Raw genomic sequence first — 72,089 nt, 5'->3', positions numbered from 1 at the left:
AGTGAGAACCCTGCACATCTCAACTAGAAACAGTCTGCACAGCAATGAAAACTCAGTGCAACCAAAAATACACAAAAAGCAAAAACCTACGACTAGTTTCCACTTGGTCACCTACTGTTCACTCCTCAATCCACATTACAATTTTTGCATCTGAAATAATTCTTGTTACGTCAATAGGCATGTTTTCACTTATCTTACCTAAGCAATCATTAACAACCAAAATAACTGACCGCTCCTTCTATACTAGTTTGCTAAAACTGTCAGCAAGGTGATCAAATCAGGCAATCCTAAAGGAAATCAATTCCTGAATATTCATTGGAAGGACTGATGCTAAAGCTGAAGCTCCCATCCTTTGCCCACCTGATGTGAACAGCTGACTCACTGAAAAGACCCTGATGCTGGGAGAGACTGAGGGAAGGAGAAGCGGGAGGCAGAGGATGAGATGGTTGGATGGCATGGCTGACTCAATGGACACGAATTTGAGCAAACTCTGGGAGACAGTGAAGGACAAGGAATCCTGGTGAGCTACAGTCCATGGGGTTGCAAAGAGCTGGACATGACTTAGCAACTGAACAACAACAAAGCTGTCATAAGAAAGTACTACAAACTGGGTGGGTTAAACAGAGCCGATAAATTTATTAAATAAATTAATAAATGAAGAAGAGTATACAAATCTCCTGTATAGAAGTTCACATAATTGATATAGATATTCCATTCATCTTATCCTGCAAGAATTCCAAAATTGCAATTTACTGCTGAACAACCATCAGTGGGAGAATGTTGGATCCCAACAAAAAAAGATATCCTATGTTCAAGGACAAAGGAGAAGCCCTAACAAGATGGTAGGAGGGGCAAAATCCTGTTTAGAATCAAACCCTATAACCCATTCTGGTCCATTTTATTTCACTGATTTTTAAAATGTCAAAGTTCACTCTTGCCATCTCCTGTTTGACCACTTCCAATTTACCCTGATTCATGGATCTAACATTCCAGGTTCCCATGCAGTATTGTTCTTTATAGCATCGGACTTTACTTCCAACACCAGTCACATCCACAACTGGATATTGTTTTCACTTTGGCTCCATTTCCTCATTCTTTCTGGAGTTATTTCTCCACTGTTCTCCAGTAGCACATTGAGCACCTACTGATCAGGGGAGTTCACCTTTCAGTGTCAAATCTTTTTTCCTTTTCATACTGTTCATGGAGTTCTCAAGGCAAGAATACTGAAGTGGTTTGCCATTCTCTTCTCCAGTGGACCACATTTTATCAGAACTCTCTACCATGATCTATCCAGTGAATGAATACATTCAAGGGATTAAATCTGATAGAGTGCCTGAAGAACTATGGATGGAGGTTCATGACACTGTACAGGAGGCAGTGATCAAGACCATCCCCAAGAAAGAGAAATTCAAAATGGCAAAATAGTTGTCTGAGGAGGCCTTACAAATAGATGAGTAAAGAAGAGAAGCTAAAAGCAAAGGAGAAAAGGAAAGATATACCCATTTGAATGCAGAGTTCCAAAGAAGAGCAAGGAGAGATGAGAAAATTCCTCCTCAGTAAACAATGCAAAGAAATAGAGGAAAACAACAGAATGGGAAAGACTTGAGATCTCTTGAAGAAAATCAGAGATACCAAGGGAACATTTCATGCAAAGATGGGCACCATAAAGGACAGAAACAGTATGGACCTAACAGAAGCAGAAGATATTAAGAAGAGGTGGCAAGAATACACAGAACTATACAAAATGGATCTTAATGACCCAGATAATCACGATGGTGTGATCACTCACCTGGAGCCAGACATCCTGGAATGTGAAGTCAGGTGGGCCTTAGGAAGCATCACTACCAACAATGCTAGTGGAGGTGATGGGATTTCAGTTGAGCTATTGCAAATCCTGAAAGATGCTGTGAAAAGTGCTTCACTCAGTATGCTAGCAAATTTGGAAAACTCAGCAGTGGCCACAGCACCGGAAAAGGTCAGTTTTCATTCCAATCCCAAAGAAAGGCAATGCCAAAGAATGCTCAAACTACTGCACAAATGCACTCATCTCACACGCTAGCAAAGTAATGCTCAAAGTTCTCCAAGCCAGGCTTCAACAGTACATGAACCAAGAACTTCCAGATGTTCAAGATGGATTTACAAAAGACAGAGGAGCCAATTGCCAACATCTGCTGAATCATCAGAAAAGCAAGAGAATTTGAAAAAACATCTACTTCTGCTTTACTGACTATGCCAAGCCTTTGGCTGTGTGGATCACAATAAACTGTGGACAATTCTTAAAGAGATGGGAATACCAGGCTATCTTATCTGTCTCCTCAGAAATCTGATTGCAGGTCAAGAAGCAACAGTTAGAACTGGACACAGAACAACAGACTGGTTCCAAATTGGGAGAGGACTACGTCAAGGTTTTATATTGTCACCCTGCTCATTTAACTGGTATTCAGAGTACATCATGCCAAATGCCAGTCTGGATGAAGTGCCAGCTGGAATCAAGATTGCCGGGAGAAATATCAATAACCTCAGATATGTAGATGACACCACCCTTTAGGCAGAAAGTGAGGAGGAACTAAAGAGCTTTTTGATGAAAGTGAAAGAGGAGAGTGAAAAAGCTGGCTTAAAACTCAACATTCAAAAAACTAAGACCATGGCATCTGGTCCCATCACTTCATGGCGTATAGATGGGTGAACAATGGAAACCATGACAGACTTTATTTTTCTGGGCTCCAAAATCACTGCAGATGGCAACTGCAGCCATGAAATTAAAAGATGCTTACTCCTTGGAAGAAAAGCTATGACCAACCTAGACAGCATTAAAAAGCAGAGACATTACTTTGCCAACAAAGGTCCATCTAGACAAAGCTATGGTTTTTCCAGTAGTCAGGTATGGATGTGACGGTTGGACCATAAAAAAAAAGCTGAGCGCTGAAGAATTGATGCTTTTGAACTGTGGTGTTGGAGAAGACTCTTGAGAGTCCCTTGGGCTGCAAGGAGATCAAACCAGTCAATCCTAAAGGAAATAAGTCCTGATTGTTCATTGGTAGAACTGATGCTGAAGCTGAAGCTTCAATACTTTGGCCACCTGATACAAAGAACTGACTCCCTGGAAAATACTCTGATGCTGGGAAACACTGAAGGCAAGAGGAGAAGGAGATGACAGAGGATGAGATGGCTTGATGGCATCACCGACTGGATGGACATGAGTTTGAGCAAGCTCTGGGAGCTGGTAAAGGACAGGAAAGCCTGGCATGCTGTAGTCCATGGGGGCACAAAGAGTCGGACACGACTGAATGAAGGAAGTGAACTGATTCTGCTCTCAAGGAGGTGGAGCATATCTTCCCTCTCTTAAGTGAAGTCTGTGCACAATGAACTCCTTACAGAGTATAGCATGGAAAGGGATAAAAAAGACAACTCTAAGGTGGAGGCCCTGACAGACAGTGCCTCAGTCAGGTATTCCATGCCAGCATCGGTGATAAATCATATTAATGGTACGTACCTTTGGTATGATGTGATGAGATGTTCACCTGTCTTGTCATTCTCTCAAAATCCATAACCATAATCTAATCATGAGGAAAAATAAGAGGCAAACTGCAACTGAGGGACAATGTACAAAGTCATGACAGCTGACTGGTACGCAAAACTGTCAAAAGCATCAAAAACAATAAAAGTCTGAGAAATTGTTACAAAGACGTACAACAATTAAATGCAATTATGGTATCTTGAATGGGATCCTGATATAGAAATGGGCAACAGATAATAATGGAGGAAATCAAATTAAGTATGGAATTTAGCTGATGGAAATAAAATTCAAGAACTACACCAAATGTACCAATGATTCCTTAACATATCCTTGTTCTTGCTAAACTTCTTCGAGCAGGATGAATTAGAAAGAGGATAGGCTTTGCCATTAACCAGACCAAATCTGATCTTCACCCCCTGATAGCTGTTGGATCCTGAACAAGTTACTTTTAACTTCACTAAGCCTATTTCCTCATTTTAAGAAGGTTCTATATCAGCTCCATAAGATTATTGTTAGGATAAAATGAGATAACTGTATATAACCTAGCACAGTAATTGGCACATAGTAGGGTGTACTCTTGCCTGGAAAACCCCATGGGCAGAGGAGCCTGGTAGGCTGCAGTCCATGGGGTCGCGAAGAGTCGGACACGACTGAGCAACTTCACTTTCACTTTTCACTTTCCTGCACTGGAGAAGGAAATGGCAACCCACTCCAGTGTTCTTGCCTGGAAAATCCCAGGGACAGAGGAGCCTGGTGGGCTGCCGTCTATGGGGTCGCACAGAGTCGGACACGACTGAAGCAACTTAGCAGCAGCAGCAGCAGCAGGGTGTTCATTGGAGGGACTGATGTTGAAGCTGAAAGTCCAATACTTTGGCCACCTGATGCAGAAAGCTGACTCATTTGAAAAGACCCTGATGCTGGGAACGATTGAGGGCAGGAGGAGAAGGGGACGACAGAGGATGAGATGGCTGGATGGCATCACCAACACAATGGACATGGGTTTGGGTGGACTCTGGGAGCTGGTGATGGACAGGGAGGCAGCGACTGAACTGAACTGAGGAGCTCAATAAACGCTAACATCCAATCTGTTTGCAAGTTGCAATGAGACCTAGAAGGCAAAAACAGCAGTTCTTATATGTCATGTATTGAATGTTTACTTTAAATCTCATGTTGCAGATTAATACTTTGCCATATGACACTTAAGCAGTGGATATCACTTGTCGGAAATTAAAATATTTTGAATGCAATATGCATGCCCTGGATGAGGAATAAAGCCTTTCTCAGCTGTTAAAACTTTTCATAAATCTTCACCTTGTATTCACTTGGTCTTTGCTTATTTGAGATCTAATTATATCTTGCCTATTTGAAAAGTTCTTTCTGAATATCCCTTATCTTATTAAAAAAGAGAGCAGGTAAAAGTGAATGACCATTTAATTCACTATAACGGTTAATAAGAAAAGTGATAGACAATGCATTTTGGTCATGAACTGTGCCTTAATAAAAAGTGAGTTTTCAGACTTCCTGGTGGTCCCGTAGTTAAGAATCCACTGTGCAAGGCAGGGCACAGGCGTTGGATCCTTGGCTGGGGAACCAAGATCCCACAGGATACAGAGCAGCTCAGCCCGAGTGCCGCAACTACTGAGTCTCTGTGCCACAACTAGAGAGTCTGTGAGCCACAGCGACAAACCCCACATGATGGAACTAAGACCCAACCTGATGAAGAAAAATAAACTTTCTTTAAGATTATATTTTTTAAAGTGAGTTTTCTTTCTAATTACAAAAAAAAAGGAAACTCAGTAACAGCAACCAAAACCATTCCAGGCCTACATACCATACTGAAATACAAAAGTATAAGCCAAAAGTATAAGTGTCTTCATCTTCTATTTAGATACCAACAACTAAACAGAATTGATATGAACCTGAAAATATGTGGTAATCATAATTTTTTTTCATAAAAGAATTGTTAGTAGCAAAAAGACATCAACATGTGAATAGCAAAGCAGTGCAATTTCCAAAGTAATCTCCTGTTATATATTGACTGGAAAAAAACTCATTTCACTAGATTAGTCCTCTCATATTAAGAATTAAGAGCACCCTCTAGTGGCAGGTTAAGGATTTTACAGAATGGTCTTGCAGAAACCAAAATGCCTTTTAGTTCTTTTCACTCTGAGCAGAAAGTACATTTCATCAAAGGAAACTGGGGCAGTTCAGGGGCAAATTTGCTAATTAACCTTATCAAATAATAATTTCATGCCCACTTTTACTGTTCTTAATAGTTATGTTAGGTAGAAAGTTAAATAACTCAGTTGGTAAAGAATCCACCTGCAAGTCAGGATACCCTGGTTTGATTCCTAGGTCAGGAAGATCCCCTGGAGAAGGGATAGGCTACCCACTCCAGTATTCTTGGGCTTCCCTGTGGCTCAGCTGGTAATGAAGCGGGAGACCCTGCAATGCGGGAGACCCACTCCAGTATTCTGGCCTAGAGAATTCCATGAGCTGTATAATCCATTGGGTCACAAAGAGCTGGACAGGACTAAGCAACTTTCACTTCACTAGAATGAGCAACTAGGGGTGGCCTAGCTGAAAAGTATGCAAGCTGATCTTTAAACTCCATCCCAGGCACAGAGTGAAATTTCACAGATATGCCACAAAATAACCACAGAGACTTTTACAACTCCTGCACATATTCCCTAGGCACATAGTGGATATAAACTAACCCCAGGGGCACCTCAAATACCCCTAGACAGCTAGGAGTACATGAAGGGTTTATAAATCTTCTATGCATATATATATCAGATTATAACAGACCGAAATATGGAAAGATACTGCAATAGAGCCTGTTAGATAACTTGCAACTGTCAATCAGCCTTGAGCACATGCCCGTTTGCATTCCCTTTCTTGATCTGTGGTGGGAACAAGCCCTAGTTTGCACAGGGCACAACCAAAAGGAGGAAAGTGGAATATAAAAAGGGAAAGCCAAGCAAGGTTATTACAATGACTCCTCTGGAGTCAGTCTACTCCTGTGTTTTGGGAGTGAATATTTAACAAAATATCTATCTGCTTGATACATAACTGAGCTATAACTTGTCACTTGCTTTAAACCCTTTAGTCTGCTGTTTCAGATTTTTGTTGTGAAAGCAAGTGAGAGAGAGAGAGAAAAACAGACCTGACAATTATGTTTTGTGTTCTTTTTCAATATATGTAGTTTTGATAACCACATTCAAGGAGTTTCGGTGGGCGAGGTTGGGGGGGAGTCCAGTGGTTAGGACCCCTCTGTACTTCCACTGCTGCAGCACTGGTTTAAATCTCTAGTCTGAAAACTAAGATTCTTCAAGGAGTCTGGTGTGGCCCAAAATAAATAAAAACCACAAGACCTTCTGCTGCTGCTGCTGCTGCTAAGTCGCTTCGTGTCCGACTCTGTGCGACCCCATAGACGGCAGCCCACCAGGCTCCACCGTCCCTGGGATTCTCCAGGCAAGAACACTGGAGTGGGTTGCCATTTCCTTCTCCAATGCATTAAAGTGAAAAGTGAAAGTAAAGTTGCTCAGTCGTGCCTGACTCTTAGCGACCCCATGGACTGCAGCCTACCAGGCTCCTCCGTCCATAGTATTTTCCAGGCAAGAGTGCTGGAGTGGGTTGTCATTGCCTTCTCCGACAAGACCTTCTACTAACACTCAAAAAAGATGTTCTTTTCATCATAGGGGACTGAAATGCAAAAGTAGGTAGTCAAGAGATACCTGGAGTACTAGGCAAATTTGGCCTTGAAGTACAAAATGAAGCAGGGCACAGGCTAACAGAGTTTTGCCAAGAGAACGCACTGGTCATAGCAAACACCCTCTTCCAACAACACAAGAGAAGACTCGACACATGGACATCACCAGATGGTCAATACCAAAATCAGACTGATTATATTCTTTGCAGCCAAAGATGGAGAAGCTCTATATAGTCAGCAAAAACAAGACTGGGAGCTGATTCTGGCTCAGATCATGAACTCCTTATTGCCAAATTCAGACTTAAATTGAAGAAAGTAGGGAAAACCACTAGACCATTCATGTATGACCTAAATCAAATCCCTTATGATTATACAGTGGAAGTGACAAATGGATTCAAGGGATTAGATCTGATAGAGTGCCTAAAGAACTATGGACAGAGGTTCCTGACATTGTACAGGAGGCAGTGATCCAGACCATTCCAAGAAAAAATGCAAAAAGGCAAAACAGTTGTCTGAGGAGTCCTTACAAATAGCTGAGAAAAGAAGAGAAGTGAAAGGCAAAACAGAAAAGGAAAGATATATCCATTTGAATGCAGAGTTCCAAAGAATGGCAAGGAGAGATAAGAAAGCCTTCCTCAGTGATCAGTGCAAAGAAATAGAGGAAAACAATAGAATGGGAAAGACTAGAGATCTCTTCAAGAAAATTGGAGATACCAAGGAAACATTTCATGCAAAGATGGGTACAATAAAGGACAGAAATGGTATGGACCTAACAAAAGCAGAAGATATTAAGAAGAGGTGGCAAGAATACACAGAAGAACTATAAAAAAAAAAAAGATCTTCATGACCCAGATAACCACAATGGTGTGATCACTCACCTAGAGCCAGACATCCTGGAATGTGAAGTCAGGTGGGCCTTAGGGAGCATCACTACGAACAAGTGGAGGGGATGGGATTCCAGCTGAGCTATTTCAAATCCTAAAAGATGATGCTGGAAAGTGCTGCACTCAATATGCCAGCAAATTTGGAAAACTCAGCAGTAGCAACAGGACTGGAAAAGGTCAGTTTTCATTTTAGTCCCAAAGAAGGGCAATGCCAAAGAATGTTCAAATTACCGTGCAATTGTACTCATCTCACACACTAGCAAAGTAATGCTCAAAATTCTCCAAGCCAGGTTTCAACAGTATGTGAACCGTGAAATTCCAGATGCTCAAGCTGGATTTAGGAAAGGCAAAGGAACCAGAGAGCAAATTGCCAACATCTGTTAGATCATCAAAAAAGCAAGAGAGTTCCAAAAAAACATCTACTTCTAATTAATTGATTACGCCAAAGCCTTTGACTATGTAGATCACAACAAACCATGGATAATTCTTAAAGATATGGGAATACGAGACCACCTTACCTGCCTCCTGAGAAAGCTGTATGCAGGTCGAGAACCAACAGTTAGAACCGGACATGGAACAACGGACTGGTTCCAAACTGGGAAAGAAATATGTCAAGGCTCTATATTATTATCCTGCTTACTTAATTTATATGCAGAATACATCATGCAAAATGCTGGGCTTCATGAAACACAAGCTGGAATCAAGACTGCCGGGAGAAATATCAATAACCTCAGATATACAGATGACACCACCTTTATGGCAGAAAGTGAAGAGGAACTGAAGAGCCTTTTGATGAACATGAAAGAGGAGAGTGAAAAAGCTGACTTAAAGCTCAACATTTAAAAAAACTAAGATCATGGCATCCGGTACCATCACTTCATGGCAAATAGATGGGGAAACAATGAAAACAGAGACAGACTTTACTTTCTTGGTCTCTAAAATCACTGCAGATGGTGCCTGCAGCCATGAAATAAAAAGATGCTTGTTCCTTGGAAGAAAAGTTATGACCAACCCAGACGGCATACTGAAAAGCAGAGACATTACTTTGCTGGCAAAGGTCCATCTAGTCAAGGCTATGGTTTTTCCAGTAGTCATGTATGGATGTGAGAGTTGAACTATAAAGAAAGCTGAGTGCCAAAGAATTGATGCATTTGAACTGTGGTGTTGGAGAAGACTCTCGAGGGTCCCTTGGACTGCAAGGAGATCTAACCAGTCAACTGTAAAGGAAATCAGTCCTGAATATTCACTGAAAGGACTGATGCTGAGGCTGAAGCTCCAATACTTTGGCCACCTGATGCAAAGAACGGACTCATTGGAAAAGACCCTGATGCTGGGGAAGATTGAAGCCAGGAGGAGAAGGGGATGACAGAGGATAAGATGGTTGGATGGCATCACCGACCCGATGGACATGAGTTTGAGCAAGCTCTGGGAGTTGGTGATGGACAGGGAAGCCTGGCGTGCTGCAGACCACGGGGTCAAAAAGAGGTTGGACACAACTGAGCGACCAAACTGAACCTCAATTCTTTGAAGACAGAGATAGGCTATTAACTGAATGGGCCATTTATTGTCAGAATCATATGTGTGTTTGTGTGTGTGTCTGTGTGCGCGCACGCGTGCAGTATTCAACTTCAAGGAATGAAAGAGCAGATAAAACCTCACTGAAGACAGACAGGTTTGATGAAGTCCAACTTAAGTCCAATTCTTACTTATCCTTTTCATCTCCCTAAATCAAAGGTCATCAGATGCAGATGTCTTCTCCATCTAAGAAACAATGAACCTTTCCTGATCTCATTTCATCTTTTCAAAGGGGGCCCTTTTCTAATATACCAAATAAATGCCTTCCGGTTTTATACTCTTGCCCTTCTTCTTCCTCTGAACTCTTCTATACTCATCCAAACCCTTGATTTCTCATTAATTATTAAATTAAAATAAGTAAATAAATGTTCTTCCTCATCAGTTATTTCTACAAAGACACCGATGTCACCTTTGGATAAAGCTCAACAGTAGTGCTGGGACGTGAGGTTTGCCTATAACGACGGCTCAGCTGCTTTGGTGCAAACAACGCTCAATACCACACACGGGGACAACTAGAAAGTTTCAGGAATGTCCAGGGGTAGACATCTGTCAGGTTTCCACAAAGGACAGTGCCGGGCAACTGGGAAAGTCGCCGAGAACTGTGACACGAGCTGCAGATGGAAGTCTTCCTCCCTGCAGCCTGACAGTGGGTCTCCTCCCTTGACTTGTAATCAGGCCCCATCGCTAGGGAACGTGTGGGACGCGGAACACGCAAACCTCACCCGCCTGCCTGATGTGTGCATACCGTTCCGGTTCTCTGGAGCCTGGACCACCAGTCTGCCCCACGCCGGGAGTGCCGGCGAGCGAGGCCCGAGCCGCGCCCGGCGCCCGCACACGCAGCCCGGGCCCCGCCTCACGCGCCACAGCCCTCCAGCCCCAGGCTGGCTCGGGGCTCCGGCCCAGGCCTCCCGCAGGCCGGGGCGCCGCGAGGCCCGGGGGCGAGCGCGAAGCTGCAGGTATGCAGAATAAATGGCGCGCTCGGCCGAGGAGGGGAGGGAGGAAGGGTCAAGAAAGGCAGAGGGGACTCCAGCCCTGAGCGGGACCTACCTAGCTGAGCTCCGGGCGCCGGAATCCCCGCCCCGCCCGCGGGCGCGCGCCGCCGTCCGGGGCGGGGCTTCTGCCCTCGGGGGTCCGGGGCTTCCCGGGAAGGGCTGGCCACCAGACCCAGGTCGCCCCTCACCTACACTCAGTCATGTCTCCAGGGAGAAGCTGCCAATTGTTCCTTCCCTTGAGAAGGAAGCGTGGACACAAAATCTGTAAAACCTTGACAGGCCCCTGACTCCCATGAGTTCCTCCTGAAATGACTTCCAGGGAGAGTGAGTCATAAAACAATATTACCTTTTTCATATAATTAATATAATCATTTAATTTTTAGAGTTTCTCTGTTTGTCTTTCACGGATGCTTTCAAATAAATCAATCTAGAATATATTTTATTATATTTTATTTATTAAAAATTCCTACCTCCTCGTGGGAGTGCTGCGATGATGAATTAATATTTGCTAAGTGCTTGGAAGGTGAAAACTACATAAAGCTTGATGGAGTTACTCTATTATTATTGATACAGGAAAACTAACTTGATGGGATTGATAACTCATACCATCTGCTTTATTAACTGAAATGACACTGTAAAAAGGCTTTGCCTATTGAGGCAAAGTGGTCAAGTACAGAAGTAATGTTCCAAGTGATTCAAATTCCCTACAAAACAGAATCCTGCTTTGAAAGAAAAGTTGAGTCTCCTGACTGATTTGGTTTTGTTTTACTCTATTATTACTGGTACATTTAAATTAACTAGGTATATAAATGTAATCAGCTGGACGACTTCTCAATTTTAATTTCTCCTTCCTGTGATTTAAAATGAATTATTTGATGGCCAGGTCTTGCATTAACAAATTGAGAATTAAATGGTGCTCTCCTTTCACTGCAGCCCCCTGTTTTACTTTATATTCAAGTAATGTGATAGAAATTTAAATAAAATTCCAAAGAATGTCGAATATTTTTGTAGGTGCCATCATTAGTTGCACAACATTTCTGGTTAATAGAGAGGGATAAGGTTAAAAATGTCTGATTTTTCTGGTAACCAGAGCAAAAACAGGCATTATCTCTAGACTTGGATTTCCAGTTAAACTTACTTCTACTATATTTTAGGACAATTGCTTTAAATCACCCTCTTTGGATGCGGAGAAAAGGGAACCCTCCTACACTGTTGGTGGGAATGCAAACTAGTACAGCCACTATGGAGAACAGTGTGGAGATTCCTTAAAAAATTGCAAATAGAACTACCTTATGACCCAGCAATCCCACTGCTGGGCATACACACCGAGGAAACCAGAATTGAAAGAGACACATGTACCCCAATGTTCATCGCAGCACTGTTTATAATAGCCAGGACATGGAAACAACCTAGATGTCCATCAGCAGATGAATGGATAAGAAAGCTTTGGTACATGTACACAATGGAGTATTACTCAGCCGTTAAAAAGAATTCATTTGAATCAGTTCTGATGAGATGGATGAAACTGGAGCCGATTATACAGAGTGAAGTAAGCCAGAAAGAAAAACACCAGTACAGTATACTAACACATATATATGGAATTTAGAAAGATGGCAATGACGACCCTGTATGCAAGACAGGAAAAAAGACACAGCTGTGTATAACGGGCTTTTGGACTCAGAGGGAGAGGGAGAGGGTGGGATGATTTTGGAGAATGGCATTCTATCATGTATACTATCATGTAAGAATTGAATCGCCAGTCTATGTCTGACGCAGGATACAGCATGCTTGGGGCTGGTGCATGGGGATGACCCACAGAGATGTTATGGAAAGGGAGGTGGGAGGGGGGTTCATGTTTGGGAACACATGTAAGAATTAAAGATTTTAAAATTAAAAAATAAATAAATAAATAAATAAAAATAAAACATAAATCACCCTCTTTACTTTGCTGAAGTAACATGGTCATAACACTGGACATAACTTGGTACCAAATGTGTTTCAAAAGTAATACGAAGGGTTTTAGGAATAAATAATTTTTTCAATGCAGTTTTTTAATGTATTAATAGAGTGTTGAAATATCCAGCAAACAGCTCAAATCAATCATTATGAAACTTCCCAATGTTTAAGCATGGAAAGCATTAAAATTTATATAATACAACAAAAGCAGACCAGATCACTGTCGTCAACATGATAGTCATAATCATTCATATCATTTATTAAATTAGTGCAGCCAGGCCAGAAAGTGAAGTAATACTGTGAATCACTAGAGGGAGCAATTCTTTTTAGTAAATTAGTATTATTTATTTATTTAGTAGTCCTAGATTGGAACTGGACATTTAACGTAAATTGAGAATAAAGATATGCAGAATTCAAGAAGGAGATCTCAGTGAAGATGCACTATTATTCCAAGGGCTGTTGAGAGATTTTCTTGAACATCTGAGAAGAAAAGAGAACTTGAAAACACAAGATAAAGTGCAAGACAGTGATATTCAAACTGAACATCTGTCAGGGTTTCCATTTTGTTTTAATTTCACACATTCATACTTTTAGACAAAAAATTACTGCCTATTAAAATTGGCATACATATGATGCATTAAAAATTCAATATCAATCCCAGTAACAATGGCTAGTTTCCAAGTGTCTGAAATAAATGAAAATAAACTTCAGATTCAATTTAAAAAAATTGCTTATTCTAGTTAGCAATATAAGTAACAGATGTTCAGACCTACTCACATTTCTGTTTTTTAGCTGTTTGTGACTTAACATCAACAATTCATTTATATTAGCATCCTATTTGATATATTTCATGCTTGGGATTTTAACCAGAAAAACATTAAATGATTCCATATTCATTTTAAAATTAATTTTAAATTTATGTGAGTTAATAAACAGTATACAACTGTGCCTACCTGTATAAAGTTTTTAAATTACCTATAAAATGATGGTTAATGATACAGATTTGGCCCTTGAAAACAAAATAAGCTGAGTTGCTATTGTTGAATTGATGCCAAACTTAGTAATACTAAAGATGCTACATCTAAAAATGGTTGTTTTATTTAATTTGTAAAATAATTCATTCAATTCCTATTTAGTGAATTTATACCCGATTCTGTTAGGATCTGAGGATATACAAAGATATATAAGATCTAGTTTAACTCATAGTTTAATTTTTCTTTTTAAGATAAAATTTCCCCATAATTTAATTACATTTACGTTTAAAAAAACTGCCTGCTAAGTTGCTCAGTCGTGTCCGACTCTTGGCCCACGAGGCTCCTCTGTCCATGGGATTCTCCAGGTAACAATACTGGAGTGGGTTGCCATGCCCTCCTCCAGGGGATCTTCCAGACCCAGGGATCAAAACCCGTCTCTTATGTCTCCTGCGTCAGAAGTCAGGTTCTTTACTACTAGAGCCGCCTGGGAACCAACCCTCCCCCACCCTCGCCCACCCCAACCCGCGCACACACACACGTATGTACTTAAAAATCTCCCTCCAATCTTTTGTTGAAAGGAGTGGCTTTTCTGCCCCCCCCGCCCCGCGCCTTTTTTTTTTTTTTTTTTTAAATAAATGGGAAACCATCATACGAGCTCAGAGCTAAAGAAAAGTTTTGCCTGCAAGCTAAGTTGCGTCTGACTCTTTGCAACCCTATGGGCTATATATAGCTCACCGGCTCCTCTGTCCTTGGAATTCTCCACACAAGAATGCTAGAGCGTGTTGCTGTACCCTCCTCCAGGGGATCTTCCTGCCCCAGGGATTGAACCTGAGTCTCTTAAGTATTCTGCCTTGATAGGTTCTTAACCACTAGCGCCACCTGGGAAGCCCCCGCGAAGTTTTAGAGTCTTCCAATCAATGTGACGTGTTTAGAATATAAATGGTCGATTTTAGCAATTCCAAGTATTTACTAGGATTTATTTGCATGTCGATGGGCCAAGACATTCTTCAAACTGCCTTCCTCAAAACACTTTTTAAAGAAATGCAATCTTAATACGCTATTGAATTGATGAGTTTGGTCTTATTTTTGACTAAAGATAAACGAAAAGGATAAGTAACCATGAATTCCTGGTAATGGTCAGTGTATTCCACACTGAATCTCTCTTCTTTCCCATGATACCATCTAAAATGGTATGCATTTATTTCTCCAGTGTTGTTTTAATGCACTGAGTTAATGATAGACTCTTATGATCTATAATGTATCAAAAATTCTGTGAAATTATACTCTAAAATATGAAGATACATATCATTTGTTGCACTGATAGTACCAATTAAATTGTAAATATCAAAGCCACAAAGGGAGAACCAATTTATTAGGGTGAAGGATCACGCAGGTTGAGGATGGATTAATTGTCTTTAAGGCAAACACTGAAAATTTACTTTAAGCTATGTCTTAAAGAAAAGGGACATTGAACTTTCAAAATATTCTGTATGTCAGTAACAATGATATATTTTGATTTGGCATATGATTTATTTTTTTAATGGTTTAGAAAAGAGAAATACATTCATTCTACATTTTAAAATTTATTTTCTTTTTAAAATTTTAAGAAATTTTCTAGCAGTTCAGTGGTTAGGATTCTGTGCTTCTACCACAGTGATTATGGGTTCAATCTCTGGTCAAGGAGGTAAGGTCCTGCATGCCAAAAAAAAAAAGTAAAAAAAAGATAAAAATAAAAATTATATGAGATTAGCTTCCATTATAAGAAATAAACACATAGCAATGGAAAATTATATTCCACATTCAAAGACATTCAACATTTTAGTTAGTTTATGCTCTAATGTCCTTAAAACTAAATCTTCAAACATAGGTTAACAGTGCCCTTTCAATTAAAAAGCCCTCAGCCTTTCTAAGAAGGGAAGTAAATATATTAATTTTTCAGTATTTTAAATATTTAACATTACCACATGGCACATATAAGTAGCCATCTAGTATGAAATAGTGGATGCTCCTATCATTCATTACCAGAAATACACTTTCTTATGTTTTCTAGATTCTAAACCCAGACCAATTCAGTTTTTAAAGAAACTGCATTTAATTGCAATATATGTTGAAAATGAGTATTCTTCATTCTTCTTAATGATAATTAATATCACCTCATTTACCACCATTACAAACAGCAAATTATACCTATTTGGAAAGCCTTGGCCCTTTGCTTTTTGTGTATTTGTAGTTTATAAATGTTAATCCCAGTGGATCCCAAGGATAAGTGAAGATTCATAGGCTAGAAACATTTAGCAAGAAGTGAGAAAAAGCAGACATTCCCCCTCAGTTATATAGCAAAGAACTTTGAACTACAATCTAAAAATCTTGCCATATTAATGAAGATTTTGAAAGGCAAGTATCCATGTTCAAATGTTGATATATTTATGAATATTTTGCCTATATATTTTTCTTCTTAATCTATACTGGTAATATAAAATAAAAATAATGATGATAGAAAAATAACTCAGGAGGCTTAGTCTGTAGGATCATTGATAAGATGTTAAACATGAGCTTTTTCTAAGACAGCAACCTAAGAATGGGCTTTTACATTCCCTGGGAAGCACTCAGGACACTGAGCCTGTGTAACATAAAAAAATAAAAAATGTTTACTTTAGACTTAAGCTTGGCATTTTAATACGCATTATTCAAGGAACATATGATCACTGTCTTAATAAATTTGAGAAATGAAATTTTTTTTAAAAGCATTTCACAGTTATCAGAAACATCTTCAAAACACAATAGATAACAAATCAGTGTTTGCATTCATGTATGTTCTACATAAGAATTAATCCCAATTTATAGATAATAAAACTGAGAAAAGTTTCTTTAATAACTTCAGAGATAATTGGTGAAGAATATAGTTTTGTTTTCTATGTTTCTGTTTAAAGACATATTATTACATTAGACAAAATTATCTAATAAAATGTTGCAGGCATATTGTTTTTATAATTGCAAATATTTTCTTAGCAATAATTCTGAAGTTAAGGATGAGGACATCAACACACTCATCTTCTGTTTATTTTTTGTTTTTCTTATTTAAGTATAGTTGATTTACAATGTTATATTGGTTTCAGATGTACAACATAGTGATTCAATGTTTTTATAGGTTATACTCCATTTAAAGTTATTACAAAATATTTACTATATTCCCTGTATTGTATAATATATGCTTGTGGCTTATTACTTTTTACATAGTAGTTTGAAACACCTGTGTAGTTTTCCTTCTTATTTACTCTAGAAAAAGTAATATAGCTCTGAAGAAACCCCCAAATTGTTCACATTACATTAAGATTTAAGAAACCTCAGCTCTTTTCCCAACTCTGTTATCAACAATTATATGACTCTGCTTAGCTGATTGAAAGCTTAACACTTACAGATACATGTAGGGCACATAATGGATCCCCTAGATGTTCCTCAAACAGTAGATAATGAAATGATTCTCAGTGGGGAAAATGATTTGATTTATGCTCACCTTCTTTGTAGTTTGTGATATACAAGTTGACTTTAAATCTTATAAATCAATCTAATCCACAATGTCCTGCTTTAAAATGAGGCCAAAGCAGTTGAATCTTAGCTTCAGAAAATACATCTATCCCAGGGAAGTTTTTTAAATCTTCGGAACTAATACAGTATCTTTCTTCTATAGTTTTCTCTCTGCTTTGTTTCTAGATGCCCATGTAATTGGGAAAACACTAATTACATTCCACGGACCTGCAAAATGATGTTTCATCACCTGTGATGAAACTGCTACAAGACTTTAGAGGTTCATGGAAGGGAGTTCCTATAAATCTGCTCTTTATTGCAAGTAACTGAATAAATATATCTTAGGACAGATGAGAAAGTAGCCTTGAAGACAGTTTGCAGAGTTTATCCAACATCCTAATCCAGGATTTTTCTGTTCTCCATTTTTATAGGTGATGATCTAGCCTGTGTTTCAATTCTTCCAGTGAAGAGATTGTTCTTTAGTTAGAGAACTAGAAACATCCAAAAATGCTTCTCTGTGTTATTTAACATCTGTTGTTCTATAACTTTTAGCCGTTTGCTCTTATTCTCCCCTTTTAAGGAACATAGGACACGCTGGATATATCTAATACCTGCTTCCTAAGCTAATACTTTAAACACATGTACAAATGCCATGTCACCCCCAAGTCTACTCAGAGCAGCCCCAGGTATTCTCATGCACACTAGTTGTTTTCACAGACTCCTCATGTTACATTTTGTTGTCTTCACTATCCTGATAGTCTTTTAGTGCTCTCAATGTGTTTGCTAATGTCTTTCAAAGTCAATGACTCACTATATACAATATCTTAAGTTGATGTAAGTCTAGAAATGAACTATTACCATACCTGATATGGAACGTTTGTTCAGTTGATGCAGTCAAAAAATACAAAATATTCTTAAGCAGTCATTTCAACTATTGCTTCATCATGAAATTCGGAGAAGGCAATGGCACCCCACTCCAGTACTCTTCCCTGGAAAATCCCACGGGCAGAGGAGCCTGGTAGGCTGCAGTCCATGGGGTCGCGAAGAGTTGGACATGACTGAGCAACTTCACTTTCACTTTTCATTTTCATGCATTGGAGAAGGAAATGGCAACCCACTCCAGTGTTCTTGCCTGGAGAATCCCAGGGACGGGGGAGCTTGGTGGGCTGCCGTCCATGGGGTCGCACAGAGACGGACACAACTAAAGCGACTTAGCAGCAGCAGCATGAAATTGCAGTTCACTGATTTAGTTATCTGTTATTTCATTAAAATTGCCCCAAATTTTAGTGGCTGAAAACAACAATGAACAGTTATTATCTTTCACAGTTTCTGCAGCTCAAGAATTTGAGAGCAATTTAGCTGGGTAATCCTGGTTTAGTGTCTTTCATGAGGCTACAGTTAAAATCTTGTCTAGGTCTACAGTCCTCTGAAAGCTTGACTAGGGCTGGAGGATCTGCTTCTAAGATGGCAGTCAAATTCATGCTGGCTCAGTTCCTTACCATGGATGTGTCCTGAGGGTTGCTTAAGTGTCCTCATGAAATGACATGATTTCTGACTGCCCTGAGAGTGAGTGATCTAAGAGCAAAGGCAGAAGTCACAATATCCTTTATGTCCTAGTCTTGGCAGCCACATGTTGTCATTTCCGTAATATTCATATACTGCTGGTTATGCAAGTCAGTCCTATCCAGTGTGAGAAAGGAGGGACTAAACAGGGGCATTAATATCAGGCAGCAAGAATTATTTGGGGCCATGTTTGGAGGTTGACCCTGGAGTCCATCCTCTATCCCTCACTGACTAATCTCCCTTCCACAGATAAGTTGTAATCATACCTTCTCAAGACCACCAAAAGTTTTATCCCATTACATCATCATCTCAAAATCTAGAATCTTTGTTGGTCTCAGTGAGGCCCAATATGGATGAAGTTCTCTGGGTATGGTTCCTTGAGAACAGTTCATTGATCTGAAAAACCTGTGGATTAAAGAGAAAAGATATCTGTCCACCCACCTCCATACCCCCCTGCCCCCCACAACATACGATCATGGAGGAAGAGTAGGATAGCATCTCTTACGTCTCTTGCATTGGCAGGCGGGTTCTTTACCGCTGGTGCCACCTGGAAAGCCATAACCATTATATACGTTCCTGTTCAAAGGGCAAAAAGCAAGAGAAATAGGAATCCCTGGTTCATAGTAATTCTATAGTCTAGCTAGGCAAATGTTGGAAGTTCTTTCATGAGAAATTCCTACTGCTTATTGGGAGTGACTTTCCATGACTCTTGGCTCTGGCTGTTAAGCTCTTGGTTTCTGCCTTCTGAGTTAACTGATTTTTCCATGAAAGGTGGCCTAGGTTTGGATCTGTGTAGTTTTCTCAGTCTGGTTCCTGCCTATAGGTCCAAAGACTCTTTTCCTTTTGTTCTGTCTCTGTTCCTTTCAGTCCAAGCTGCTGATGTTTCTAACAATTAAATACTTTTTTAAATGGGTCTCCTGCAGTGGCACCCCACTCCAGTACTCTTGCCTGGAAAATCCAATGGACAGAGGAGCCTGGTAGGCTGCAGTCCATGGGGTTGTGAAGAGTTGGACACGACTGAGACTTTACTTTCACTTTTCACTTTCATGCACTGGAGAAGGAAATGGCAACCCACTCCAGTGTTCTTGCCTGGAGAATCCCAGGGACGGGGGAGCCTGGTGGGCTGCCGTCTCTGGCATAGCACAGAGTCAGACATGACTGAAGTGATTTAGCAGCAGCAGCAGCCTGTGAATCTTACTATATTTCATTATACAAAAGCCACACCTACATATCTGCTTGAGATAATCCCTTATCTATGTAGAGTTTCTACTGAGATTACTGATGGACAGTACCCTTAAGCTTCCTAGAAGCCCTAATTGTCTGGCCAACTCTCATGAGTGATAATCTTAGCTCTTTCTAAAATCTTAGCAAAGGATTTTATAGTCATATCCTCAACTTCATTTTTATACAGTGATTGTCTGACAGTGCCTGGAGTTGATCTTTGCTTAGAAGCCAATTCTTTGTTTCCCATTGGTTCCCATCTTGAGAGGCTGGGAATTTTCAAGACTAACAAGTCTTGGCATTTTTTGGTTTAACAGTTGTTCTTTTAGCTTATCTTCCTCCTCTTTCCTTTAACCCAACAGCGAGAAGAAATCAAGGAGCACCTTTAGCACTCAAAATGAACACTTTATCATATATTTTACCTGATCCATTTTTCTAGTTCCTACATGACTGCAGGTGACAGTGTTGCTCAACTTTTTGTCACTGAATTAAGAGCTATCCTCTTCGAGTTTCCAATAACATTTTCCTCACTAGCAGCCTCCTCAAAAGCCATCAGACTTGTAATAACAGTCTGTTCAAATATTTTCACCTCGCACTGGTACTTTCTTCAACATCTTTTCGCTTCTGCCGCTGCCTCATTCCAATGCCTCTCCGTCATTTTTAGGATTTGGTATGACATCAACCCATTCCCAAATCTACTAGCATGTAGCAAATTACTACAAAATTCACTGGCTGAAAACAACAATATCTCAGTTTCCGTGAGTTAGGAATTTGCGAACAGCTTAGCTAAGTGGTTCCTAGTTCAAAGTCTACTGTGAGGTTGGATTCAAGAGAGTGGCTGAGGTTGTAGCCATCTGAAAGGTTTACTGGGGCTGTAGGTTCTGCTTCAGAGATGCTCCCTCACATGGTTGGGAAGTTCAGACTGGGTGTTGGCAGGCAGCCTCAGATCCTTACCACGTGGGTTTCTTCATAAGGGTGCCTAAGTGTCCTCACGACATGGCAGCTACTTCTCCCTGAGAGAAAGGGATCCAAAAAAAAGAGCTGCTATATCTTTTATGCCCCAGCCTTGGAAGCCACACATTATCATTTTCACAAATCCTATTAGCTACATAGATTAACTTTATTTAATGTGAAAGGGGACTGCAAGATGTGAATTATAGGAGCCTGGAATAATTGGGATCATCATGAAGGCTGGCTACTTTATTCACTAAAATCTCTGATAATTTAGCTTTTAGGAGTTTCTATTAAGCCAACTCCATCACTTTGGGTGTTTATTGATTTTTTTTTTTTTTACTATAATTACCTATATCTATCATTCTATTCCAATAGTAGTTTCAATTCTATATTTCAACCTATTCAGATCTTTTTGAATGTTAATTCTATCATGTCAGCAAGATTCCTCAGCTTTGAATTATTGATAAGTGGGTTATATTGTGGAATTTTAAAAGTGCAACTTATTGATAAAAGAACTTGCTAAATACTTGTGCCTCTAGGCCTATTTGGCCTTTAAAGTTGATTAAGTACATATATCTTTACCTGCACCATTATAGAAATAACACATACATTATTAAGTTAATTTTCTGTAAATAGGGGTCCAGTCCTCCCATGCACCATGGCAATATAGTATGCTAAATAGTGGGCAGCTCCAACTTGTAACTCTAATACATTTTGAAAGACTGATGAGTCAGATAGACAAAGCCCTCAAGAAATAAATACTAAAGATTATAGTGTTTTAAATTTTCTAATTTGGAAACCCAAGGCATGTAACCTATTTGCTATAAAATATTAGCCTTTGGCAAAATTATGAGGTAAGATAAATTCATTATCCTTTGCCCACTAAACTGCTTTGTTATTGTTTTCTTCCCCTGTATTTAGCAAGATGCCCTATGCCCAACTGATCCTTAAAAATAGTTTTTGCTTAATAAATTATTAAGAAATCATGAATCTGCCTCCCTCAACTTTCTTGGTACCCAGTTACTCTTGTCTGTTTCAACACCTTACCCAAGTCTGCCCCCAGTGTTCCAAGATAGGAGAGCTTTTACAAGCTCTATCAAATTTTGACTATTTTTGATTTTTAAAAGACGTTGGACAATCTGATGACATTTAGGGAGCTTTTGTTTTCGAAATCTGAATCCATATCAAACTATCTAATGGTGTGGATTTTCTTATACAGTTGACAAATAAATGAAAAGTTTTTGTTAAGTTTTGGCTGCCTTAAAAATCAGAATAGGTTGCCACCAACTTGCTGCTGCTGCTGCTGCTGCTAAGTCATTTCAGTTGTGTCCGACTCTGTGCAACCCTGTAGACAGCAGCCCGCCAGGCTCCCCCGTCCCTGGGATTCTCCAGGCAAGAACACTGGAGTGGGTCGCCATTTCCTTCTCCAATGCATGAAAGTGAAAAGTGAAAGTGAAGTCGCTCAGTCGTGTCCGACTCTTAGCGACCCCATGGACTGCAGCCTACCAGGCTCCTCCACCCATGGGATTTCCAGGCAAGAGTACTGGAGTGGGATGCCATTGCCTTCTCCACCACCAACTTGACTTCTCAGTAAAATCAGTCTTGGTTGAACATGTCAGTTGGGGAATTTTTACCAGGAAAACCTAGACTTTCTGATGTTGGGATTCCAAAAATGTATTTTTCCCTATCTGCCTTGCCATGATTCCTTTTTTTATTCACCCAACTTAAGAAATTACTCTTCAGATGAATAGCATTTCCATATTTCTGCTAATGGCATCATCATTTAGTCAGAATAACTGAAGTTTGTAACTCAGACACTTGAAGTTTACCTGAATTTGTCCTTTCCATAAACCCTCTCATCCAATGTAGTTTTTTGGTTACCTTTCTTAGCTCTGTCTCCTCTTTTCTCGCTATCAATATCACAGCTTAAGTCTTCCACTACTTCCCCAGGTTGGATTATTCTTGGTTCACTAAGCTCGTCCCATGCTGCTGCTGCTGCTGCTAAGTTGCTTCAGTCGTGTCCGACTCTGTGCTACCCCATAGACAGCAGCCCACCAGGCTCCACCATCCCTGGGATTCTCCAGGCAAGAACACTGGAGTGGGTTGCCATTTCCTTCTCCAGTGCATGAAAATGAATAGTGAAAGTGAAGTCACTCAGTCATGTCTGACTCTTCAAGACCCCATGGACTGTAGCCTACCAGGCTCCTCCATCCATGGGATTTACCAGGCATAGCTGCTATTAAATCTTTATCATGCTGTTTCCTTGCCTGAAATACTCTTCCTCCATTTCTATTAAAACCCTGCCCATTTTTCCAAAGTAAAAAAAAAAAAACTCAAACACACTGTCTTCATCCTCCCAACCAGAAGTACACTCACTCTTTTCTGAAAGGCCAAGGTACTTTGTACCACTCATAAGATACTTACTGAGTTCTAACTTAGGTTTCATTTATATCCCTGGTGGCTCAGAGGTTAACGTGTCTGCCTGCAATGCGGGAGACCTGGATTCGATCCCTGGGTTGGGAAGATCCTCTGGAGAAGGAAATGGCAGCCCACTCCAGTATCCTTGCCTGGAGAATCCCATGGATGGAGGAGCCTGGTAGGCTATAGTCCACGGGGTCTTGAAGAGTCGGACACGACTGAGCGACTTCACTTTCACATGATTTATCTCTTCTTGTATATCTTGAACTTTCTACATATAGGTTGTATCGTTCTATGTGTCATAGTTAGCACATCTACATTACTTAGACATGTTTCTGAGTTGGAACCTTCCTGGAATTAGTTGATTAAGTGTTATAAATTGATTCAGGTTAACAAGTAAAAACACAGTAGTGTGATTAAGAGAAAAACCTTTGGAGGTCAAACAATCCCAGGTTTAAATTTAGTTTTACCAATTTCTAGTTAGGTGATTTTAGGCAAATTAATCTCTTGGCATCTCAATTTCCTCATCAATAAAATGGGAATTTTTTGTTGTTTAGTCGCTAAGTTGTTTCCAACTCTTTTGCAACCCCAGGGACTAGCCCATCAGGATACTCTGTCCATGGGATTTCCCAGGCAAGAATACTGGAGTGGGTTGACATTTCCTTCTCCAGGAGATATTCTCAACCCAGGGATCAAACCTGCATCTCCTGCACTGGCAGGTGGATTCTTTACCACTGAGCCACCAGGGAAGCCCAAAATGGGAGTAGCAGTACCTATTTCATAGATTTGTTATCATAAAAGATGTTGGATATAGAACACTTGCCTTAATAAATTATTATTAGCTTTGTAACCTTTATTGTTTCTTGCACAGAGTCTTACAAGGGTTTGATAACTTTTTATTAAATAAATGAATTATTTAGAAAACAAAACATTATGAATTTATTAAATATTTTAAATATATGTGTATATTTAATGATTAAGAAAAATATTAGAAAGGTAGAGAATACAGAATAAAAACTGGAAAAGCAAAGTAAGAAGTCAAGAAATTATATATTTTTTTTAAGTAAGGAAGAAAAAAAAAGTAAGCAAGAAAAAATTTAATTTTTGATGTAGACTTATAGTCTTAACTCTACAGAATATTCTAGGAACACCTTTAAATTTTCCAATGGGAAAAATAAAATTACCCATTTTTAATTAAAACAGTTCACATCTTAAATTACATATAAAATTTATGTTTAAATACTGTAGCTTATGGGAGGCCCAGTCAGACTCCAGAATCTCAGCCACTGAGGAATTTCTGTGCTGGACCACCCACTGCAAAAGTGAAAAGTTGGTCCCTTTGCCAGTGTGGAAATTTCTTCAGAAGAGAGCTCTAAGCTGTTATAACCATTTTCCCCCAGGAAGACCGAGGCAGGGAAAAACACATGAGAAATTACTGGACAGACACTTGTCCAAGTTTCAAAGTAATAGTCAAAGTTGGAATTAATGCCTTTAACACTGCAGCTCTCCCAAACTTAAGTCTGTTTATATAGATGTGGGCTGACTTGTTTCAGTCCGCTTTGCTGGAGGATACAGACTTACATGAATAAAGCTAGAATTTCAAGGCAAGTCACGCTATTTAGTTATAGTTTTATTTGGACTTTTTGTTCATTTTTCATTGCCTTTTTAAAAATGTCTTTAGAAACAAGTCATTCAAATAGTAATATTGAAATAGCATTTGCATTTGAAATCTTGCTTCAGGTTTCTTGGGCTAACCTTTTATTATGAAAGCAAAAGAGACACCCACATGGTGCTTAAACCTGGAGAAGGTATAGAAAGGTGCATAGAATGAGTCTTTGCTCATAACTTTCCTAATTCATAAAGACTAATATTTAACATCTTTTACATGAAATGTATTATCTCATCTATAATTAGGAACAGTCTGAAAATCTGGTTTCTTAGGCTAATGCAGAACAGATGTTTGTGATAGTGCCTGAAATATAATAGACCTTCAATAAATATTATTGTGTTGGCAAAAAAGCTGGACAGGTGTGAGTGTGTGTGTTTATGTACACAACTCTCCTTCACCCCCTCAATACTTCCCAGGCAATGTTAGCAAAAAGCCACTGGAAGATGAGATTTTCTACATAAGTAGAAAGTATATATACTTTATACTTACTTTCTATGTAAATATAACTTACTTATAAGAAAGTAAGTTATACTAACTTTCTACGTAAGTATAACTCTGGAGCCCCTGGGGACCTGAGAAGTCTATCTCAAATCCCAGCTCCAAAGACACTTTCTTCCACTCTCGTTAGGGGAGATGACTGTTTACCGGGGTGGGGTGGGCACTGCTGAAGTAAGAGCTCCTTGGGTTGCACGTAACAGAAACCAGAGTTGAACTACCATGGGCAAAACAAGTAATATGCGGACCTGAGCAGGGAAATCTCAGGAAGGGCATGGATTCAGCTGGACTTCCAGGATCACAGGAACAGAGACATCACTAAACTCTCTCCAGCCAGCTCTCATTTCTGCTCCTCTGAGTCAGCTTTCTCTTACTAGACACTGCAACCTTCTGTCCTAAAGAAACTGACTTTTGATGTCTCATCTCTTCATTGTGAAAAAGACTGCTTTTCTTCTTTATATCTCATTTGAAAACTCTCAGGATAGGACCAGAGTTATCAGCCTTCTGACTAGAATGACAGTTTGAGTAAAGAGAAGAGCAGTTCCTCCTGAAGGTAGTCAGCTCTATTTACAGGAGTCTGATGCTGGACAGACAAAGAAATTATTCTTAAAATTACATATGTAAAAATCAGAATTATATTTACTAAATATAAAATTAAAAATTTTCCAGTTGCTTATTTCCTATAAAAATATTTTTCTGCCCCTTAGTATTTATCTCATATGTCTTCTGTCTCAAATTTTTTTATACAACATTGTTAAGTCCAACCCTTTCTTCCCTTCAAATCTGTACTTAAGATTCACCTCCTTGAACTTCTGATAAAATGTGGAGAATTGAACACATTTGTTTATTTTTATTTTCCCTCAAATACAATTAAAATGGAAGCAGAAAAGGAAAAAATAGAATAAACCTCTAAATGCAAAGGAAAAGGGAAAAGACTGTAACAAATGAAAAGTGAGAAACTTTCAGAAGACTGGTAGGTAGATACAGTGCATCAATTATCTATTACAATGTAACAAATTATTCCAAAACAGCATGTTAAAACAGTAAACATTTATTATTTCACACAGTTTTGAGGGTCAGGAATCTGGAAGGCATTTAGGTTGCAGTCAAGTTGTTGGCCCGGGCTGCAGACATTTGAAAAACTGGTGAATCCTCTTCCAAACTCACACACATGGTTGTTAGCAGGAGTTTTCAGCTCCTCACCATAAAGCTGCTCGTGAAATACTAACTACAATGGGGGAAGTGTAACAATACGACAGAGAAACTAACAGACCCCACCTTCATTACGGTGTCAATGTAACATCACCAAATATTGTCTAAGTGGACATTGCGTGCCTAAGGACACAGCATCACTTCAATAACAGGGAAGATATGCAGTGTGAATCTAATCACCTGAAATTATCATGCACACACACACACAGATGAGACATTCTTCAAAATAACTGGCCTATAATTTCAAAGGTGTTAATTCATGGAAGTGTGTTATATGCTGTGATATGGGTGTGGGAGCACACAGGAGGAGCACCTTAACCTGATTCAATGCCAAGGTGTCAGTGAGGCCTTTTCCAGACTAAGGATCTCTAGGCTGAGATCTGGAGTCAGTCTGCAGAGGGGCAATGGGAGTGAGAGGTGAGAAAGAAGGAAGCAGGTTATAGTCTACAAGACCAAGAGAAAACTCACCTGATCATATGCCAACGGATGTCTCTCTGCGTATGTATCCTTTCTTTAATAGCAGCAAGTTTGCTCCTCTACCTATCATGCCTAAAATGTCACATTTCAAAATATCTTAGGTTATGTCTGTTGCTTTAGTCTAAGAAATGTACCTTGAAACACGTGAAAAGTGTAAAACAACTTTACCTTTGATTGCCTTAGTCACTGTAATCATCGTTTTTTCAAACACTATTCATCTCAAAAACTGAGCAATATCATTCTCATAGCACTTTTCATATATTTCCTTAACATAGGCACCTCTTATGAAGGGTGTTTTCTGATCACATCAACCGAAAACGATGCAGAAGATGAAATTCTTTCACAGTGGCAGTTTGCTAAGTGGTTAGGAGAAGCAGTCTCTTGTCAGATTGTGCCTGATTTGAGTCCTGTTCTAGGCTCAACTCTGCCATTCATTAACCAGATAGCCTGAGGCAAGTTACTTTTCAGCTTAATTTTTCTCATCTGTCAAATAAGAAAGTAATAGTACCTCATTTATAGATTGTTGTGAGAACTGGTTGAGATAATATATGAAAATCATATTGCTCAGCAACTCAGAGAAAGAAGTCAATAATTCAGATCTTCTGTATCACTCTTTATATACATTTAGAAAAACTTCCAGTAAAATAAGATCAAAATACAATGGTAAAAATATATGTAGAGTGCTATCAAGATAGTGTTGGCCCATTATTTTATGATTGTGTTTTTTTTTTTTTAATGATAATTGTAGTTCCTGGACCAATCAGAGATATTTGTCTACACTATCACATTTTGTAAGTTCCCAATCCTCCTCCTTCTTGATTTTTTTAATCCTCAGTAATCTAACCCTCCTTAGAGCGCCTTGTAAGAAACAGCCAGGCCAGGACTAGTGATTCTCCAGCAGAAACTGGGATCTTTGAAAGCTCTACAGGCACTGCAAAACCAACTTCACTGTAACTCCTTACCATTCCAATCCTTACCTTTACTTGTTTGTTCATGTATGTGTTTGTTCATTTATTTGGCATGATAAGGCAAAACATTTATTTTCTGGTATAATAAAAAATATTAAGTGCTTTAGAGGTGCCTTATCAAAAGTAACGCCACTCTCCCATTGGTATACTGAAGCATGTTTATTTTTTACAGTAGCAGCTGGAAAGTGGGAGTGGATGGGATAAGTGATCTAAGGGATATTTTGTCACCAATAAACTAATAAAAAATATTTGAAGCTTACTGGGCAACAAATAATAGAGATTAAAATAGCTATGATTTGTTTAACTTATGACTTTAATCAGTGTCTAATTGGGTTAACACTTTTTTGTTGTTTTTAGGTCTACCAACATTCTTAACTTTTCAAATTTCTTCATCTCTTACTATAAAAGTGAAAAAACAACTTATTCCAAGTATATTTTGATGCATTGAAATTTACTGTATATTTGTGAATAGTGAAACTGTTAAAAGTGTAAAATAATTGTGAGAGCTGGAGATCATAATCTCTTTATTAGTAAAGTGATCCTAGGTTTTGACATTGTAAGCTGGAAAATTCTATCATCTGTGTCTCCATAGCCCCCTCCACACTCATACACACACACATCTCCTTTCTGTCTCCGTCACCACACACATGTCCCAAGCTATATATTTTTTAATTTTCTACTTTAATAAAGATATATTAAACATTAAAATATCTACAGTATCTTATGAACCCTGATAAGAAATATATGATTCATCATCATCCTAAAAATGCTGACATAAATATGAGAGTAGTGATGATAAAAAAGATTAAGATGACATTTCTTCCATAGAATTCTTTTACATATTTGATTTGTCAAGAAAAGATTAGAGATCAATTAGAATTAATCTGAGATTTAATTTATGACAATTTAACATTTTAATATCTTTGACCTTTAATTTTGTGAACAAAGTTTTAATTATACTGTTTGATCAATTTGCATTTATTGAACATCTACTATATAGCAAGTACTATGCCAAGCTCCCACAAAAAGCTTAAAAGAAAATGACCCCTGAAATCTTAACTCACATTAAAACACCCCACATGGTAATTGACAAAGGCATAATATGGGGGAAAAAACAGTTTTCTACAATGGAATATTACTCAACCATAAAAATAATGAAATAATGCCATTTGCAGCAACATGGATGGATTAGAGATTGTCACACTAAGTGAGGTAAGTCAGACAGAAAAAGACAAAAGTCATGTGATATTGCTTATATGTAGGATCTAAAAAAAGTGATAAAAATGAACTAATTTACAAAACAGAAGTAGAACCACAGGCATGGAAAACAAACTTATGGTTACCACAGGAGAAAGGGGATAAATTAAGAGTTTGGGATTAACATATACAAACTACTATTTAAAAAAATATACTGCTAAGCATCTTTTGCAGCACAAATACTTCCAAGATAATAACAATAGGATATAACACAAGAAAATTAAATGCTTTTTTAAGTGGAAAATTCAGAGAACTCACATTAGTATATAAACTCTACACAGGACTATTATGTTTTCTCCCGCAATGTATAATTTTTACAGTGTGTACAAACCCACAAGTGATAGTTTAAGGCGGAGAAGGTACTTCCAAAATAAGAATAGTAAACTGAATTGAGATTTACTACTTTGGTAGTCATAATGCTAAGGTTAATGCTGCCTGGGATGAAAGGAGTGTGCTCACCGAACCTTCCAGGATACCCAGGATGCAATGCGGCTTTTTAAAAGAATGTGCGCAGTGCCTCTGATGCGAGGAAAAGGCAGACTCCTGTATTGGGTGCTTACCTATTGGCTCTGACACATTTACTGTTTATTCAGGCACTCCATATTTATAAACACAAATGGTTTACAAGAAGACTCTCAATTAAATAAAACATTTCCTATCTGGAAGAGCAAATACTACAAACAGTCTGAAGCCTTAATTCAAATGGGGACAAGCAGAGGATGCTTACTCCAGTAGCAGCTACAGTTCTGGGGAGAGGCTCCAGAGATGGGCGAAGGGCAAAATAGAATACATGAAGGCAGGAAATAATGGGAAGGCACCGAAAAGGGATGCGGAGAGGTGCTGAAATTGCACGGATGCGGCTGTACCGCTAGCTCTTCCGGCTTCCCTGTTCCCTGACAAGGCACGGCACGTGACGCAAGGCCCGGCAGAGATTTGGCGTTGCGAGGCTGCTCCAGCCACTGCGGCCTCATCTTCTCTCTGCCGTCACTGAGGCCCTCACCCAGATTCCTTTCTTGTCAAACTTGTATCCAATCATCCAAGCCCTGTAGGCCATGACCTCTTGGTCAAACTGTCTGTTACCCAGGACACAAATAGATTGAGGGTGTCAGATAACATGGTAATTTGGTGAGGGAGGAGACAGTTGGAGCACTGCAATACCCTTTATAATACCCATTTCCCCAACCATACACATCTTTTAAAGTATTAATAAATGTCCTTTATCCCTCTATGTTTCTCTGTATCGCTAAGTCACCAGAGAGCAATTGAGTGTGACTCCTACCTTTTAAAAAATTCGTTTCCTTTGATCAGTTCATTCTCTCTGGGAAGCTAATGGTTAGAACATTTGAGCCAATTCTCTTTTTCTTGGGGGAAGAGGGGTAACACAAAGCTGGGTGGTGACAAAGTGGGCTGTACTGCTCGATGGGAATCACAAAGAATGCTGTGTGCACTGACGTTAGAGCTGTTGACACTGCGTGAAGCAATGGACATCCTGGAACCACATCTTAAATGCAAAGCCATTTCTTCTGGAACTGATTAGTACCCAACTAATACATATACATAATACTCCCACATACTTGATGCCTGCTGATTCTCTGAAAAACCTTGTTCACCAAAGTCTCAGTTGCAACCCTCCCCCATCCCTGGAAACTCTCAGGATCAACATGAACACACTGAAGGAGAAGCAGTGGCCTTTGAAGGAGCTAGGATATGACCATGAGAGAAATGGAATTGTGCAGAGTTCACCCCAGACATCCACGCCACCACAGCCACTTTATCACACACATGCTCTCAGTAAAAATTATGAGCTGATACGGTGGAGGTGGGGAGGGCAGGGAAGTTTACCTGTTCAAAAAATATTTTCTGAGAGGTTATTATGGGTCAGGCAATCTATTCTGAGTAAAGCAGAATATTTCTATTCTGCATAGAAATTAACCAGTCTTCTTAAGAGGTTCATGAACTGTTGCGCACGTTGGTTGGCGATTCCTGAACGCTTTTGTAACATCACCTCTTTCTCGTGTTTGTAGACACTTTCTTTCTTTGAATCGGGGAGAGGGAAAGGAGACAGGCAGAGACAGACATACAGAAAGGGAATCACCTTTGTAATGTTTTCAGGTGAGGACACAAGAACTCAGGAGGCGCACTGCTTCTCCAGCTCTTGTTATCTTCTTGTAAGTTCTGTACGTTGGACTGGGCACGTGGACCTAACACGCAAGTCAGTGCCCTTGTAACTTTCTATCATTTATGTTTAAAGAAACAAGAGGTCTCAGTAGGACGAAGGCAGGACCGGGCGAATGCGGCTTGGCGTGGGACCTGATCTTGGGATTTCAGCCCGAAACCTCCGGCCAGGGCTTGCGCGGTCTCAAGACTCGAGACCGGGACACCCGCCCCTTGCGCCGCCCACTGCACGCCTCCACTCGGGCCTGGCTCCGGCTCAGCTCCCTGCCCACCCAGCCCTGCCTCCCGGGGTCCCCCTGGAGCGCCAGAGTTGGGGCTCGATCCCGGGAATCAACTGCTCAGCGTGGGCTCTCCAGATCTCCTGGGCTGCATCTCGTCCTGGAACCGTAGCTACTCCCACTAACCTTTGGAAGAGAGAAAAAACTGTTCCAGACCTTTCTGTGTACCTCAGGTGTGGGAGGAAAGGACATGAGCTCGTGTTAGAAGGTGTAGACATTAGGCTCCTCATGGAGAGAGACTGATCCTAGAATTCTGAGCCCTGCAGCCCCCGCTAGACCCCAGCCGCCGGCAGCGGCCCTTGGGGAAGTGGCCGCCAGGAGCGTCGGTGCGTCGGACCGGTAACATGGCCGAGGCAGCGCTAGACGCCGAGCTCGCTATAGGCTCTCTCTCCCAGGATCGGATAGATGATTCATTTTTATACGTAATGTTTTACCCCACTCTATAGCTCCGACTGGTTAATGTTCAACCCCGGGGCTTCGAGGGGCAGCTTGGAGGGAGGCAGCCAGGGAAGACCCGTTCAAGGTATATGGCCGCTTGGGAGCGAAGGCGAAGAAGCCCCAGAGAGGGTGAGGGGGATGCGGTGGGGCGGGGTGAGGGGGCTCTCCTCTGGCCAGGGCCTCCCTAAGCGGATTCCCAGAGGGCAGAGAAGCAGGAGGATCCGCGGTCAGAGCCCAGCGCGCGTCCCTGGAAGCGCAGCCCGGAGGCCGCGCCCGGGCCGGGCCCCGACCGCCCACGACGCCGCCGCCCAGGCCCTGAGCGGCGCGTGCAGGGGCGGCGGGCGCTTCGGCCCAGCGGGACTCTAAGGGCAAGCTGTGGCGCCCTGGCCGCCTGGGTCTGACGCTCGCCCGGGGCGGCAGGCAGGCTAGGCACGCCGCGGGAGGCGGGGGGCGGGGGGGGAGGGAAGGGGGGCCGGCGGCGGCAGCAGCTGCGGATTAGATTCCAGTTTTGTTGTCCGGAGGGACCCGAGAAGAGTCCCCGGAGGTGCGTAGGTTGCCCTCTGGGCCGCCGCTTCTCCGGGTGCCTCTGAAAATACCGTCAGGGTCATGCGAGGCGGCACGTCTGGCCACCGCCCTTCTCCCACGTCGCCGGCCAAAAAATGGAACATAAAGATAAAGCAGCTGTTGTGGTCAATAGAAAGTGGTACTGGAGCCACAGTTCGGGCGGCCAGGGAGGCCTAGGGTGATGCCGCCCCCCGGGGGCACGTTCAGGTGGAGCGGCGGCTCCTCCGCGGGTTCCCCGCAGGGCTGGGCTGCGTGGCCCAGCAGAATCCCGGGGTCCAGAACGCCCGGGTCAGCTGTCCAGGCTTGCACTCCAGGCGTGGGGCGCTTGACAGGCCGGCAGGGCTGCAAGAGGCAAGGAAGCTCCGGGCTGGGGAGGGGAGCCTCGCGTCGGGAGCTGCAGCCCTGAATTTGCAGACGGGATTTTTTTCGCCCCTGTCGGAGAATCTGACAAACAAGACCCTGCCTCATCAGATAAGAGTGGCTCCTATGATTTCACGGGTTTTAGGCTGGGGTGGAAGCATTGAGGTTAGGAGAGCCGAGTGAATGAACATCGCCCGGAGGCCCAGCACCCGCCTAAGTAGAGTTTTATTTTACTTTCTTTTGTTGGATATTATCTTATTTCCTAACAAAGTGACCTGTCGTCTGTCGCCTTGGGCTCTGGCAGTTGGCAAATCCCCTTCTGTGGCGCTGGGGACAGCCGGCAGGGTCTCCACCTCTGCCGTGCCCACATGCAGCGGGGTGTATCAGTCAGACTCACGGTCTATCCAATACAGGCGGCCGCGTAAAGTGACACTACAGAAGGCTGTGCCAGTTCATCCAGGAGGACCGAGAAAGATGCCACCAAGTTTCATCTGGGTGCAGTAACCCCATCCAGATATCCGCCCAAAGAAGCAGAGTTGAGTGGGCTGGTTTGTTGATACTACGCAGAATGCAGAAAGTGCCCCCAAACTAGGTCACCCTTAGTCGTGGTTCCAAGTCATGTTCCATATACTGTTCCACCGACTTTTCGGGGACAGCAGAAATGACTCCAGGTCTCATCTCCCCAAAGGAACGAAGATAAAGATTCCTGCCCAAGACTGCCTGCATGGGGGACTGCTACATATTATTGGGGGAGCCAGAAAGACTTCGCTGCTCCTGGACGGAGGAAGCATTGGTAGAGGGAGTCTCGGAGCTCAAAGGAAACTACCCCAAGCCTTAGTCCTGGCACAAGTGAGTGGGTCATTTTCTAAGTTGTTAGAGAACAAGCAAGCAAGCATATAAACAAAAAGCCCACTTTGGAGTGGATAAAGAAAACAGAAGAGGGAAAAGATGGAGAAAAAGATAGAAAGCAAGGGGTGGGGCAAACACTTTAAACATTTTTGCAGGAACAACAGAATAGGAGAAATGGCTCAGGAAAGATCCATCAATGTCAGGGGATGGTGATACACACCCTGCTCAGGGAGGGCCCAGTGAGTCTGAACTTCTCTTAGCCCTTCTGAGAGGAGAAAAAAAATGCAGCTCCCCACACAGCCCCCTAAAAGTAAACATCTTTACCGTATACTCATTAATGTTTTTAAATTTTTTCTTTTAAAAGGAGATGGTTCTTTCAATCATTCTTTGACTGAGTAACTTTAGTTTCCACTATCTCCTGTTTTCTACAACTACCATTGAATTGTTAACAGCGCATTGTTACAACAGGAGTAGCAATGATTTTTTTTAAAGGCAATTAAGTAGAATTAAATACATCTTTAATGGGCTATTTTATTTCTTCCAGGCCTTCTCTAATCTTCAAACAAAATCTAAAGTCAACATTTATATAAAATGCATAAAATGCTCAGCACCGAAGTGAATGGAGTTATACATCCCATGCACAATAAATTCTGTTTTCTATCTTTTCAGATAGAAGACAATGAGAAGTTCTCCTTTTAGGGGTGGGGTGGGGCCAGTGATAAATAAACTTAAGATCAAAGTAAAAACTTGAAAAAGTAAATTAGCAATGTGTCTAAAATCAGATTTCTTCACAGCCCATTTTTTTAAAAAAATCTCATCTTCAATTATTATTTTTTTCAATTTCAGTTAAAATGCAACTTTCAGATTAGGAAAACTGGGAGAGAAAGGAGAGCTTTTAAAATTTCCTTCTGAAAATCTGCTATAAGAAATTTCTCCCGTTTACTTCCAGACCTCTTTTTCCTCCATCAGCCACGATTCTGGCCTCTCCTTGTGCTCAGATTAACTGCAGCTTGCAAAGGGGTTTTATAAGACAATCAATAGGAACTCTATATTCATAAATGCCTCTGATCTGATTACATCCCCCCCCTTTTTTTTTTCTATTCCTCTCAAAAATTTAAGCAGCGAGACGGGGACTTCCAGCTTTGCAGCTTCTGTGAGCGGCCGGAGGCTGGGGAGCCCTGGCGACGGCGGCGAGGACGCCCGTGGATTAGGGTGTGGATTGCAGGACAGACCTTTGTTTGGTCACATTCTCGACGGGGGTGCGGGGGAGGGTCATTCTCCTTCGAGATCGCGCTAGATTTTTATAGACTCGCCTTAAAAGAACTCGCCGCTCTTCATAGGGTTAATTTATGGGGCTTTCGAGGAATATTGGGGACTTTTAAGACTCTCTTTTTTTTTTTCCCATTAATTTTTTTTTTTTTTTCGGTTCTACTAAAGTGACGCCCGGGTTTCAGCACCTCGCAGGAAGAGGGTGGGGGTGGGAGAAAGAACAGGGCCAAGAGGGAAAGGGGAGGATGAGCCTCCTAACCAAAGCGCTTACAGGGCCCAGGGTGCACAACGTATTTTTAAAAATTAAATTTCTAATCATGTTGTGGGCCGTAAAACTCAGATTTAGGAAGTGGGGGGAAATTGAAACAAATGTGGGCTCTATCTACCTTTTTCCAGGTCTCCACCAATTTGAATTCAGTATTAGGGAGAAGAATTTGGGGCCTTAAAAATGTTAAGTTTAAAAAAGTACAGACCAGAGGAAGGATTAGAGTAAGCAGGTGAGGGGGGCGGGAAGGAAAAGCCCCTGGACCGCGAACGGTCTGCGCGGGGTTGCTGCCCCAGCTCTCCCCAGCCTCAGGAGCCCAGAGGTGGGCGACCAGGACTGAAGGCTCGGGATGCCTGGGCTCCTGGGGGCCCCGACCTCCAGCTCGCCATCTTTGATCCCAAGAGGAGGAGGCTGGTGTTCATGCTATAGATTACGTTAAAGGTTCCTTTAAGCACTTTAATACACAACTAGCTCAGAAATCATTAAGAGACCTAGAGAAGGAGAAAAAATACCCTCACACTCACCGGTAATAAATGTTGACCTGCAGCAAAAATCGATTGAGTGGAACCGAGGTGGTGGCAGTAACGATGGCTGGGGGTGTGGGGGTGGGGACCCGCGTGGAAGCGGGAGGGGCGAGGGAGCCGACTCCGTCAGCTCGGGAACTAGGCTTTTCTCACTTGAAGGGAAAAGGAGGTGCAGAAAGAGGCTGAAAGCCGAGCCAGGGTGGGTTGGGAAAGGGAGGTGAGGAGGGTCATTCTCCCTTCTGGAAGTCCTGGGAAAGGCGCTGAGGTGGGAGAAAGGGCCTCTCTCAGTCTCCCAAGTCTCCGCCCCCAGCACGCACCACTCAAGTCGGGGAAGTGACAAGTCTTCCCAAACCTCGACTTCCATTTTTGTTTCCTGCCGATTGATTGATTTCCTCGAAATAAGAGTTCTATTTCAGCACAAGCAGACTAGGCCGAGATCCACATCCTCAATCAGCGCTCCCAAGTCACTCTTGGGCCTGCAGACGCCAATCCTCCCAGCAGGTCTTGTTAGCGCATCCAGCCCCCCAGCCCCAAATCCTCTCTCCCCGTTCCCTCCCCCGCGGCCCCGCCCCCGCCCCCCCGAGCCCGGCGGAGGCTCCGCGAGGCTGAGACCGACGAGCCCCGCGGCTCCAGAAGCCAAAGTCCGCCCGTGGGGACCGTTTTCCTCTCCACTGCTCTCAAGTGAACAACAAGGACGGAGGTGAACCTCGTCCAAAGGGCTTTTATCTGCCCTCCACTGCCGCGTGATCCCTCCGCAGGTCGGAGGCAGAGCTTAAAGAAAGAAAGAAAGAAAGAAAGTTAATGTGCATTAAGCACTGATCTTAAATCGGGGACATTATCTGCGATCTCTTTAAGTGGCAGCAGCAGTCGCATGCAGAACAAAGACTCAGTGTCTGAGCTCCAAAAGCTTATAGGTAGAGTCTCAGTCAGATAAAAGCAACCTAAGCGCAAAAACACAGGTTTTCTCGGCCCCAGAAAACCCGCGGCTACTTTTCGCTCCGGATTCCCCAGGGTGGTGTTTGTCGTCGTCGCCCACCGCAGGGAGGAGGAGGGGCAGTGATCCGAATAGCTGAAGACCTCAGAACTTCCCCTCCAAACCCCCGCCCCAACATACCGACCTTCCTTGCGCCACGGTTATGAAGTCTTTGGGACTAAGTCGTATTTGCTACTGTTTGTTACAAAATTAAATTTCACATTTAAAAAAAAGGTGAAAATCACCAACAAAAGAAGAGTGGGTGCTTAACGCGCTTTTAAACACACCGACCTCATTCCCCGTTTAGATGTCAGAGGATGGGAGCGAGGGCCAGGGCTGTAATTCATCTTGATTTGCTTCATTGTCCCGCAGTTTGCAAACTATAATCCTGTATAATTTCAGGAACAAGCAGGTTTAGAATTAATGGGTCAATATTATTTAAAACAAAACACGGGGAGCATGACCTTTGCCTCAACTACATATTGCTCGACAAGACTCAGGAAACTCCACTCTAACCTCTCAACCCCTGGGCTCTTTGAGAAACTAAAGGGCTGTGGTTATTAGAAATGGGCTTTGTTTCTTTTAATGTCTCAAAAGGATTTGGAAATAGTAATGTAATATAACATGAAGAATCTCTCTACTTAAGCCTGAAAGATAAACGTGGAGGCCTAAATATTTTGAACTGGAGGTGTTTCCTTGTAAACTTATAGACCTATTCCTCTTGAGAGGAATGTATATAAACTGTACATGTATACATACACACATACTTCTCCAGAACAATTTACTGGGTGTGCTGGTTCCCTCCCCAAAGGAGTAAACCTGAGAGTCATTCCAAGCTAAGGTACTTTCTATATTTCTTTCTCCTTTCTCTCTTACATTATTTGCTAGCTAGCAATAATGGAATCCCTTGGGTTTAAGCCAAAGAAAAATCTGGGAGACAAGAACAGACTTTGCAGCTTTTTTTTTTTTCCTGAGTGCCTCTTTTTTCTTTTGAGTTTCTGATGAATGACTATAATTTATTTCTACCAAATTTAAATAAGTACTGCTGCCTTGTGTATTTAACTAGGCAGGCAGAGGGAACTGGTTTGTTTAGGAAGTAGTGACTGAGAAACCCTGGCCAGGTGACAGAGGAGGGCAGAAAGAATCCAGACCAATTTGTATGCAGTATATTTTACTCCCATGAAATAAAACACATTTTTTTCATATTTGCTGAAAAGTAAAACAATAATATTGTACGAAATGTTATACACAGGGTAGGTTGTACATAGCAGTTTCAGAAACATCATTGCATCCACCAGAGAAACTATTCTAAAACTGATATTCACACTTTTTTTATAATAATAATATGTTAGAAACATACAGTGTGGCATTTAGTATATACATTCCTTTGCTCGCAAGCGAAAAATCCTAATCGCTTCTGTATAACATGCTTTATTTTAAAGCCTAACCTTTAAAAACACTGTTGTGATATTACTAACAACTGCTTTTTATAAAATTAATTTGACATTTCGATATATATACATCCTTTCAGTCATTTTAATGTTAACAATGCTAAACTTAAAAAATAACAAGCTTATAGTAATGTTAAAATGTCATATCCAGTCAAACATTTGTGTGTCCTCGAAACTGTTGGAAATACTTTTAGTGAAAGATGTCAGACGTTGAGAAAATTCCTTTGAAATCAAAGGAGCTCTCTTTAATTCAGTGGTTTCCTTTTCTCCCTATATCTTCTCTCTCTCTCCCTTTCTTTCTTTAGTGTCCGAGACCTTCTAGCATAATTCCCAGTCTTTCAAGGGCAGAACTGCCCCATCCACGGTCCTAGGATCCCCGTGCAGTGGGGCGCGGCTCACACAGGCCGGTCCACGGCGTACTGGCAAGCACTCAGGTTGGATGCCGGGTTCTGCACGCTGGCGTAGCCGAAGCTGGAGTGCTGCTTTGCTTTCAGTCTCAGGCTGGCCAGGCTCGAGTTACACGTGTCCCTATAAACGTACGGAGGAGTCGGCGGCGCGTAAGGGCAGGCGGGCGTTGGCACCGCGGAATTCAGCGAAGGGCTGCTCAAGTTGTTCAAGTTATTCAGGCTGTTGAGGCTGGAGCCCGGGACGCCGGTCACTGCTGAGGGCACCATACTGGACGACATGCTCATGGACGAGATGGAATTGGGTGGGGAGAACATGCTCTGCGACGACAGGGGGTTGACGTTCATAGAGTTGAAGAAAGGGAAGCTCTTGGTGGACAGGGAGGCCGAAGTGAGGCCCTTGGCGGCCCAGTTATTGTACGAATATCCTGGGTACATGTCGTCGTAGGGCTGCATAAGCCCGTTGAACTGCGGCCCAAAGCCATTCTTGCACAGCTCGGCCTGCTGGTTGCGCTCCCGCTTTCTCCATTTGGCCCGGCGATTTTTGAACCAAACCTGGGGATGGAGGGCAAGGAGCGAACAGACGCCACAGATCGGATTAGCAAAACCTTGCTCCCGGAAAGCACTAGCAATCTTCCCCTCCGACACAAGTGTACACACTCGCCGCCACAAGTTTCCCCAGCCGCCCCCATCCCTCTCCCTTGCCCCGAGCCCCAAGCTGCCAGAACCCCGTCCCAACACAGAGGCCCCGACCGGTTCAGGCTTGCGAGTCTGGGCTCTGAGTCGCGCCACACACTCAAAGCCAGCTCAAAGCCCGGCGGCCTGCGGGTGGCGTGTTCACTAACCCCGGTCCTCCTCAGGGGCCAAAAACACTTACTGCAAAATAAATGCGGAGCAGCGGGCTCTCTGCCCAACCCTTCCGCGGCCACCTTGCAAACTTGCTTGCATTCCAAAGCCACAGACCCAGGGATGAGGACAAGGGGCTGGGAGGCCCGCGCTCTCTCCCACAACCCCTCCTCCCCTCTCGGATCTTCACTCCCGCCACGCTACTCCACAGAACGAGCGCCCTCATCAGGCACCCAGCCGCGACCCTCTTCCTCGCCTAGCCGAAAGAACCAAATAAAAAGCAAAAGCCCACCTACCCGACAGCTCATTAAACCCCATGAGTTTGGCGTGTAAATCTCCGGGAGCCCTGAGCGAGTCGCTCCTACAGCCTTCCCCACCCTTCGCTCCGCTCCTTCACACTCTCCGCCCACCCAGGGCAGGCCCGCGCGCCCGGGGCTGCTCCAGCCCAGCCTAGTTGCAGGGCTTTGCGGGCGGTCGCCCAGCCTGGCCAGCCCCCACCCGCGTCCGATGGCCCAGACGCAACCCCGTTCTCAATCCACATCGGGCCCGCCCGTCGCCCCAGACGGCGGCTTTTGTGTATTGGAGTGAGGCCTGGCCCGAGATTTCCGAGCTGACACCGGTGATGTTTCACATTACACATCTCAGCCAGGCCCAGACGCCTAATCCGCTTTTTTTTTTTTTCCTTTTTCCCTTTCATTCTCGATTTCCTTTTTATCCCCCTTCCTCTTTGCACCCGACAGCTATAAAAAGCAAGCTTCATTCCCCACTTGGCTGGACAAGCAGCGGGCCTGGAAGGAGGCAGGCGGAGGGAGCGAGAGCCCAGCGCAGCGGCGGCAGGGGACTCGCGAGGGACGGCTGAAAAGCCGAAGAGGGTGGGGTAGGGTTTTTCCAAAGGGTTCCGGAGACCCCATAGATTGTTTTCATTTAAATTACTTGCCTTTTCTACCCTGGCCGCCTAAACTTTGTCCAGGCGAGAAGAGTACGTGCGAGGCCCGTTCCCCAGGAGCGCAGGAAAGCTAACGAGAAAGTGACCTTGCGCAAAAACTACGCGGCCCGGGCCTGAACATAGGTCTGCGCTGTTAAACTAAAACCATTTCCAACTTCATCCTGGTTCCTATATCCACTAGCTTAGCCTCGTTCCCTACACAGATGCCACTCAGAGAATGCCTTCCTCTCTCAGCTTTGGGAGCGCATTTTGGTGTATTCTTTACATTAGTGCTATACAGTGTTTTCTCAGTTCTAACTGGGGGCTCTTTTTCCATCCAGAGCTTTTTTTTTTTTAACAGCAAAACCTCTGGATCCTGCTATGTGTTTTCTACTTCCAGAATCCTAACAAATTTGGAGTTTTCCACCGACCAGCACAAACCAGGATATTGCTACCGTGTAATTTATTTAAGTTCATTTTTGCCAATTCATTAAGCACAGATTTGCTACAAAGGTAAGCCTTTTCTTTAATAAAACTATTATAATTGGGAGGAAGGGTGTGAATAACAGTCTCTTGAGAGAAGATAAATAAATCAAATAGAAAAGTTTTTCTTCTTTTTTCCTTTCTTTCTAAGAGGACTGGCAGGATAGCAGTTCTGTATTAAAACTGCTTCCACAGATCACAAAACCGAGCATAGGGTGTGGGAGAGAACTGAGTGGCAGAAAAACCGCAAAGACCCTGTGATGAGGGTGAGCCGAGTAAAGAAAAGGCCCGGCTAGGCCGGGCACGAAAGTTTTCCATGGAGGGCCAACCCTTGCGTGTCTTAGGCGGGTTTTCCTTGTTAAATGCGCGCAGGTCGGAGCCTGTCCTCAGCTCCTGGCCTGGGAGGGATTTTATTAGCGTTCTTCTGGCGAATGCAAACTGGGAACACAAAGCCCTGTGCAGCGGAATGCACGCGGCCCCGTTTGGGAGCGCGCTGTGTGGCGGGGCGGTGAGCCCGGGCCGCTGCCGGCGCCTGCTCCAGGCTCGCGGCTGGTCTCGGAAGAGGGAGCTGTGATCTCGCAACTGGGGCCGCCGCGAGGCCTTCTGCCTTTGCAAAGGCACCCACCCGAGCCCTCCAGGACGGCTCTGCCTTTCACCCTCCCTCCTGATCTACAGGCCGGCATCCCAGCAACGCGCTCCCCGGCTGCGTGCGGGCTCCTACCCGGACTCGTGCTTCCGTTAGGTTGGTCCACACTGCGATTTCTTCGCGCGTGGACATGTCCGGGTAGCGGTTCCTCTGGAAAGTGGCCTCCAGTTCCTGCAGCTGCTGGCTGGTAAAGTGAGTCCGCTGCCGCCTTTGCCTTTTCTTCTTGGACGGGTCTTCGGCTCCCACGTCCTCATTCTTTCCCTGCTGGCTCTTATCTTTCTCTGAAAACGAAACACAGAGGTCCCCGTCAGCATGCCCACCTGCTGCCCGCCAACGCCAACTGGGCCAGGCGGCAGAGGCCAGAGCCGGGCTGTCTGGCGGGGGAGGAGTGTGCGAGCCGCCGCTCCGGGCCTCGGAAAGCGCTGCGTCTGCGGGGTGTGCAGACGTGAGTGTGGGTGTGCGCGCCCATCTCCCCTCCCCCAGCGCCGCACGTTTTATTTACATGTTTATCTCACTGCAACGGCACATTCATTTTATAGCCTGTGCTTTCAAGGCTGTATTTATGCGCTTCTGCGCGGACACATCAAATCTCTCGGGGCACCCACACGCGCGTGTTTTACAGAACTCCCCCTGGTAGAAAGCTCAGATATCGATGCTGTTTCCAAGGCTAGGAAAAGTACGCTTTGGGATTCGGCGAGGCACCCAAGTTCCTCTGCCTTTTAGAAGAAGAAAAAACAAAAACAAAAACGCCCGTTCTTCTGAGGCGTAGTTTTGTTGCAGGAAGGAGGACCCCTATTTTTCTAACAAGCGGAGTTTCTTGGGAGCTGAAAGCCGAGAGCAGAACAGGGACCGCGTAAGGGTTGGGGAGGGCGGGGGTGGGGTGGGGTGGGGGGGGAGGCAGCCTCTGAAGGTCTAGAACGGAGATGCTGGGATTTTTGTGACCCAGAAAAAGGAAGGGAGGTCAGGGTCGTAATGGGGGGAGGGGGCGGTGCAGAACGACTCGCATGGTTCGCGCCACCCCAGCCGGGCAAGTCGATGCAGAGCGAAGGGAAGCGGGATACATACAACCCTGGCTCCGGAAGTTCTGCGGGGAGCCAGCCGAACGACCACTCCCACCACGCCTCCCCCAGGAGGGGTCGACTTCCTCGGGGCCGCGCGGCGCCTTACCTGCGGCCTCGGGGCTGGGGGTGTCAGAGATGGTGTGCACCTCCAGCCTGTGCTTGGAAGAGTCCAGGGAGCGGGCCTGACCGGGAGCCAGGACCGAAGCCATGGCCAGCGGCTGAGGATGGTGACAGGAGGAGGACGAGGAGGCGGCCAACAGCTTGGTCCCTGCTGCTCGGTGCTCCAAGTGCAGCGGGCCTTTCATGCAGTTCATGGACGAAGGAGCGCGCCGCCCTACGAGTCCTGGGTTGCTGCCCCGCCGAAGCCCCGTGGCCGCCGCAGCCGCCTGCTCCGCTTCCCGCTCCAGGCGCGGAGTTTCCTCGCGGTGGCCGCCGCCGGCAGAGCCGGGAACACAACCCGCGCGGAGTCCTGGAGCCGAGCCGCCCCCCGGCTCCTTGCGAAGGCTCAAGCGAAAGGATCCAGCGGCCGAAAGTCAGCGGGTCAATGAAAAGACATGGGGATGTGGGTAGGAGAGAATGGTTCGGAGCGTCTTTGGGGAGCAGGCTTCCAAGCTCCAAAGCGAAACAAGAGTGGGCAAAGACCCCTTTCTCCCCTCCCTCCCTCCCCCTCGTACCCCTCCAATAAGGAAAGCTAACGCCGTTCACGCTCTGCCCGCCCCCCGCGCGGCAGCCCTGACAGCGAAGTGTCAAGAGTGACAGGGACAGGTAGCTGATATTAGATCTCCCGTGGCGGCGGCGGCGGCAGCGGCGCGGGCCTCTGGGCGCACCCTCCGCGGTGCGCACACGCACACCCCCTCGGGCAGTAGAGCTCGAGCCTGGCCTCGCCGCAGCTCAGCTCCCAGCACCCAGACGAGCGACGGACCAGTTCTGCGGCTCCAAGCTTCCCTGTTGGCCTAACATCTTAAAACCAGAGGCGGGCTTCCTGGTGCCGAGACGTCACTCGGCCGCTGCCCTCCCCAACCCTCCCCGCCTCTGCCTCCTCCCAGGCCCTTCGCCGGCTGGAGTGACGTGGCTCCACACCAATCAGGAGCCCTCGAGCCGTGACGGAGGGCCCATCCTGTCTGCACCTATCAGATGTGCGGGGCCGGGCTAATACCTCGGTGCGCCCGCAGAGTCTACACCCGCCGGCTCCCGGGAATTCTGCTCCGGCCCTGCCCAAGACGATCCGGCTTTTAGTTCTGGTGGGGAGGTAGAAAGACGAGGCTGGGAATAAAAAGCTCGCTGGAAAAAAGCGGAAAGGTCGAAGGCTGAGGGGTACAAGGATCAACAAAGCACCAGCACCCCCCTCCCCTTTTGTGTCTCACTACACTCATTCCCTACCGAGAGGTGTTTTTCTCCCCCTGCAAGGAAAGGAGACATACTACTTAAAACCAGAAAAAATTTAAAACACCAACAAATCATCTTTCCGATCTTAAAATTTCCAAACAACCTGTCAAGTGAATGCTGCAGCGCTAACCTGAAGAAGCTTTACTTTAATTGCAAAGAAGACAGCCCTGGGAAGAGAGGCTAATAAATTAGAAATCAGAAGCAAATGGACCCGTCAAAAGAAAATTACCTTGACTTTAAACGAACAACTGTTTGGTGGTTCACTCTGGATTTATACAAGAATAAAAAGTCGCCTCAGATCACGTTCTCTGTAATGCTTATTAGTCCCCAGACAGAAAACACATAATAGAATAGAAACCCTAACCCAGCATTTTCAAAATGCTGAAAGCTTATCCATTCTACTTAACGTTGATTAAGACACATATCCTAGGGCTTTCAAATTCCTTATACACTGTATTAAGCACCTCCTAACCCAACAGAATCTTGCTTTAAATTTGACTCTCTTGTTTACTTTATTATCAATCAGATTCAAATCCATAAAGCCTGTAGAATCAACAACTTTGAGCTAGTTATATATAAAATATGCTTTTAATGAATTTCCATACAATTAAGAATGTTGCCAAATAACCAATTTCAAGGATAATTTTGAAGTCATTTTCTATTCCTAGGGAGCTCAAGGCTGTCTTGAATTGTTGGAGTCCAAGCAGGCAGAGAAGTAGGCTGTGGGTGAAGGGCAAAAGCCTAGGAGGACACGCAAGGAAAAATAAAGCCTTGTTCATTTATTTGAGACAAAAGGAAAAAACACCTTTGGGGGCACGTAAATCTTTATAGCACTATTTCCACAGAAATTAAAGAAATAAATCCAAAGATATCATTCAAAATAATTTGTGAAAGTCCTTTTGTCCTCTGGCTTAGGTCAGCTGAAGAGCACAAACTAATCTCCCCTGGGTTTCTGCATTGACGATTGCTTTATTGTGGAGTTAGTGTTATCATCCCTGAATGTGTATTTGTTTGACATTACAGTCAATGATTTGCAACACCAGTATGAGGTATCTTCAAAAAACTCCCTCCTTGTCCTTGTTCCCAAGATTGAGAAACTCATTCAGTTTGAGGCAGAGTGGATAAAGCAGACAACAAATATGTTTGTAACTTATGTGTCTCTCCTTTGCCCTGCTCCCCCACTTCATGGTATCTGCAACTCCTCCCCCATCTTAAACAAGTTTGAGAGCAGTCCAAAGGACCAAATGAGAATTCTTTAGTCTCTGCCCAAAGTATCATCCTAGTGTAAGAAGATTTTAGCTAACAGAAGGAGCTTTCTGAATAGGAAGCTTTAAATCAGCATTTCTGGTTTTTTAACCTTTTATTACAGTTAACCCTATTCCACGCACACACACACCTGCTCAGAGCAGAACACATGCCGATGTGACAGGTCTGCATTAGCTGAGGCTCATCCATCCAGCTATATTAGGTTCTGAAATCTTATCACTAAATTATGCATATTACATAAGCAGCCTGTTGGTAAAGAAGGTTAAATTAATTTACATTCTGCTCATTATCGGGCGCTTAAATGACGCGTTTTATCCCTGAGATTTGGTAGACTCTCCTTCTCAGACCCCCCAGTGTTTCACCGAAGACAATGCTCTTACATTTGTAGTGGTTTTTAATCTGATAAGACTCTAATTTGCTTAAGTCTTTTAAATAAGGGTTTTAAATGTTTCTAGCCATTTTCTTATTGAATTTCCTCTAATTCCCTCAAGATCATAAAGTATATGCGTAAAGTAAATATCTCCTCCCACTGCACTGACAGCCGATGACCTATAACTAAGTCAATAAGAATCCAGCTCTTTTCTGCCCAATATGTTTACTAATCATATTCCAATGCCTTTTCTTAAACCTCAGCATAGCTGCAGTCCCCACAACAGCACATGCTCATGCCTTCATATCAGAAAGAAACTCACATCACATCAGAGAATGAAAGATTCTCCTCCACAGTGAACATACTCTCTTCCTTGTTTCTTCAAGTTTCAAATCCTGGAGTTACAATTTTTGGTGAAGGCTCTGAATGGTTTTCAAAACTCAGAAGAGCCAAGAAGCTCCACAGAGCCATGTAGATTTCTAAGCCCATCTCTCATTAAATGCATGGAATTTTGATTTAAGCTCATTGGCTTTGTCAATGAACAGACCTTTCCTCAAGGCAAATACACACGTATGAAGGACCTAACCTAAACTCCAAAGTGGGTGAAAAACCCAAGGGCAAGTGGGAGCTCCTCATAGTGCCAAAGTGTAGGAGATGTTGCAAGTGCTGGTGATCAGCCTGAAAGCCTAAAAAGATAAGAATCTTAAACTGTACTGATTCACTGCAAAGTCAAGTGGAGAACAAAGAGAGAGAAATTATTTGAAGAACTCTGGTTAAGTGAAAACAAAATCATGCATATACCCCTCTGTAGATAAAAATGAATGTACATAATATATCCTCCCCTCCCCCGCAACGGAGCAGGGGAGGTATTTCTTTGCGTTTTTCTAGCCAGAGGTTCAATTCCCTCCTAATCTTCAAATCCCTTTACACATTGATACTGGGTGACACCCCTTCCAGGCCCAACATGTTCACTCCATGGCTGGTAGGGATGCTCCAAAATGAAAAGTCTAGAAGAGGAAAAGCAAGTGTGTAGTACAAGAAACACTTTTCAGTTAAAACTGGAGTGGTGGTGGGCAATTTTTAGATTTAGTCTACAAAAAACTTGTGGGTGCACAGGTATGGGCAGTATAGATGAGAAAGGAGTTGGAAGTAAGGGAATCTTGGGTATGTTGCAAGTTCAACACTACTATTACGTGACCTATCCCTCACCCCACTCTTTAGCTGGTTCTAGAAATTACTGTGGGACTTTGCTTGTTGTCCAGTGGCTAAGGCTTTGCTCCCACTGCAGGGGGGCCGAGATCTGATCATTGGTCAGGGAACTAGATCCAACATGCAACAACCAAGGCTCAGTGCAGCCAAACAAATAAATATATATTTTTAAAAGAAATGACTATGTCTTCAGCAGCCATCACAGAAACTGTCATTCCAGAAAAAAATAAAAATAAAAAATCAGCATAGTTGGTCCAGGGAAGCTGCATGGCTGGGGTAGGGAGAGGTCAGGAAGCCCAGTGTGGGTTTGGATTTTCTACTCAGAAGATATCATTTTGATCAGGTTTTCTTGCTTATTCTTTCAAAGAAAGACCCTTGAGAAGGGAAATGTGTGACACAGGATTAGGCATGTTTCTAGCTGGTATTTGCCACCGATTACCAGTCTTAAGGTCTTATTTAATTTCACACTCTTTAGTGTTACTTGCACAAAGGCCCTCTGGCCATCGCGATGAGAGGGGTTAGGCAGCACCGCTAAACTCTCCGCAGCGGGCAGCAGAGATGTGAACTGGGACCCAAGTGAGTGACTGAGACTCTGGGGGAAAAAAGTCTGTCGTCAAAGCTCATCTGAAAGACAGTGAAATTAGATGTCTCCTTGCGCTGTCAGGCCATAGACGGGTGGGAGTCTTGCTACGGTCCAGGTTAGCTCAAGGATGAGATCCTGCCAGACTCAGCTCGAAGGCTCGTGACAGGCATGAGTGTGTGTGTGTGTGTGTGTGTGTGTGTGTGTGTGTGCATGTGCATGAGCAGGCGGTGTAAGGTGCAGAGCTCAGAGGGAGACCTTGCACCTTGTCCGAGAAGTGGCACTGCCTCCCCTCCTTCCTCTGCCTGGCTTTTCTCTGCAAACAAATCATGCTGGAAGGGGCCTCTTTGCTGTTCCCTGACCTGAGCCATGCAGCTGGAACACCCAGAAATTAAAGGTTTATTGTGACTGATCCACCCCCCGACCCCAGTTCCCTAAATGCAATTTTTAAAAGTGCAGGTTTGCAAAAAGTGGCAGATTCTTTCAGAATCAGAAGTCTGCAGAGGTACTGAGCAACACCCATCCTCTCTGGGTCCCTGCAAATGGTACCCATATCTCTGTCCCTCACACAACCACTTCAAGTCTGTGGTCACTCCATACTGGCAGGGGAAGAGAAGAGCCAGGGATTAGAGGAAGCTCTGGGCCGTGTTAGTGGGGGCGCTGCAATCAGTAACCCCACATGCTGCAGTGCCTTTTCACAGCAGCCTTTTAATGCCACAGGTTTATTAGGTGCTCATTTAACTGCAGAACACAACTACATGTGGAAAAATAAAGAGAACAGCATACTTGTGTATGGGATATAAGAGAGACAAGGAATGAATAAACATCAATATCTAGGTCCAGAGAGACAGAAGTGACATGGGACTAACGAAAGTCACTTTAAAAAAGAAACTAGATTGAAATGCTTCTCTCTTTATTTTTTCTCTATTTTCTCTCTCCTGCTCATGTCTGTCTCCCTTTCTATTTCTCTTGTTCCCCTTCTTTCTGTCTTCCCCTCTCCCAGACATGCTGGTAGCTAACATTCAGCATTAGTTGTCATGGTGACCATAAATCACATAAATCCAAAAATACCCACCTATAATCTGAGATGAAGCTTTTATTTCCCTAGTGAAATAATATTTTAAAAGCTGTCAGCTGACCAAAAAAAAAAAAAAAAAAAGGAACCCACCTCATTGTAGGAACCCAAGTAATATATTACTTCTAAAGGTTTAAATTAAAATGTCAGCCTGTTAAAAACACGCTGAGAGAATCTTGGGCACTCTTCATGTCAGATCCTCACAGTGGAGTTGACTCCATCACTCCTGATCACTCTTTAGCATGTATACATAATTTTGCCTACCTCTCCTTCTATTAATTTCTTTCCTCCCCTCCCAACTACCTTAGTCCTCACCGATTGTCTGCCTTGGGTTGTAGAAGAATGGAATCTCTATCTTGTTTTCAGAAAGGCACTTAATTCTTTGCCCTAGTCAGAGGACCTCGTATATTGGTCCTTTGCGATCAATCGCTTCCCTAAATGAAAAATGGGTGCCTTGGGGGGAAAGGTGCCGAACTGGGCCACAATGGGGTGGGGGGGGGGCGGGGGGCCGCTTTCTAGAGGAACTGAGAAGAAAGAAACGCAGAGGGAAGGGCTGGTGGGGGAGAGACGGAGGAGTGGAGTATGGAGCTGGGCAGCCAGGTTCTGTGGTTAAATCTAGCCCGGGAAAGGTATGTATGTTCTACTCTTGCCTTTTTCTCCTGAGAGGAAACTTTCCCATTTGAAGACCCTGAGTGGAGGGTGGGAGGGAGGAGGGTGGCGACCACAGTTGGGCCTTTTGTCTTCTACCTTGGGCTTGTTGTCTTTTGCCTATCTTTGGATTATAGGGTATTCGCCTAGATGAAGAGCCATTAATTACCCATTCAGTCAATATTAGGAAGACGACAAAGCTTTTTACATAGGATTAAGAAGACATCAGATTGTTCCATTAGTATATTCCTGCTCACGAATAAGCTTTCGTTATACATTTCCTTTTCCCCGGAGTCGCTCTAACAACTGCTGCATATATTACCGGCGGGCGGTGCGGGTTAACTGCAGAGCCAGCCCTGCGCACCTTGGAGCGCGCACGGCGTCGGCACCGAAGAACGCGACCGGTCAAGACTGCCTACCGCTGGGGACTGACTACTTTTCGGACAATTTCCCCTCTTGGGGAAAACACATCCACACACACAAAGGAGAGGCAGCTCTGCGGATAAACTGCAGATTTGGCGCGGGGTGGGTTGTGAGTAGAAAAAAAAAAAAAAAAAAGGAATGCTCTCCTTCCCCACCTCCGCTCTTCCTCACTCTCCTCCAGCACGTCCTGGTCCCCCTTTCCCCTGTTAGCACTAAGATTAACACCTCCCGTTTAAATACCCCCCTTTCTCTCTGACCAAGCTCAGGTCCAAGCGCCGACCCACGCAGCACGATTTTGCTTTTTGCTAGAGGTGGTCTGGGCTGTTTTTGCGGATCTGCTTGTTAGCATTAAAGTCGTTTGGCGTAGAGAAATCGGGTGACTTGCTTTGGGGGGCATTAGGAATCAGTGGTGAATGTGCTTGGCGAGCACTTGGTGATTGCATCAATGGGGCTCTGCGGCCGTCAAGGCTTCGGGGTTACCCCGGGTGCTCTGAGGAAGACGGAGAGCCGGCTGCTGCCTTGGGAGGCGGTGTGTGTCGCGGTTGGGGCCTTGGAGTTCTCGTCCCTAGGGAAGGAAGTCTGCGTGCTCCAGAGGCCCGAGGCGAACACTTTGAGCTCAACCGCTTAGCCAGAACGATTTAAAAATTAATCGAGTCGCCGGGGGAGGCCCGGGGAAGATACCCGCCCCAGGTCTGGTCGCGAAGCCAGGCGACGGGACAGATCTCGGCAGGTCGGTGGATTACAGCCCCCAATCCAGGGTCACTAACCAGAAATTTAAAAGGTTATTGACAGGGGAGGATCATTCCATCTTCTTCCTGAAGGTCAAGACAACTTTTTGAGTTCCTCCAAATGGAAACTCGTTTTGGGACACCCAAAGGGAAGGAAAGCCAAGGACGTCTGTTCTAGGGAGACGTTCCAAGCGGGCTTCTGCCCTTTCTGTAAGGGAGTGGGCGGAAGCGAGAAGGGTACCGTTTAACTTGTCAACTCTTCCTCTCTTCACTTACCATACCTAGCCACTCCTCTCTCCACCCTCTCTCAAACCTCTGGCTTTAGGAGGTCTTCAGCCTACTTCCTGCTCTCTCCCGTTTAAGGGTTCGAGCCAGACGTTGGGTCATTCCAACGGATATCAAGAGAATGGGGGACTCGACTGGGATGGGACACAGAGTCGGGGCCTCCAGGAGGTCGACCCTGTCAACTCAGAGAACGTTTTCAGTCTTCAGTGAGGACTGGGTGTTTTGGGGAAATGAGGAGAGGGTAGGGCCAATAATAGGATATCATGGCCCTTTTTGAAAATCGCATGTCAGTATAAACATTTTTTTTCTTTTTAGAAGCAAATAAAACCTATTAAAAAGTCAAGGAGAAAAAAAATCTTTTCTTTTCTTTTTTTAAAGGAAGCTGTGGCTAGGAGTTTGCATATCCCATGAGTTAAATTTACTTATATTCAGTAAGGGGACTCTGGCAACCTTCCTTCATTGGTACTATATAGCTTTGCCCACTCGTGTGACATTTTTGGTCTACCCAATTCCCTAGAAGCCAATAACATCAAGATTTTCAGCATTTTTTCCTATCACGTGTCTCTTCTTAATTAATGGCATTAAACATGTTTGGGCAGCAATTTTCTTCTTCAGTTCAAAAGGCAGAAAACACACTATTGTGTGGAGAAGAGCCTTTCCCAGCACTAAAATAATCCGGGCCTGAACGTAATAGTTAAGAAAAATCATTTATTATTTCTAGCTCTTTAATTACTTGCTAATTATTAAAAGCAAACACCCAGGCCCACCTGCCCAGGATGTGACTGGAGCGAACAGGACTCCTCGGCTCTCCCCTACTTCTTGCCCACCGAGGAAGCCCACATCCCACCTCAGGCTTCTCGGTTAAGAGGTCCTAAACTCCCATGGTAACCACCTGTCCTCAAAACCATTCCTGGGGGCAAGAAACGGGTAGATGCGGGTGAGAATAGGAAGAGACATTTGGCATCTCTCGGCCCCGAAAGCAGGAGAAATGTCAGCCTCGGCTGGGCGGCGGCCAGCCCGCGCTGTGCGAAGCGACATTGGGGAGCTCCCCTAGTCCGGCCGGAGCCAGGGCTCAACCCGCACAAAGCATTTTCTCCGGGAGTCATCGCTGCTCTTGATTTTTAACCATATCCCAAACATACTCCGGTGTAATAATTTATTTTTACGACCGATTATCAAACAGAAGAAGAATTTAACACAATCTTAATGACAGAAATCACCCGACGTTATCTCTGAAAGGCCCCATTTAACCCCATGGGGTTAATCCCGGACAAGTGAGCGTTTAACTGGCCCAGCAGGAGAACTAGCGATATTTCGCGGTGTGGAGGCCGGATAGCTCCATACCACTTTGGGTGTTTTATTCCAACAAATGGTGCTTTTCTCTCCGATTCACTGGGAAGCCCAATGCGGAGTCTTTGTTTTCTTCTTGGCAGGTTTACTTGGCGGGGGTCCAAGTTCGCCCCCCTCTAGCACATATTACATATATATCTTTACATTTTAATCCAGAAAGTGGTGGTTAGGGGCGGCGGTCTGTGTGTGTGTGTGGTTATGTCCTCACGTTATCAAGGTCAACAACCTCCTAAGAATAGGCACTTACTTATTAAGGAGCCTGGAAAACATGGAGAATAGACGAACGGCAAATTTGAGTTTTTCTTGTATTCCTAAGGAAAGGTTGTCCCTTCAACCACCTCCCCCCCGCCCCACACCCCTAAAGACCATGATTCAATTCAACAATTCTGTGCGTAGAGGACGTTGTAAGTTTTACACAAGCGTGCAGACTTCGAGCAGCAATAGCCCTTGACTCTTCCAGAGTGAAACCAGACCATCGATCGCACCGCCAAAACCCAGACCCTGCAACCAGCACCACAGGTAGGTGGTGCCACAGGGTCACACACTCCACTCCATTCCACCCTCAGCTGCTGCGCGCAGTCGCTGCCCTCCGGCTCCCTAGGGCTGTTGTCAGCGCCTCCACCTAGCCACCGGGGCAAACCTACGCTAACTCAAGCCTCGCGCGCTGGCGTTCAGCGGTAAACGCGCACCCACAAGCCTGGGCGGGGCGCGGCCGAGGGCCGCCGGGACGGGGTGGGCGCTGCTGGTGCTGCATGCAGTGGGACGTAGTGAGCGACAGAGGTCGCTGTTGGACCACTTTTCTACTCCAGCTAGAGGCACGGAGGTAGCTCGGGGAGTGCGTAGATCAGGCCACACATCAGGAGATCATCAGGAAAGAGCGAGAGAGAGAGGGAGAGGTGATGGGTCTCAGGAGTGCAGTATAATTTCGGGAAAGGAATTAACGTTCCTTGGACGGCTGCTTCCCGTCCCAACCCGAGGCCAAGTGTCTTAAGCTCCGAGCAGGCGCGCCCCGTCTGGCGGCCTCGCCCGCGTGCGCCTCACTCGAGCCCCGGAGGCCGGGAGGCAGGCGCCCAGCGCGCGGCCTGCGCCTCGCTCCAAGTCTTACCGTTGGCGCCGGGATGCTGCCGCGGGAAGAGCTTGCTGCTGGCCGCCTCTTTCCGGCTCTCCGGAGAGTCCGTGAACTCGACCTTTTTGATTTCGGAGTCTTTGGAGAAGAGGCATTCAACGGCCGCCGGCTGCACGCCTGGGCCACGCGCGCCCGCCCCACGTGCAGGGAGAGAGACGCCCCGGATGGCGGGGGAAAGTATGGGGTGTCGAAGAGAGTGGGGAGGGAGGCAGGAACGAGGAAAGAGAGGGACAAAGAGCAGAGACCCAGTTAGAGGAACGAGCGGAGGATGGACCGGTCTTCGGTGCCGTCTGGCAACCCGGCGCAGGGCGATGTTCTGTCTCCGCGCCTCCCGGGCTACCAGCGGCTCCCGCGAAAAGGAGGCCCGAGGCTTGGAGACGCGGCGCGCGGTTCCTTCCCCACCCACAGCCCCCCACTAGGAGAGTCCCCCGGCGTCCAGGTTCTGATTTCCTTCCTGCCCTGGCCGGCCCCTCCGGGAAGCGCCCCTCGCGGGGCCTCGCCATAAGACCAGTGCCCTCTCGCCGCCCTCGCGTGGCGCGGTCTCAGGTCGGGTGACCCTGGCGGAAGAAACGACTCTTACCTAATTGCACACACGCCGACACTAGTTTGCGGCAGTTGGTCTCCATTCCCCGTTACCTGCAAAACGAGAGAAGGAGGCCTGTGAGAAGCGGCGGCGGGCGGGCCCACAGGGCTCGCAGGAGGCTACCTGTGGGGCAGACGACTTCAACACAAGCCATCAGGCGCCTCTCCGTACTAGGTTTCAGGAGTGTTCCTCGGACCTGGCAGTCTCTGGCAGCACGAGCCTGGCTTCATCCCCACTCTTGTCCCCGGTCCTGGACATCTGAATGTTTACCAAAGTGTGTGTGTGTGTGTGTGTGTGTGTGGTGGTGGGGGGGTGGATCTCTCTACAGAGCTGCCGCCAATGGGTCCAGGGGCTCTTGGCCGATAAAGCCACCGCGTTCTGGGAACCCAAGCTGTGGAACTACTCACAGGGGTGCCTGTTGGGGTTAAAAGCCCGTCTGAACACAAGGACAACCTTAGGAGGGGGATACAAAATTTTGGTGAAGAGGACTTTTTCCGTGGGGAGCTGTGTGCGAGGGCCAGCACAGTGCTTGTCCGTTAGTTGAAGCTCAGTAAACATTTATAGAGTGTCAGAGTCAACTTGTTCCTGTCCTAGATAGAACCCCCCACCCGCACCCCGATTTTCTGTAATTCTGAAACAAACAGGACTCCAAGGCCTAGGATGCTCAGAGCGGACTGGCTTCGGGCCTCTCTTCTATCAGAAGCCACTTTTCCATATTTAGCCACATTTTTCCCCTGGAGATACTCACCCGGTCATTTATTTACCCTAAAGTATGATTTAAGATCGCAGAGTAGGGGAACCGAGGTGGAGTGAGTTAGATTGAGGAGAGCGGGCAAACGTCCCCGGAGGGTTTATTGCTCGCCAAGGGTAGAGAAATAGCTCTGAGAGAACGGCTCCCCCCATTTCTCCCCCTTCTCCTCCCCGGCAAACCAAATCTTTTTTTAAATTTCCAACCACAACGCAGCGAGCCAGGCGTTTAATGTGCGCCCCCTTCTCCGCCACAGGCAAACCGGGAGAGGTGGGTGGCGAGGGGGCTCTGTCGGGGTGGGCAGAAGAGCGGCGGCTGCTTTAAAGACAGAAGAAAAGAATGAAGGTCCCAGCTCCCCACCCCTCGGATCTCGGCGCCTGCCTCGCTCTACGCTAACCAGGGTGCGTCGGCGGCGGGAGGGCACCTCTCGCTCGGATCCAGGGCTGGGGCTTCGGGCGGGCGTTTGCCCGGTTGTTCGAGGGGCAGAGGTTGGGTAGGGAGCTGGGGGGTCTGGCTCTGGCCTAAGTCGCATTTCTAGATTCCTCGGCCTCTCCTGGAAGGAGCCGGGACCCAGGGGCCTCGGGCCAAGGTCGCTGCCTAGCGCAGCGGCCTGGGGATCCAAGAGGTGGGGATGTCCAGGCGGTTCCCCCACCCGCCTGGAGACGCGGGTGGACGCGGGCGGGGGCTCTGCCGATCCAGGCGGGCCCGGGGGCCCACAAGTAGCAGTTTGGCGGTTCCAGATTTAGTGATTCTGCAGTAAAATCACAGGATTAGTCCCTGATTGAGATGTCTGTTCGTGAGATATTACAAAATTCATTATCACAGCTTTCTACTAACTCGATATGAAGTAACACAGATGGGATTTTATTAGTCCAGACTTCAAATGTTTACTTATGATAATTTCGGGGAAAATTTGCATGTCATCATCATTTCGATAATCTTTTTTTTTTTTTTTAACTTCTGAATTGGCTGCATTATTAGCCGGTAGCCAGAGATTTGCAGATGGTAACCGCAGATAGTTTTTATTTTTTAAAATAGTAAAATCTACAAAAGAAAAAGATCGGATTGCTCAGTGTAAAGTCAGTCGATTATTACACATTCTCCCCACCCCCACCCCCCCACTCCCACGCTTCAGTGCTGAAGACCAAACAAAGCAATACAAAACAAATCTTCAAGAACTCCTCTCTAAAGACTGAAAAGAAGGTCAAGGCATGTTCCTTAGCTCACTCCTACATGTCCTTGTGACTTGGGGATTTATTTTGCAGTCAAAATGAGTCCAGAGATTTGCACTTTTCCCCCCCTCATATAATGACCAAACCTGCTAGATGAATTGAATCTAAATAACTGGGGAAGGTAATTTTTTAAAAGAGACCTCCAATTCCCTCCCGCCTGCTGATCCTTAAACTTGCCCTGTCAAGACAAGTCTTACAAGACAAATTTGGCTGCGGGATTTAGAGAGGGGCTTCAGTGGCTAATCTCACAAATTAAGATGAGCAACTTTTCCTGTTGGGAAGTTGTTCTCACCCCAAAAGTTCATGTCCTGGTTGGAATGTATATGCCAGGCAGTCTTGTTTTGGTCAACTTGAGTTTTCTATTGTGAACTCACTAAAAAGCACAACACAGCTAATGGGAACACCCTGAACCACACCGGCTAATGCAAGCAGGCAAGCCCTAAGAAATAAAACAATTTGCTTAAAAATAATTTCTGATGATTGCCATAAGATGAAATTGTAGTAATGAAACATAGTCCTAATAATTCCACATCCTTTCACATTTCCCTCCTTTCCATTCACATTGTTATCCTATAACAAAATCTTTGATGAAAGTTTAAAACATGATAAGAACATATGTTTTAAATGAACTAAATTAGTGAGATTACTCAGTAAATTAATTTGCAGTGGGTAATCATTTAAGGAAATTAAAATACTGCTTAACACAGTTCTGTATTTTAGCAGATTAAGCCTTTTAAACCAATTAATATTGGTGATTTAGGAACACTTGGGGACAAACATGTTCAACTTGAGGAACAAAGCACCTGAATAATTTAAGTGTTGTTTTGCTGAGGTAGAGCAAAACATTTCATACATGAAGTAGCTATTTCATTTTTAGGCAAAGTTTGATAATTGAAACTTTGGATGCTTATTTTATGTAATATCAACAGAAATCCTCAGCCTATATTGCTTACGTGCTTTGTTTCCTTTACATAACTGGTATTTGTATTTTTAGATGGATTTCCTCCAAAATGATATTAAAAGCAACTTTAATTCTTATTAATGGCCTAAAAAGAATGTGAGGAAATATCTCTAAATCAAATTAATTTTTCATAAAATATTTTAGGATGTATGAACTCCAATGTTATTTTAATTCATGGTAGAAAAAGTTTTTTAAAAATTTTAGTTTAATAAGACATATTGCCTGCACAAATAAAATAAAAATCACAGGGCCCTATGATGGCTTGACATCTAAATTGCTAAGGAAAAGAAAATCATTAAATTGTAATAAAAAGAGGAACATATTTCTCAGATTTAGAATCATAATTTTTTCTGTACTGTATGGCTGGAAAATAGTCGTCTCCCCTGTATCCATTTAAAATGTGTCTCCCAAAGTGCAAGATTGCAGTTGACTGGTAATCAATTTAAAGGATTTATAATCCGAAGTAATTGTGTGAGCTTGGCATTCAGGCCTGGCTCCCAGGTAATTCGCTTGGGCCTGAGAGGTCACTAACTGCCAGTTAAGATGGAATCTTTTTTCCAATTGGTAACAATGGGAAGGGGGCTAATCTTCCAGTAGCTGAAACTTTGTACCCGGCCCTTTATCTTGAGAATGCTAATCCTCCGTCTGAGGATTTGTCCCTGCAGTGTTGGCACCAAGATTTAAGGGAAGATACCTCCTTTTAAATGCCAGCCATGGTCTCGCTTCCCACTCGACTTCAGCACCCCATAGATTGTTAGTGTCTGTGGCTGGGGACCAAAGGAACAGGGCTTTGCAAGGTCTGTTTGCCAACTGCGTTACCTCGGGGGGAAAGACAGCCCCCAACAGCCACAAATCACCTTCGGTGAAGATTCTCCAAAGTGGAACAAATTTCCAAACTCGCATTATCTCACATCCCTGCGGGAGAGACGGCCTCCACTTACCCGCTACCGGGAGAGAGCAGTCTGCGCGTCCCGCCGCGTCCCGGAGAGATTTCCAGCGAACCGAGACGCGGACTGCACCGCCGGCGCCCGAGAAGCCCGGGCCGAGAGGACTGCGGGGCTCCCGAGGGTGCCAAGTTCCGAGGGGGCTCCAAGGGCGCGCGGCGGCCTCCGGAATCTAGCCGTCACTGGCGGTTTCTTTCCGCTCTACTCCAGCTTTCTCGCTCGCTCTCGCACTCTCTCTCCCCTCCCTCGCTCTCATCCCTCTCTCTTCCCTCGGCTCCGACTCAGTGTGGGGAGTGACGTGACGTCAGCAGAGATTCCACCAAACTCCACTGCACAGTGGCGGGCGCGCGGGCGGGCGGGCGGCCGAGCCGGCAGCGCGGCGGGCGATCAAGGAGCGAGCGCGGCGCTCGGGAGGGCGCGGGGGGAGCCAGCAGGGGCGACGGGGAACCCGGCAGGAGCGGGAGGTGCAGGCCCGCGGGCCCGGGAGCCGGGAGCCCGAGGACGAGCCCGGGGAAGGAAACCAGGAAAGGGAGCCGGGCAGGGCGCTCAGACAGGCGCAGACTGAGCAGCAGGCGCGAGCACTCCCACTGTGGAAAGGAGGACGAGAAGGGAGGATGGGAAGGAGGAGAAGAAAAAGGAATCTGCGCCAAACCGGGAGTTCTCATAAATCAGAGGGGAAGGGCAAGGGCGTAGGGGAGCCGTCGGGGAGAAACGTTCTCCTCGAGTGTGTGTGTGTGTGTGTGTGTGTGTGTGTGTGTGTGTGTAAACCCGGACGGGAAGGGAGGGAGGGACAGAGAAAGTGGCCTAAGAAATGGAACAAAGGACAGTACGCCTGGGTTTGTTTGGGGGCGAGGCTTGCAGGGTGTGAGTTTGAATATGCCTGTGTGTGACCTTCTTTCAGGCCTTGCAAGGGTGAGGAAAGAGTTCATAGATAGCAGGGATTGCGGAGGAAGGCAGGAAGCTGGAGAGAAGGTTGCGGGATGGGGGAGAGAGGATGGCAGGAGAAATCTGGAAAAGTGGGATGAGCAGGGGGGTCGGTGGGATGGCTGAGTTTGGGAAGAAGGTAGGAGGGAGACAGCTAGAAGGGAGCTACCGGCTCGTCCTCCGAGGAAGGCCCAGCACCGCCGGCGGCGACACCGGGCCGAGGTCAAGGCGAGTGGACCGGGGCGCACAGCACCCGGTGTCTGCGCGCAGGTGGGCACGGCCGCGCACTGACCGGTGTGCACCGAGGGATTGCGCTGGACAAGGCTCCGGTGCTCATGGACTCTAGAATTTCCTCTGCTGTACTTACACTCAACAAGTTCACTCCGGGTCACGGCTATCTCATTTTTTAAAATGACGAGGTTAAGGTTCCTGGCGGGCATGGTATTAAATTGCAAGGGATGGCAGTGGGGGTGGGAAGGGAAGCTCCCCTCAAACCCACATTTACTCCTAAAAATCGAAGAACGTGTGAAAACAGAAGGGTAAAAACAGAAGGGGCATTTGCCCCTCGCTCCCCGAAGCGTGCCCTACTTCTAAACCCTGATTTTCCGATTTCTTGACTCCAGCAAGGGCTTGTGTTTTGGTGGCCAGAAGATATTTTTGCTGTGCCCTGCCTTTGAGTGGTAGAACTATAAACACCATTCGCTGGAAGACCAGGTGGGAAGGCTCTGCCAGGCAAATTGGACAAAGTTCTTTCAGTCTCTAGGGCATCCTGTTAGTGTAGGTTTTTGGAAAGTATGGGAAAACAACCACAGCTCCTGGTCCTATATTCTCACCAATATTATTTCCTGCACAGGAGCAAAACTCAACCAGGCCCACTATGAGAGAGGCCCCCCATCTCTCGGTCTCAGGAGAGGATAAAATCCCCTCTAAAAGTTGTATTGCTCTTCCTACATCAATATAGCAAATCTCGCAATTTTAAGAAAATATAATGACGCCGGGAGAATGTGTGTGAAATATATACATCTTTGAAAGCCTGGCGTTTAAAATAACCCAGGTCACCATATAGGTGCTGGGCTTTCCCTACATTTGGGAGCTGTCTGGAATATGTTATGTGTTTTCTTGAATTACTCCGTGTTTTGAATTCATTTGAGTTAGCAGTAAAAACAGGCAAACAAACTTGCTCAATTTGTTTTGAGTGCTAAATCCCTTCACTTTGAAACAGCTAACAGTCGACAGATGGACTCATTTTATGGAAAGGGTTAGCCTCTTCAGCCAGGAAGAAAACTGACGAGAGGTCTAGATTTTTAAGCCATTTCTAACCTCCACATAACATCCGTGAAAACTCAAACTTTCTCTCTTTACCGGTGGAAATTCAAGACAGTTTTATTTAAGGGGAGAGAAATGAGGGGGAAATGCCCACGTGCTGTTTTTACTTTTATTTCCCCTCTGTCTTGGAGGATTTGTATTTCTGATTTCTGAAATCGTGCTGAGGCAAGAAAATCAAATTTCTCCAAGTCTTACGACTGAAATCTAAGGTCACAACATATCACATAATTTAGTCCAAGAAAGACATTTTCCTCTCTACCCATTAAAGATTTTTTGCCGCCTCCCCAGCCCCCTGAGTTATGGGTTAATGTCTGCCTCCTTCTTTTCTTTTCATTTTTATAGAGATTAAGAGACGCTCAGAGCAGAACAGCCTCGCCTTCATCTGGAGGCAAGGATGGAGAATCTCACGGAAAAATGGGGAAAGAGTGAGAAAACCAGAGACAAGAGTCAGAGACGCCCGGGGAGACGGAAAGAGAAAGGACTGCGCTGGAGAGACGCGCAGATAAGCGCGTGCCACCCCCTCCCCCTTTCAGTATCCCGAGGTTTGCAAACCCGGGCTGGATGGAGGGGCTCTGGGAAGCTCACACTCCCCTCGCCCCCCTTCTGTCTGGAGTCTCGCCCGCCAAGGGCTGGTTAACCCCAGTCCCGGCCGCCGCAGACACCGCGCCGAGCTTTTGGGTCCTCGCCTCGCCCAGCGCCAGTGCAGCTGAAGTGAGCAGCTGGTGGGAAATGCAAATGGCTCCTGGAGAAATAGAAGATACAGAATGATTCTCATTCCCTCTTCGAGTGTGTGGAAGGAGCTGGACATACGTTTCACGCTCCTAATCCTTCTTTTACATTTTTAGTCATACTCCTATTAAACAACTAATTAATGCCCAGAACCACCAGGGAATACATTAGGCATGCAGAGGAAAGGCAGGGTGCTGGTGTGTGTGTGTGTGTGTCTGTGTGTGTGTGTGTGTGCTACAAACCACCGAGCTGGTCTAAGACGTGGATTTCAGGTTTTTCTCTCGTCGGAGCAGAAATGGAAGAGTGGGCCCTGGCGATTGTATTTAGATTCCGATTACTTCAAATTAGAAGGGGGTGGAGGGAGCGTTCAAGCAAAGCAAGCAATTCCCTGCCCTGTAGATGTAAACAAGATTGTAGCATCAAAGGTACCAGCTTCTTAAGGGCCAGATCTCCTGGCTGGGAGCCGTGGTGGGGAGACACTGACCTTATATCAGTGAATTTCAAGGATGTTACACTTTTACATAAACAACCCCAGCGCCGATCGCCTGGTGAGATTCACTGTTCTAGAACATCTTAAAAAAATTTTTCCCCCAGAAGTAAATGTTCTTTTCAATTTTCCAAAATTTTGAACTATGTCTAAAGATAATAACCTTCCATTAAACCTGTGCACTGCACCATTTTCCACCGCCCATTCCTTCTGTCTTTTTTGATGATCAGGTTTAATGTGTGTGTGTGTGTGGGGGGTGGACACAGAATTAGACATAAGGCAACCCCCCTCCCCCAATAAATCAGCTTAGGAAAAGTGGTGCTGGTTACATGGGTTCAAAAAAGTTCTGGTGAGATTCTGAATTATGCCCCTCCCTCTAATACTTTGAAACAAGTGACAGAACTGTTAGAATAAGGAGCATATTGTGAAATTCAGGGAGGACATAGCATTTTGTGATCAAAGCAGGGCAAAACCGAGGACAAATGTGGGGTGATCTCTGCCAACTTCCTCTCACCCAAGAGTTAGGATTTCAGAAAGGTACAGTATTATTTTCAAGCCCGCGGTGACTGGCTGGCTGCATGCTACCATTTACTTTTTTTCACTCTGGATTATGATTTCAGCTCTGGCAAGCAATTTCCCCAGCTCCTTATCTGAAAACAAGCGAGTATGTAAATACCAATGGCTAAAGATGTTTAACTGCCTCAAACATTATTGATTTGTTGGCTGTTCTAAATTTTCTTCCCAGTCCAGGTCTTGTTTCCAAATTTATTCAGGAGGTCTGATCCTACCTCCGATGCTACAATACAATAATTGTTTTTGTTTTTTTTTATAAGGGTGTTAAAGATGAACCAATTGATTTGCATATAAATTAAAATTACGATGTGTTGCCTAGTCCGGTCTTTTATAATCATTTCGAAATTAGTACTTAACCACTTGAGCTAAAAGAATATATCAATGTCTGTATTGACTCACTAATGAATTACCTAATTAAAACGTCTCCTGATATTGGGCTCTGGAAAGATAGTCAAATCAAGGCATATTAGGGGAGAGATGGTTATTGGAAGGGGAACAGACTAAGGTCTGGAACTCAGAACGGAGTTTCCGGTGATTTCAAGTTGTAATTTTGGAGCACGGGCCCTTCTCTGTTGTTAGTGATTTTGTGCTTATTTGTAAATAAATGAAGTGGAAGAAGCGCTCCGGAGGCCGCCGTCGCTCAGGCCGTTTGCTGTGGCAGGACTTTCCAGCTTGGACCTAGAAGCGCTCAATCCTGGGGCCAGCTGGGCCAGCGCGGGAGGTGTGTGGCCCCGCCGGCGGCCTGGCCAGCCCGCTCCTGTCCTCCCGCCTCGCCGGCCGGCTGGCAAACGGAGGCAGCACTCTCTCGGCCCGAAGCGAGAGCTGGAAATAGAGCCGACTTTTAATAGATATGCTAACTGAGCACTTACCTTCGTCCTGAGAATTGGAATAAAAGGTAGCTCTTCTTAAGAGAGGCGGTGCAAAGGCACGCTAGGAGTTCAGAACAGGCTGGCGGCGGGAAATCTGTAGCCTGGGGGCTCGCCAACATCCCCTTTCATTTCAAGCACTTATTGATTTCCTGTTGTCATCTTTGGCGACGCAGAAGGACACTTGAAAGAATTTCTGATGGGGCTCTGATCTGAGAAAGGAGGTGACCTGCCCAGGCGCTCACCAAAATTCTTAATTACCACATCAACCGCTCTTTTAAAATCCCTCATCCCACCTCCTTCCCCCGTGGCAACTGAGTTTGCTTATTCTGAACTTTTTAATTATTCAGAAACTTCCTTCCCTCTCATTGGCTTCCCTTTCGCAGCGGTTTTCAATACGAGTCTTCCCTTCCCCCTCCCTTCCCCCACGGTAGGGTCTGTATATTGATCCCCCTGACCTTTGGCGCCTCTGGGCCTTCCGAAATCTCTCAATCTTTTTTAGATTTGAGGTTGGAAGTCTCCACCCTCTCCACTTTGTGCACACTCTCAGAGATAGGAAGAGTTACACAGATTGCCCTCAAACCCAGGGGATGCAACAGATGTTCCCTTTTCAGTTGTGTCTTGAACTCTGAAATGCCTGCCTATTTGCACTTGGATCTCTCTCTCTTCTGCATTCCTCTTTCAAAGCAGTTTGAACGGTTGTGTCCATGTGCCCACAACATCTCCACCTACAGTCTTTACCAAATGGTAAATAAAGAGGAACTCATGCTGTAGATTGGTATACAGATTGCATTAGGAATCAGAATCCCCAGTTTCAGAATTCCTCATTCAACTCTGGTTATCATCTACATTCAATCATTCCAAGCAGGAGACCCTCAGGAGCCTGCATCATGGAGCATCAGGTAAAGCCGCAGTAAAAAGAATAATTTCAGGGTCATTTTCTTAGAATGGTAGTTATGTTTCTGAGTTTTGTTTGCAACCACCTATTTTCAATATATGCAGAGTTAGGAAAAATATGTCAACATGGTTGTTGGTGTTAAAGAGGAGAAATAACCTTGGTCTCAACAGTGAAAAAGAGACCCCCAATGTCTACAAATCTCAGTGGTTTGATTTTGTTTATAATAGTGGGAGTGAATAAGACACAAACTGCCTTGTATGTTTTATGTGCACCTACTGATCTGAGTCCCCATTTAAAGCAGCTATACAGAATTTCTTTTAATTTCTTATAGTGATGTTAGAAAGTAGAGCCATATGACATGGTGAACTGGGGGTAAACCCCTTGAGTGGATGCTTTCTGTAAGCTCAGGGGTTTAATATTATTTGCGGATGATCTTTTTAGACCCTCTGCTGGGGTTGGTTAGTTCTCACCAGACTTCACATCATTGTTTGAATCCACCTTCATTGCAGCGCAAGTTCGATTACTGTTCTGAAGTAGACTTTACTGCCAGCTTAATCTTGGTTTTCAAATAACACAAACCTTTAATTTAATATAAAAAACCTTCAGCTTTTACTTCCTTCAGAACTTCTGTTTTGTTTTGCAAGTAACAATAATTAGTATTACTATATGTATTCCTTTTCCTTTTTGAGGAGTGGGTTGTGTCCACTATCACCACCACAGATAACAATGTACAAAAACAAGCCCTTTTTTTGTATAATAATTGGTACTTGAAATGCATCTGACTTAGTGTCATCCTACAAATGTACCTTGTGAACTTTCTTATAGTTTGCAGCATCAGGAATAGCTTTTCTCACAGACGATATGCTCTTTGCTGGGTTCTCACTTCTGGAGGAGTGGCCTTTAGAGCAATGAAGGCGGAAGGGGGCATTGGAGACCATCAGACACTTCGGCAGGAACACGCCTGAGCTGAGTGAAGTGACTGAGGCAGTGGTCAGGGCTCCCACCCTGGCTTTCTCTTTAACTGGAGCCCTGAGTTGCTCACTCTGGGATCCCAAAGCGCTCGGTAGGTGTGCGGAGTCCTGCATCGTGGTCTGCACCAGGTTGGCTGTTGGTCTCTGGTTCAGTGATGTTCTTTGGTTGTAGTTCTCATACGTACTGTCATAATGTCCACACTTAGGCTCTGACGCATTTAGGTGAAAACTGCTCTGTTAGTAAGCTCTAGCATTCAGAAGAAATGGGACAAGTGAGGACTCACCAGGACTCAGACATGTTTAAATAGTATTAACTGTGTAAAAGCTTCTGGCTCTCCCAGCTCTCTAAACTTCGTGTGGACCATGAGAAAATGCCTCTGGCTAATGAGGTCTGATAAATTCCACATTTAAGAAATAATAGCATTTGTATTGAGAACAAAGTGAAGTCAGGAAACCTGATACATACCAAATGGATCTGGCAATTTGAATTGCTAATAATGGTAATAGCTAATATTTATGGAGTGATTAGTTTATTTTACCATTGTATTGATCATCACATTTATTTTTCATACTAATGTTGTAAGGTATGTACTGTCATTTTGCAAATGAGGACAGTGAAGTTTGGAGTGATTGTATCATTGGCACAAGGTCACCCACCTGAAAAGAGCAAGAGTTTCTAAGCACTGGAGTGCAGAGTGAGTAGGAAATTACTTCATATCACGTAGGCAGGAAGTGGCACAGTGGGAATTTGAATCTAGATTTGTCTGTCTTCAGAGTTCCAAATGTTAACAAGTACACTGATAATCATAACTGGAGAGTCAGAAGCCTCTGAGGGAAAGAAATATAGAACTTCCACGTGGAACATTTCAAAAAACAAAAGGAAACTGCAGAAACAAGAAAAGCAAGTATATTACCTGGGGAATAGAGAAAGAAATGTCTGAAGTGCGAGAGAGGAGGAAAAGAGAATTGACTGAATAATAGACAGCAGAAAGGCCAAACTCCAGTATCTGTCATGGGCCAGTCATCCTCGGAAAGAGAAGGAAGTTCAGCGATGTTTGTGGACAGTAGGAAAATTAATACTTAGTCAGGTTGGTCTGAGCCTACTAAGAGCCAGGAATCTAGTTTATAAGAACCCTTTTCCCAGAGATTCCAAGGGAGTATAAAATATCTAAATTAAAGTTTGAGTAGTTTTGTTCCAGAACCAAAGAGAGATGAATGTAAGGATTGATGAGTAAGAGCATCTGTGTTGTAATAAGAATAAGAGCAACATGCAAGTGGAGTGGGGAGTGAAATCTAGAAAAACCTGTTAGGAATCTGGTTATTGTGCTAAGCTGTGCCAGGCTCAAAGGAGCAATAGATTTCTACCTATCTTTCCCTACTTCTGTCTGGTTTGTATCCTAAGAGCTCTATTACTGTAGTCAAGTCACTTGAAATTTTAAATGAGATGACTTCCTGTGCTGAAGAAGAAACCGTGAGTGGGGGGGTGTCAGGAGGCAAATGAAGGGAGAAATAACAATTCCAAGGACACTGTCTGTGGGAACAACACTGGACCAGTTGCCAGGGGAGGATGCCAGGGGGCCTTCCACCAGGACCGTTTCATCACCTCAGGCCCGTTACTGACCCCAAAGGTTATTCCCAATTCAAGTTCGTCTCTTTGTCAAAAATGAGCCACCATTGATTCCATGTGGCCTTTTCCAGAAGGGAGAGATACATATAAGTGTATGCATGGAGTCACAATTTTATATAAGGAAAAAAAAAAAGGAAGAATCAGTCCAGTTTCCTATTTTCTGGCAATGAACATCTCATTCCTTTGGGATGTGTGTAGAGTAAGGAAGCATGAAGGGTAAGTTCATATAAACGAAAGTGGCATGTGAATTCATTTCAAGGGGGATCTCAACTCATTCTGTCACAGGAATCCAGACTATCTCCTGAAAATGCCATGGTATTTTTGAAAGAAAAATTTTGAGGATACACACTCTTATTTTTCATCTCTATCCTGTGGGTCTCACAGTATTTTCTTCCTAAACAGGGAAGAGAAATTAGGCTTCAAAGGAGCAAAGAACTAGAAAGGAACTCGAAGATGCCCTCCTCCAATGTTTAAATTACTCCCAGAAAGATAATCAGTTATTCTTTACAGCATAGAGCACATTAAGGTCTATTGGTAATGCATTTGGATGCTTCACAGTTTCATATATACACTGTGTATCTGTCTGAAGAGACTGATATCATGTCAAGTAGCTCCAGTGAATAGAGGGCGTGAATAGAGGACCTTTCTAAATGTTTCATAGGTCTTTTATCCTCAAAGAACAATATGAAAATATTATTAGCTTCATTTAATAGATGTACAACTTTATCATAGAGACTTTTAGAGAGTTATCCTTGGTTGTGCTACATGGCGCTGGAAGAACTAAATTAAAGATGAAGTCAGAAAATTCTACGTTCAAAGCTTTCCTAGCAGACACATCACTTCTTGGGGCTGGTTATCATCTTTCTGTCTGAGTAAAGCACACGTTTGTTTGTAACTCTATCTGTCCTTCTGTTTGTCTGCCTGTGAGTAGTTTATCTTTTAATCCATCAATTTATCTCCTTGCTGGCTTTTTAATACACCATAAGTTAACCAGTGTTGATGAAATTTCACCCTTACCATGAGTGCTACTTGAGCAGATTGAGATGGTTGTCATATTTTTCAAATATCATGTGTAACTAACAGTGCTGCCACTGTTTAAGTGCCATAATTTTGTTCTTATGTGGTAACTGTACACATACCACACCTTTTGTCACAAGGGGACCACCTCCACTTATTAGCACGTTTGATATTTATGCTGTCCCTTGGGAGGATGTTGATCATTTTGTTCATGTCACTCATGATGCTGTAACAACTGCCCTTTTGTTTGGATGTGTGTTTTCTCACAAATGTATTTAGTTTTGTTTCTCAAGCCTGACTTCAAGATACTGAAGTCACCGATTCACTTTATAATGTTTAAATTTCCTGAAAGAAAATGTTGGAGTAATATTGGGCCAAGTATGATTTTCCATGCATTTTCCTTATCTGGATAGAAATGTTCTTTCCTTTTTTAAATTCACATATTCCACAATTTGGTCGGGGGTGGGGAGTTGTTTTTCCTGAATGTAACCAAAAGGATTCTTATTCATTTTCTTTTATTTTTCCTTCTTTTCTGTTTGGCTGTGTTATGCGGCATGTGGGAACTTAGTTCCTTGACCAGGGTAAGACTTGTGCCCTCTGCGCTGGAAACATGGAGTCCCACCCACTGAGCCACCAGGGAAGTCCTTTCATTTTCTTTGTTTTTGATGTTCGCTCTCCTTATTCTCCCCTCCATTATTTCTTCTTTATCTCACAGATGCATTCCCTGGAAGAGAACATCCTCCTCTCTCACAGCACAGGAGAGCAGCTGTGAATTGTGTGGGTTAAAGCTGCCTGCTTTCAGTTCTTTATTCTTTTTGCCACAGTTGGCAACTCATACTTCTTTTCCCAAAGCATTAATGTCATTCTACTGGTTTCTGATTTACAGAAATCAAGTAGGGTGTACAAAAGTCAATGAAAATGAAAATCAGGCTTTTTATCTGGAAGCATTTATTTATTGCTTTCTTATATTTTAGAAAGGGGGCATAAATCATACTCTTCCCTCATCTTCCACCCTTTCCAAATCCGCAAGAATATGTGGAATACAGAGAAAAAAAAAATCACAAGAGGAAAAGGAATGACTCAACTCAACTAAAATGAGAAGAAAGGAGAGGAGGAATCTAAGATTGTGGTTCAACAAGATGATTCAGTTAATTTGGTAGATTCATTTTGTGGTGATTTGCTAAGCTGAGCTCTGGATGATGGAAATGTGTTTCTAGATCTTTAATGGGCATAAACTGAGTTTAAAAAGGCCAACCAAATCTTTTAATTATATGCAAATGATCACAGAAAAAGAAAAGAGAGATGGCTAAACAGATGTGGTAGGGTGCAGGGTTGGGCAAAGATGAGAGAATATTAGAGTCGGCTGCTTTGCAAATTGATTTAGGAGACTGCTGAGTCTTTCGCTTCCCAGATTAAATTTAAATAGTATTACATTTTTAAATAGAAAATTTACTTCCAATTTCAGATGAAGTTAGCATCTCACCTCTTTAACATTATTTGTATTGTAAGGAATACCGTGATTTAGTTTAAATGTTGCTATCTTAGTTTTTTCCTTTAAATACATCTTTTGGAGATTTGAAAAAAACTAAGAAAGTACACTACTCCCAGGCCCTTCCAAGGACTATTTCACTTAAAAGCTGCAGTCCATTTGCTGAGCTAGTCCTAACCTCAGAAATATGAAAAATGGCAAGGAGGAGGATTTGGATCCGGTTCAAGGCTGCTCTTGTTTTGCGTTATTACCAAACCAGCAAACCTGAATCTTACACAGGTATGGATATTTGAGAGTTCTTCCCAAAAGGGTACATCTTGGATGCTCCAAGTCTGGAGGTCATATAGCCCCAGTAGAATGAGGAGTGTTCTGGGAAAGCGGAGCTTGAGGAAGGAAGCTGGGATGGAAGTAGTGAAACCTTCAAGGTTCCCTCTCTTTTATTACCAGGTGCCGGAATCTTTGCTGCCCCCTCAGGAATCTGCTTCTGTATTCTGTTTACCACTGATGGGGTCATTGTCCTATGCAGGCCTGGCTACGCCCCATAGATAGTGGAAGGCAAAGACATGATCGGCGGAGTCAAAGAGTTGGGAGAAAAAACAAAAGCCACCCTTTCTTTGTAAAATTAAAAAATACATATATTATCTCTAAAATAGAATGAATTACTGATCTGGATAAAATTCATGGATTTTAATTGATTCATTATGTCTGATTTCCCACCTCAGGTGATAAGCAGATATTTAAAAACTGTGAAATTGATGTTATTCTGGATCTTCAAAACAACTGGTAACCAGGCTGTGATATAATAGCCACATTTTTTTTTTCTTTACTACTATTAGCTTTTAGTTGAACTGAAAAAGATCTCACTTGTTGCAAGTCATTGACTGTGGTTTTAATTATTATTTTGAACTATGAATTTTTCTGAATTTTTTATTCTTGCCAGAATTTTTTTCCTTTAAATTTGGGTTCATACCTACATAAAAACACTTATGAGAATTAAGCTGTCATAAAACATTTAAGAAAGCTAAATCAGATATTTTTATTCTACTTAGAAGTAAAACAATTAAACTTTATAATAGAGTTTTGCTTCATTTAATTTTTATCCTTTTAAATTAAAAAACAGTTTAAAATAGTCACATGATTATGAATATATTCTCCCTGTCTATACTTTGTATTCTATACATAGAGAAATGAATATGTGTTTAAATATTCCCTCCTTTAAATAGAGCTCCATGTAAAGTATTATGATTTTAAATAGGCCACCCTGTATAAATGTATGTCTAAATATTTATGTACATATATACATACATTATATATCAACATTTCCTGTGAGTCCTATCTGCTTATAATTTTGACAACAAAGACAAATAAAGAATAAGATAAATAGTAATCAAATTGGGAAAGCTCTTTGACTCATTTAAAGAACTGAAATATAAATTCTTTTATATCACTTACAATTTATTTCTCAAATATGTTGTAAACTCGTGTAATGCTTATTTAAATTCTAGCACAAAATTTAACTGCATACCTCATTTAGTATAGGATAATGCTTAAGTGTAAAAATAATGCCTTATATTTTTATAAAGCATTGTGAAGTATTGATGAACTGTAAGAGAATAAGCAATCCAGGTCAGACTCTCCCTGCAGCTCCTACCCCTAATCTCTTCATTCATAGAGGTGATTTTCCTATAATAGTAATAGCTAGTTAGAATATATTTAATAAAGGATTGACTCTTAATTTAAATAAGAGTAAAGTCCCCATGGTAAGATTCTTAGTAAGGGTTATAAGGGAGCTTTTTATTTTTCCTCCCCAAGAACACCTTGGCACAGTTACATGTAATTAAGAAAGTATATGGCTTTAATCTGAAGCTGACTTTTCTTTGGAATAATGTTGGTGAGAGGTAATGAAAACCTCCTTGTCTCAGGCCAGTTAAAAAAAATAAGTGACATGGTCTTGGTAGTATAAAATGATATGTTGAAATATTTTTAGATGGTGTACCATGTGCCAGTTTCAAACACTAGATTGTTTTGGCCCTGGGAAGGTAAAAATAGTCCCTTTTCATTCATCCAAATACTCTGTCAAAGGAGCTGGGTAATTATTGTATTGTACTGAAACTGTATTGAAAGTACAGCAAGTTTGAAATTCATGAAAAATTTTATTTCTCCCTAAGAACATTAAACTGTTCTGGGTTATATTCTTTTGCTACTTACTCTTTATTTTTATTTTTTGCTACTTGCTTTTAAAATTTATTTATATGAAGAAAAATTAGAAATCTGATTTGTTGTCATCCGTCATAATGAAGAGAAAATTCCTAACTGATTTGGCAACAGCTTGCTAAGTGGGTTATCTTGTAAAAACACAGAAGAAAAACAACAACAAAACACCAGGTAGAATGACAGGGCCCATTAGTGAAAGTCTAAATTAAATAATATTTTGAAAGAAAGGCTGTTTTATTTTCTTTTAAGTATACATGTAGCTATGAAATTAAAAGACACTTACTCCTTGGAAGGAAAGTTATGAGCAACCTAGATAGTATATTCAAAAGCAGAGACATTACTTTGCCAACAAAGATCCATCTAGACAAGGCTATGGTTTTTCCTGTGGTCATGTATGGATGTGAGAGTTGGACTGGGAAGAAAGCTGAGCGCCGAAGAATTGATGCTTTTGAACTGTGGTGTTGGGGAAAGACTCTTGAGAGTTCCTTGGACAGCAAGGAGATCCAACCAGTCCACTCTAAAGGAGATCGGTCCTGGGTGTTCTTTGAAAGGAATGGTGCTAAAGCTGAAACTCCAGTACTTTGGCCATCTCATGCGAAGAGTTGACTCATTGGAAAAGACTCTGATGCTGGGCGGGATTGTGGGCAGGAGGAGAAGGAGACAACAGAGGATGAGATGGCTGGATGGCATCACCGACTCAATGGACCTGAATTTGAGTGAACTCCAGGAGTTGGTGATGGACAGGGAGGCCTGGCGTGCTGCAGTTCATGGGATCGCAAAGAGTCGGACACGACTGAGTGACTGAACTGAACTGAACTGACTGAACCTGGGTTAGGCTTCTCAGTGCTGCGTACTTGAGCTGCTTGTGCCACTTCAGCTTAATTTTTGTAACAGAGAAGAAATAAATATGTAGGTAAGCAGAAAGAGACAAATACATGAATCTAATCAATAGCTCTGAGAGCTCATTCAAATTAGTCAGAAGTTTTGTATTTCTATCAATTTCCTATATTTTTGTCTTCAAAATAGTTTTAATATTAATACAGTGTCAAAATAAAAATAATCAAAATAAACCGTGTACTTCATATGCTGTTTGGTCAAAGATTTAAAGATCTTATTTAACAAATTCTTTACTTTTACCAGTAATCTTGAGAAATAAGGAATGTATGTAACTATT

General features: G+C 43.9%; 1 protein-coding gene across 2 annotated transcripts; it reads right to left on the bottom strand.

The window, feature by feature from the left end:
- Nucleotides 1–38,910: 38,910 nt before the first annotated feature.
- On the bottom strand, nucleotides 38,911–53,952 carry PITX2 (paired like homeodomain 2). Of its 2 annotated transcripts, XM_068975387.1 has the most exons (4): nucleotides 53,907–53,952; nucleotides 53,306–53,443; nucleotides 41,895–42,100; nucleotides 38,911–39,474 (listed from the first exon to the last, which is right to left on the bottom strand). In XM_068975387.1, the coding sequence occupies exons 1-4, from the start codon at nucleotides 53,950–53,952 to the stop codon at nucleotides 38,911–38,913; spliced, it is 954 nt and encodes a 317-aa protein (XP_068831488.1). The 2 variants fall into 2 exon arrangements, with proteins under 2 accessions (XP_068831488.1, XP_068831487.1); XM_068975386.1 differs by lacking the exons at nucleotides 53,306–53,443; nucleotides 53,907–53,952 and adding an exon at nucleotides 42,987–43,194.
- Between the last annotated feature and the right edge of the window lie 18,137 nt (nucleotides 53,953–72,089).

This window comes from Capricornis sumatraensis, chromosome 7, assembly GCF_032405125.1.
Source record: "Capricornis sumatraensis isolate serow.1 chromosome 7, serow.2, whole genome shotgun sequence".
Lineage (NCBI taxonomy): Eukaryota > Metazoa > Chordata > Mammalia > Artiodactyla > Bovidae > Capricornis > Capricornis sumatraensis.
The sequence above is the reverse complement of the archived record's forward strand: the minus strand, read 5'-3'. Positions and strand labels throughout refer to the sequence as shown.

Excerpts from the sequence above, each read along its gene's own strand:
- PITX2 (XM_068975386.1), bottom strand. The coding sequence starts at position 43,194 with ATGAACTGCATGAAAGGCCCGCTGCACTTGGAGCACCGAGCAGCAGGG. Across the intron at positions 42,101-42,986 it reads CCCCAGCCCCGAGGCCGCAG|AGAAAGATAAGAGCCAGCAG; the intron begins GTAAGGCGCCGC and ends TTTCGTTTTCAG. Across the intron at positions 39,475-41,894 it reads TAACGGAAGCACGAGTCCGG|GTTTGGTTCAAAAATCGCCG; the intron begins GTAGGAGCCCGC and ends CTCCATCCCCAG.